We start from the raw sequence: 72,089 nt of genomic DNA on the forward strand, positions 1-72,089 counted from the left end.
TCCCAGTTGCTCCAGGTTGAGACTTGAAATACTTGGGTAAGATGCAAGGGTTATAGTTTTGTCCCACTTGCTTCGGGTTGAGATTTAAAACATCTGAGTAAGATGCAAGAGTAAGAAAAAATATGAAAAAATGCTTAAAAGTACTTGAAAGGGGCTTGAAAAATACTTAAGAAGGGTAAGAAAGAGTTTTAAATAATGAAAAGAGGATCTTATCTGGATTAAATGTTGAAAGAGTTTGAATGCTTATAAACTAAATATTTTGATATTATGATTGATAAATGGTTGAAAGTGTACCTCTCTGATGATGCAGATGTGTGAATGATTATATGGTGATGCGAAAGTGTGAATGGTTATGTGGTGATGCAGAGGTATAATTGATTATTTGGTGATGCGGAGGTATGACAAAAAAAGGAAAGAAAAACGATGATTGAGAAACTGTAAATGATGAACAAAATACTAGAAACTGATAATTACATATGAGAATTGGTTGTTTGATTGGGTCTTTGTGTCAATTGCTAAGTAGGGACACCCACTTTAAAGGCAAGTGATATATGACTGATATGGGTTCGTCCATATGGTACCCTATTTCTCACTGAATGCACATATGCTATAGCAATTATATGATTATGATTTTAGCGTGACTGACATGGGTAAACTCGTGTGGCTTTGGTATCTGACTGACATGGAGAAATCCATGTGATATCCATGCTGACTGATTCAGTGGAGAAACTATATTCGGAATCCATTCCGGGTAATGTCGGGCTGCGGATAGACAACCGACACATGAGTTCATGATTTATATTAGGGACATGCATGAATCATAAATTGTTTGCGCCTTTGCATTTGATTGTGTTTTTTTATTTCTTTGTGGTTGTGCTGTTTGTCTCATTGCAATTTGTTTGTGTGTTGATTTAGGTCGCTTACTTTGTGTTATTAGTGTGTGGATGTATTGTGTTGACTAAGAATTGATGCTGTGATTGGGAATTAATTATGCAACTGAAAAATAGTTAATATGACTAATTTTGTGGTTGAGATTTTTTTTGAGTTTAGAAATTTAAAGAAAATAATTAAATATTCTAAAGTAAAACTAAAAGTATTTTTGAACGTTTGTTAAAAATAGTTTTATTAAGTTAATTATTTGCATTTTGTTTTTTGCTTTCATGGTATTCGTATTCCCTACTGAGAATGTGTGGTTAGTTTTCACTCCAAAATTTTTCACCCTTTCAGTGACACAGGTTCAAAGACTCAATATGAAGCTGCAAACGAATATTGGATTTTGTTTTATGAGTTAAGTTACTTTTATAGAGTCCACTCGCTCTTGTTGTTTAAGATTTTATTTTATAGAGAAGGGTTGGTGTTGTATCTGAGTTTCATTTGATTTCTTGTGTATAACATTTATTATTATTAGTATATATGATTATTATTACTTGGATATCTTTGGTATATGACTTTAATAAATAAAAATCAAAATTTTCTGGAGTTTTCTTAAAAACTAAAATGCGATATCGATGTAAAGGCTCAATATTAAATAGATAATAAAGGAAAACAGGTTAATAACACCATACTTTTAATATGATCATGACGTGCTAGAAGTTGGGTCATTACACATTCATGAATGGAGGGCAAAATATAAGTATATACATAGGTATTAGAATGAAACATGCAATGTAGCTATCTAACTAGACTATAATATTTTTGAATTTTGAAATTTTTAATTTTTTTCGTTTGTAATAAAACCATATAAAAGTTATCTAAAAGTAAAAAAAGAAGCATACTCACAATATTTATACTATATTTAAGAAGTAAAAAAAAGCTCCTAACTACTAGCAAAGTCAAGAAAACAAGCAAAAAGCAAGCTATTCACATTATTCATATATGCACCATAGCTAATAAAAGCACACATTGCAACTCCACGGCAGCAATGCCAAAAACTTGATAAATGCTAAGAAATTGTTTAGAATTTTTCAATATTAAAATACTCAAGTTCATTGTAGATAGTTCTAAACCAAAAGTTAACACCATTAAAGTTTGATAACAAGATATCACAAATTCAATTCAAAATAATATCAAGAGTTTTAATCCCGAGTCGTTTTCTCTTAGAATAACAATGTAGTGTATTGAAATTGACTATGAAAAAATCGTGTTTTGATCACAATTAGTGAAAATTAAATAGTAGGACATTAAAATATCAAGCAATAACTAAATGACAATTGAAATTAACTAAGAGTAATTACAGCAATTAACTTGAAAAAGAGAGTGAAATCATGCTTTAAAAGGTCTTGACTAGGATTAAGGGTTAAGGGTCAAGGATCAATATCCGTGTCACTAACCACAAACATGATCTTTATGGAAAGCAAACCCAATTTGTAAACTTTTAAAAATTGAGAAAAATCAATTAGGCTTAATTGATTCTAATCCACAAATTCTAACTAACTTACTAATTGAATTTAGTAAAAAAGTCAGTGTTCGTGAAAACAAGATTAATTAACATATTTTAATTATCGATTAAATTAGATATTAATAACTCAAGGTCACCCAAGTTCTCAACCTAATCCAAGAATAAAAATCTACTACATAACTAAATGAGGAATTTTATCAAACACATAAAAGGCATATATAAAACATTATAAATTGTTATAATTAGTAAAAACTACAACTACTCAATTCAAGAAATCAACAATAACATTTCAAGTAAGTAGAACAAAACATAAAATATCAAATTGCATTAATTAAAGTTAATATTCAAATATGTTCATCAATTAAAGTGCTCAAAGAAAAACTAGAAAAAGATTCAAATTAAAAGAGAATAGTAGAATAAAAAATATAAGCAAAAACTAAATTTCAACAAGATTAAAACTTAATACTAAAGAGAAATTGACAAGAAACTAAGTAAATCTACTCTAATTTTAGAGAAAAGAAAAAGTTTTTCTCTCTAAAAACCTAAAAGGCATTTAATGACACAAAACATGCAACAATTGTCATAATGATTTCATGTGATTTAATTAATGTGTATCACATTATTGGTCATTACATGACTTTTTTAAATAACTACTCAACTTATTGATAATTAATGCTAGGTTGATGATACTAACAATGGGATAGTATATCAATCTTCATTTATGCATTTTAGTATGGGATACTAATATACATTGAAGTAGTTGGATTATAATAAAAGTTAACAGAATGAAATTTCACATACCTAAACATGCTTGAAGAAGCACAACAAACAACATTGGAATTTTTTATTAAGAGTGATGCATGTCAAAGTGAATGTGACTCGTATAAATTGTTGAATGAAATTTTAAAACTAGAGTATCTAAGTGAACTAATCAAATAACTAGTTATATTCACTTATGCATGGTATGATCCTACACAGCCTCAAGCCATTCACACGCATAAGACTATAAAATTATCAAGGTGAATCATGGTAGGAGGTATGATAGATATGATACCTTGATACTTGCACAAAATGTACCTCAAGTGTATTACATGCAATATCTTGGAAGAACTAAATCTAACTAAAGAGTTGTGATTAATGCAAATCAAGACTTAGGAAATATTCTCTTGATGATGAAACGCAAGATGAATCATTACAAACTCAAGAAGTAAACCATGTGAGAATCATAAACGCAAGATTGATATAGTGAATCTCCCGATACGACAATTACAAAATGTGGATGATGATGATGCATTTGATGACAAGGATAATAAGGATTATGACAAATCTACCACTCAACCTTCTGATGAGTGTGAGTGAAAGTAACGCCTTTAATTACTTGTGTTTACGTTATATTTTAATTGGTTTAAATGCATGTGTATTTTATTATCGCAATATTACCTTACTGTAGTTCACATCTTATTAGTTTAGGGTACGTGTCACCATAGTCAGGTTGGAGTCGGAGTGATGGCAGTAGGGGGCATGGTACCACAAGTGGTGGTCGTAGGAGGTAGCATAGGAAGAATACGACTATGGCGCTTAATTTAGGTGCCTTGTCACGCGCCCATCCTACGACTACTACTCCTCCTATCTTTCTTATCCCAACTTTTCACAAACCGAGAAGGGTTTTCTTGACCAACGGGGTTACACATTACACACAAGTGACACCCAACCATAGTATCACCCTTAACCATAGCCTCAACCCCAGTCCCAGCCCCAACCCCAAACTCAATCACAAACTCAGTTGCAGACATAGTCGACACCAGCAGCATCCTACGAGGTTGTGGCATCTCCACTTGATCCCTGCCCCTCACTCGCATTTGATAGAAATGATTGGTATATTTTATATATATGTATGTCACTCAATAAATATCCCTTTTTTGGTGTGTGAAACAGCTAAAATCCTCTACGCACAAGGATGAAGAGAATTACTTGGTATTTAAGAGCCACTATTGGTGGTTTTTACCTAAGTCTAGCATGGTTCCGAATTATGTTCACGACTTCTGGTGGGATTTGTATAAGATAAATAAGTTATTTTTATTTAAAACTTAAAATTATATTACTAGTTATTTTAAATAATGCAATTCACTATTGTTGTCTGTTGCAGTAACATTTCAAGTTCTGTCATAGGGAAGAGTAGAAGATGTACAATATTTGGCAGATGAAAATCGCCAAATGCCTTCAAGAGATGCTTGCCGACATATATAACACGAGTGTTCTGACAGGTTGAATGTCAGACGATATCTTTATACAACTCAAAAAGTACTGGACCACAAAAAATTATCAGACAATGAAAATAAAATATGATCCAATTAGACATCCAGTGCTAAAAAGGATCATTGTACACCAACTACTCCATCCTCCACTACATATGCTAAAAAGATAAAAGAAAATGATATGTATTAAATATCAAAAGACTTCAAGTAAATTAATTATGTTAATCAACATTTGCTTAATTTATTATTTTTCAATTAGATATATCAAATGGCTTTAAGTCTTTTTTATTTATTTAATTAATCTTAATTATTTACAGGCATAATTCATGGATCATAAAAGAGATGGCGGGAGGAGATGTGGGATGGAGTCGTGAAAATTAATGGATTAGAGAGAAAAGAATTAAAAATCGTGAAAAAATGAAGGTGCCAGAAAATTCATAATACAATATTAAGGATATGATAATTATTTTCAACTTTTTTTTAGGTCATATGAAGGGGTTTAAGCTCAATTTCAACTGTTTTTTTAATTAACTTTTTTACATCACTGATACTTTAAATATCTTAGAATCATCGTAACATTTACACAATCCCACTAGGTGAACAATGAGAGATACGAACAATGTGAACAACGGACCGTATTTCAGGTCCACTAACCATATAATTTCACTTTCATCCTAAACCCACCACTTTTATCTAATTTCACTTTGACCTAATTACACCCCCTTCTAACCCAAATTCCCTTTTCACTGCAGCCAGCCGTCTGTCACCTACCCTAGCACGCAGTCCCCCCCCTCGCCGGCAAGAAAGCTCCCAAGCGCCGCTGTTTTAAGAACAAACATCCTATTTACATGAAGAACAATAATTCCATTCGCATTAAAAACAAATATCCTATTTACATGAAAAATAAGCATCTCATTTACATGAAAAATAAATATCTGCATGCGCGATGGAGGACGAAGTTGGGTTGCTTGCAGTGGCGCAATGGAGGCGAGGTGAGCAGAGGCAGTCACTGCCACACGACGAGGCCGGGCTGCTTGCAGCGATGGGTGGGATGGAGGCGCAATGAGGCTGGGATGCGTGCGGCGATTGCGGACGCACGAGGAAACCAGAGCGCTTGCGGTGGTTCGCGAGAGACATTGAGAACCCCAAACTGTACATTCAGCGCGATAATGTAGTGGTTTGCGTGCTTCCACTGTTTCACATTTACTCGTTGAATTCCATTCTGCTATGTGGCCTTCGAGTTGGGGCTGCAATAGTGATAATGCACAAGTTTGAAGTGATGGGGCTACTTCATGTGGTTGAGAAGCACATGGGGAGCCGGGGTAGGGGCGCATTGCGGGTGGGAGAAAGGGTTTGTGGTTGTTGAAAATCAAATTCAAAACAAAGATTATATCTAATTAATTCAAATTTTGAATTTTAAAATTAAAATTAATTTTTTTTGACCTATTATTTATGTGGTTAAAAAAAATGTTGTTCTCCTATACTTTCTCTTAAACAAAAAGTGATACATTCAAAATCCAATCCCCATTTTTTTTTTTTGGATATCCAGCATACTTTTAAACCAAGTAATCTTTACGTCTTCTCTACATATTTGAAGCCCAAATTTTTGTAATTGATCACATTCTGAGCTACTACTATTTGGTGGTGAGATCAGGTTTGATTAAACTGAACCCAATTGTCCAAAAACAATTGAACCCAATAAAAAAATCATTGCATTATATTCTACAACCACCTCTACTTAGAATAAGTTCGATGTATGTATACATATATTTGAAATATAGAGCTACATTTAACACAATATTTAAGTTAAGTAAGAATAAAATTGTCATTTCTATTTTTATTTTGATAATATCATTTTCATGTTATATCAGGCAAAAATGCACTGAAAAACATATATAAAAATAATATCATCAAGATAAAAATGACAATATCCACTCCCAAATTAAGATGGAGAATATCAATGTATTGAAATTATAGCCTTGTTGTTCAAATATTACTACTGGAATATGGAAGCATGATTTTCAATGCATGAATGATGGAGGGGATAAAGGGTAATGCCTAATATAATGAATGTGTTTTCAAGTTCCAACTTCTGCAATGCTCTGTAAGGCTGGCCTCCATTGACTACCACCACCAACAACAAAATGCTTTCCAAAACCTTTGTTATAGCTGCTGCTGCTGCTGCCATTACTTCCTATTTGGTGAATCTCCTGTTCCACCTGACACACAAATAAAGTTACCAACACATTGTTGGGTTATATAGGCACACACGCCAAGAGGCAAGAGATAACATAAGAAATGACAAATCGTGTTTTGTTCATGATAATATATAGAGTAGTCAGCAGTGATATTACTTTACCAAAGATATCTTTATCTCATTAGCACTAGTGTTTGTTCTTTTCTTTCTTTTCTATGACGACAGTTTATTAGTCAAAGTTCCTAAATTCTTTTCAGGAATTCAAGTAGCAATGGAGTAATCAGTTTACAATTATTATTGTTTTCCTATACTTTTTCTATACGAAATTAGTTTTTAAATAATTTTAAGTTGAACAGTTTAATTTTTAATAAATTTTAATTACCAAATTAAATTAGTTCTTATTCTTTTAATTTTTAGACATATTAATTAATATTCATATCAAATTTTCGTTAAAAAATTAAAAAAATCAGCTTCTGTTATTATTTAATAATTAAAGACATTAATTCTTAAAAAAATTTAAAAATTTAAAAATTAATTCTTTTATATTGATAAATATCTGATGTGAGACTAATTTGTTTAACGAAATAAAAATTTAAAAACTAAAATTTACATCTAAAAATTTCTTATGTATTCTAGTTCTAAGAATTGGAACATAATTCTTGGTGAGAGACTTTACCCTTCTTTTAAGAATTTTCATCGAATTTAGATTAAATTAGTCAAATAATCAAATTTGAATAATATTAGGATATATATAACAGGATCCCAAATTGGCCACTTTATTCACTCAAACACAAATAGAAATGATAAGTGGAGGGTGACTCTTCCATGATAGCTTCTACTTGGCCACTTAGACTTAACAAACGGTAGGGTTTGGTGCAACTAGTCTAAAGATGCAATTAATTTCCATCTTATCATATCTGATTTTATTTATTTATTAATGGTTATGAAAAGATGCAACTTTAACCAAAGCATCCATGGTAGGTTCTGATTAGCTTGCCTGCGGTCCTGACGTTCCTTTTGTAATTTGGTAGTACAAGTGGAAACGTGAAGAAACTTAGAAAGCGTTCAAAGGGAACATAACAAAAAAGGACTGTCTCACTATTTCTATAGTGGAAGAACATGCATTGTTCAACGTACTTTTCTCTAATTTTCTCTCTATATATACTATAGCTAACTAAATCAAATATCATATATCTATGACTAAACTTACCTAATATCATCATTAAAAACGAAGGGTTTTAACTAGAAGTAATTTTTTACTATTTGTTTATTTTTTTACAATTAAAATTTTTTTAATTAATCTTTAACTATCTAAAAAATTAGTCTAAATAATTCTTGATACATTAATATGTCACTGTTTAAAAAGCTACTTAAATTAATTACTTAAATAGTTGGAAATTAACTAAAAAATTTTAAATTATAAAAAAAAATTTATCGTTCAAACAAATTATCAGGACTATAAAAGACATTTACTATTTTTAATGCGGATCATTTTCACCATAAAATTAGAATATCATAGCGCAAACTTCTAATAGAGTCAAACAAACAATCATTAAATGTATATTCACATGTGTCTCCATAAACAAAATTTATTTTATCTTTTAAAATAAAAAATAAAATAAAATTTATTTTATTTTTGTTGTAGTCTCTAAATTACTTAATTTATCTTTTAAAATAAAAAATAAAATATTTAAAATAAAAAATAAATTATTTAAAATTATTAAATATTATATATTATATATTTACTTTTTTTAATAACTTAAACACATTATTAAAGACACCTTAGTATTCACCTGTTTATTTTAGCCTTCTGTCCATTTTTTTTAGATTCGCGGTGTATTTCTGCCGTATTAAAAGTGGTGGAAATTCATAAGCATGGGCATCATGCATCAAGCAAAATGCCAAATAGTAACGCCACCTGATGAACTAAACTCTTCCACAAAAAAATTGCTTTAGGCGAAAATTACAACAAATGGCAAAATCCACCTTGAGGTTCTCACTTAAATCATTAATAAATATCAAATTATTGCAACGCAGAAGACAAGATTCTGTGTGGTTTGATAAAATGCTTGTTGTTTTTATTATTTTGCATTTTCTGAAAAAAGGTGAAAATAATAAATTTTTTTTATATTTTTATATTTTATTTTCACTTTTTATTTACAAAATTTAAAAATACAAACAAAATATCAAAATTAGAAACAAATCAAATAGAACTTTTTTTATATATTGAATTATGAATAGTAAATTCTTTAAAAATGGCTTAAATTATGAGTTATACATTATTGTGAATTTTTACAAAAGGTACGTAAGTTACGTTTTATCTTTTTATAATTAAAATAATATTTTATTTACAAAACAATGATGTTATTGATGTGTAGTATTATTATTGGACGTATTAATGAATTTTTTATTTTTAAATTTTTTAATAAATTAGAATAAAACCAATTTTTTTATAGTAATAATAAACTCAATTGTTATCAGATTAGGTCAAACTGACTAATTTATATAACCCATTGGATTATGATTTTTTTGTTTTTTAAACAAAAATTAGGGATATATTTGTCTTTTTATAAAAAAATTTAAACATAATTCGATTTAGATTGTGTAAATCGGTCAGATCAAATCGGGTCTAATAATTATAGTACGGACAATTAGATTTATTATTGTTGCTATAATAAACCAATTTTATTCTAATTTATTAAAAAATAAATTATTAACTAATTTAATAAAAATGTCCAATAATATCATAAAACATATAAACATCTTTAAGAAAAAAACATTTTTAATATCTTTATCGAAGTGGTATTTTCGTTATTTCAAATCAAATATAATCTAATAATTTAGACAAAGAAAAGTGGAGAGCGAGCAAAAGACATAACAAATCTTGGTAGTGACCACGGCGTTTGATAATAAATTTGCAACAAAATTTGCAATAAATTTCTGGGAAAAAAATTTGAAGGCAAAATTTACAAATATTTTACTGTATTATATACTTGATGAAAAAGGCGTAAATTGTTTCAACATATTGCATTGTAATAGAAATTAAATTAGCATGCAAGTTAATCAGTTATTTACCTTAATGGAATTGAAATCAGAATTTGAAGCAGTAGGATTTGGGCCCTTGTGCTTCATCTGAACCCCATTTCCACTTCTCTCGAACAGTTTCCCAAGCTTACCGCATTTTTTCGAAGCAAACTCCTTCAACACATCTACACATACCGCACCCACCAAGCTATAATTGAAGATAAATTGTACTTGTAGAAAAAAAAATTCTTTTACAATATTTTGTCTACTAACGTCAAAAAAGTATATATACTTGCTATGAAGTTATCAAATTTGAAGGAGGAACGGATGTTAATTTTCTAATAATGTTTATTAAAATATTTTTTGAAACATTTTCTTGTCATATTTGATGTGTGTTAAAATGGAGTACAATGTTTCTAACATAGTATGATAAATTTTTTTATACATTTATATGTTAAATTAAATATTTTAATTTAAATATGTAATATTATTTAAAATTTTATCATCACAAAAACTATATTATAAAATATCTGATCAATTAGAATAATAAATTATTTTTATAAATTGATTCATATAAAACTTATGAATATATGACCAAAATATGCTGATACACAGCAATATTGATTTAATAAGGAAGTAAAACCAAAATGATAATTTATTCTAAAATCTATTTGAAAAAATAAAACAAAGAAATCGATGTCTGTTTGGTATTGGTGGTAAAAAGAAGGGTAAAAAATTATTAGAATCGAACCCAATTTTGGATATACATACAAAAGTACTCCTCACTTTTGACAACAATAAAAATATTTTTATAATATTATAAAATTTGATAAAAAAATAATAAAAAATAATTTTTTTATTATAAATATCAAATAACTTATGTATTTTATACAAAATTTTATAAAAACATTTGGATAATTATTTTAAAAATACGTAAAAAATTAGATAAAAATTTCACCTTAAGATTTTTTTAATTTTTTTAAATATTTTTGGTCATTGATAACAAAATTATAAAAAAATTTTAAAATAAAACTATTTTATTTTTTTTAATGATTCTTAATAAATGTATCAAAATTTAATTTTTAAGTTTTTTTTGAGAATATATATTTAAGATTAGATATTTTTATTAAATTTTAAATAATTTTGTCGTTAATTAAAATAGAAACATTTTGTGAGCGTTGTGATAACTCAGATGCAAATTGGTGATTTACTCTATGTTTGGTTGGAAGGAAATAAATAGAAAAAAAATTGAGTGAATTTTTATTTTTTTTGGATGTATTTAGATAAAGAAACTAAAAAATATTATAAAAAGATAATTTTATTTTTATATTATAAAATATATTAAAAAAATAAAGGAGTAATATTAGAAATAATAAAAATAAATAAATTTTTTCTTCCTTTTCTTTTTAGCATTGGAGATTCCACCAATTTTTTTTTATCTCTATTTTTTCTTTTTCAATTTCTCTTCACAACCAAACAATAAAAAATAATCATTTTTCTCCTTCTTTTCTTTCTCCTCCTTCTTTCTTTTTATTTTCTCTTCAAATGAACATATCAAGAAATGAAACGAAGAAAAATGAATACAAAAGAAAATTGGTGATAACACGAACCTTCAAAAGTGATCAAACGATAAACCTGGCCAAGAAGCAAAGTGTCATCAGGTCTTAGAAGCTTGAACTGCTTGAATGGCGTTCCGTTTTGAGAGTTGAGATTGGGAGAAGACACAACAAGCGCAACATAATGGCCGGGATTGGAATTCATAACGTCCTTAGCGTTAATCGACGAATAAAGCTTCTCAACTTTGTTCCCCGCCGGGTGCTGAATGACCACCGTTGCAACCTCCGCAGCTTGGCAATTCCCCATTCTGTGTTTGGTGGATGTGACCAACACTACTCACGAATTTGTGTGTATTTATTAATTTAATAAGTTTGGTTCCGTTGTTGTTGGTGTGTATGGTCAAGGTGATGATGTGGTGGATGGGTAATGATAATAGCGTAACGTGCTATGGAAATTACAGTAACAGTAGTGGTGAAAATTTGTGGGAAACAGGGCAAGACATGGCATATGAGAAAGGGACTAGAACAGACTAGAGAGAATCAGTGAGTGACTCAGTGCTCATCAGGACTCAGGAGCATGTTCTGGTTTGTCAATGAGATCCGAGGGGGACAATTTATTTATATATAAATCAATTTATATTTAGTGTATGCAAAAAAAAAACATTAAGTTAATAAATTGAATATTTTATATTTTTAATAATTATTTTATTATTTTCAATCAAATTTTTAATATGTATTAGATAAATAAGTCGCTAACAAATTTTATTATAAAACAATTATGTATAAAAGAATTATTACTATAAAACAAATTAGTTTTCTTTCAAAACTACAATTTGTGAGTAGTTCTCTATGGCTTATAGAGAATAAAAATTTTTTGACTATCAAAATATGTGATTTAGAATTTATTGGGATCATTTTAGATGTTTATTCAAAATTTTATCGTGTTATATTAAGAGTTTAATTTTAAAGTATTGACAGTGTAAATATTTTACATAATTATTTAATTATATTTATTTTTTGGATTACTATTAATTATTTAGTCAATGTAAAAATTATTTTTTTTGATATAACATTACATGATTAAATATTTATATAAAATTATTTTATATTGATACTGTATTAAGATTAAATTAATTATATTATTACAAAAATTATTATTTTATTATAATAAATTTTATTATTTTGGTGTGAACGTTTTTTTAATAATCTAGTAGTTTATTGTTTTATTAAAAATATATAAAATAATGTATATAATTATATAAAAATATATAATAATTAATTATACAGTTAATTTTAGATTTCATAGCATTTATAGAGTTCGTTATGGAAATGCAAAATTTTAGTTTTGCCGTCTCTACACTTTAAGAAAGTTAATTATTAGAAGAGTGTGGTGCAATTTGATGGGTTGGGTGGGGGATACTTGTACAGCTGTTACTCTCCAATAAGGTAATTAAAAATATTTAATAACAAAAAAAATTAATCAAAAATAATCATAATTTACTATATTTAGTATTTATTAATTGTTGTCACAATATTTATTATTTTAGTTTTTTTTTATCTATCTAATAGTATCTTAAGACAATAATTATTGTTGCTCGTTGCAAATTTATCTGCTTATAATTTGCCCTATAATTGGTAAAAATAATTAAGCACTGAAATCCTGCCATTGACATTATCTTTAACTTTGATTTAAAAAATATTATTCTGAATTTTTAATAGAATATTATATTGAGTTTGTTGTATATAAACATTTTTAAGTTTGAAAATTAAAAAGTTTAATTAAAGGTCAAATTGGATTAATAATTAAACTTTTAGTAATACGAGGAGTTTATCATTAGATTTTATAAAATACACGTAAAAAGTTTGATGAGTTGAAACCCATTTCTGTTTTCTAAAATTTTTGACCAACTTCAATTTTAACTTTTAAATTTATAGTTATCCAATTAACACCTTTAAATATTAGATTGTGCCTTACACTTACTCCTATAGTTATCTCTATTAATAGAAATCTGATGTGGGATGTTATATTGACAGAGTGTGTATTTACGTGGCATTCAATTTACTAGAATAGATATGTAATGAGTGAATGATGTGGCAAAAGTTGAATGAACTCAATTTGCAATCCTCTTTTTTCAATATGTTCGAGACTTTGCTGAAGAAATTGAATTCATTCAACTTTTGCCACGTCATTCACTCATCACACATCTATTCTAGTAAAGTGGGTGCCACGTGAATATACACTCTGTCAACTTAACGTGCCATATTAATCTTCATTAATAGAGATAGTTACAAGAAAAATATGAGTTACAATATGATATTTGAGGGTGTTAATTGGATAACTATAAATTTGAGGGTCGAAATTGAGGCCGATTAAAAATTTTAGGAGCCAAAATAGTTTCAATTCGAGTTTAATAGGCTAATTATATGTTATAGTCAATATTTTGCATTCTGAGATTAGATTTTTTAAAATAACTTAGTAAATTAATAAAGTAAAGAGTAATTAATTATTATTAATTTTATAATTTTGATAAAATATGTATTTAATTATTTTAATTTAAAAGTAATTAATTTTTTATTTTACTATTTAATTTTATAATTTTTTTTACTTTAGAGAATCTTGATTCGATGATTAGATGAAATTTTAAGTGCAACTAGAAGTATTTTAGTCAAATTGAATTTCTTGCTTTCTAAAAGGCTTGTATAGAAATCTTTTATTTCAAAAGATTAACAACTAAAGAAATGAAAATGCGGTTCTGCCAATTAATATTTAGGATTAGGCGCACCAATTATCTTTATTAAAGGAATGATGCTAAGTGACATGAAATCCGTATATCACGCGAATTTGGAAACGAATTAAAGTGATTATTGAACTCATTTATTTGCTGAGTGACATGAGATCTGAATATCACACGAATTTATTCAATATAATGGAGAGAAGTATTTTTTATTAGAATCAGAAACAATTAAACTATTTTGACATGACAAAGATATGAATATTTTATCGTATAAACTTAAAATTATGGTCCAGTTAAAAACTACTTTTCATAGCATAATACGTATTTTTTTAAAAAATTAAAAGGTATAATTATTTTTAGAAAATGTTAGCAAGCTAATATTTTCCTTTAATTTACATTTGAATTGATATTAGGCTATTTTTAAACTAAAAGTGTAGACTTCTAGTATTCTGTATTATTTTGTTATATATTTAGTTGTTAGTATAAAATAAATAATTACGTAAAATTTTAAAGAAAGTACAAACTATGTTATCTGTTTAATCATATATTATATATATATAAACTTGTGTCTGTACGCTTTATTTAGTACCACTTTAGAGCGTTAGGATTTTATTTTTTTAAAATTGGTATTGTTTCGCTGTCATGTGGTTTATTGTTTGAAACTTTTTTTTTTGTAGAGAGAACATAGACAAAGTGAGACGGTGAATTCGAGTTATAATTCAGTTGGAGAGTTCTTCATCGAAAGCACTTCACAGGTTATGATAGGAGTTGAACCGAAAAAAGGTGTGATAGTAACTAAAAAATTCTGACACTTGGAAGGGTATAATAATTCCATGAACATAAACCGATTGAGAACATATTATATGACTCCTCTTATTGAAATATAAAAAAATACTATTTATAGATAAAAAATTGATAAATAATATTGACGTTATGAATGTTTGGTTATTAAGTCTGATAATTAATTTCGTCGATTACAAATTCGTAATAAATTAAATGAGTAAATAATCATTTTTTATCATAAAAATTTAGACGTTAACAAATTTAACCACAACAAATTAAAATTGATGTTGTATCCATAAAAAATAGGTTTCTATTAATAAAATTATCCAAATTCTAAAAACTATTCAAAATTTTTAAATTTGCACTTTATAATTTAACCAAACCTAATCTAACCCTAAGTCCTAATTACAATTTAATTTTCTTTCACTTTCAATATACAATCTTTCAATAAAAAAAAAATTGTCAGTGTTCAACCCAATCCAATTTTTTTCATCATACACCATCTCATTCCAACCATGCATCACAGAGTTATAATCTTTGTACCTCTCGAAACTTTAAATGCCATATCCGTGAATATTACGTTACTATCCATCCACCATAGAAACTCGACCTTAGGGTGCAACAAGAGCAGCTTTTGAATCAATGGAAGCTTGGCCCAAAATCCTGTTATTTCTGCATCAAACAGTGCCATGTTGTAAAAGATTTCGATCCAGTGGAGCCTGTAATAATCAATTTTTTTCTTAATAGATTTCAGAAGGTAGTGGTCATCGATGAAATCTTGCACAATTTTGGAGACAAACTTGTTACGAGAAGGAAGTGGGACTTGTCCGGAGCGATGAAATTTGGGAAATTAGGATTTTGTTGGAGCTACCTTTTGCACCATGTCTAGAGGAAGCGAGACAGGACGACATTGTGTGATTCTCAGCAGGAACGGTTGTCTTTGTGGTCTTCTTGATGTGTTCTGTGGTGGCTATGAGGAGGAAAAAGAGAAGTAGTGACAGAAGAGAGAACAAGAAAGAAGTAGCTATCAAGTTAGGCTACATGGGTCAGATGCGACATCGACAATGGACATAGCAGCAAGCCGATAGCGATGTAGGTGGAGCAAGAAAGAGAACTAGAGGCGAGTGAGGTGGTGTTAGAAAAAGAAGAGAGGGTTAGTGTTCTCTATGGCCAAACTTCATATATTTGTCCCAATTTGCTATATAAACCATTGGTGACTATGGATTGCAGATGTTCGAAACAAAAATTTCATATTCTTGACCTATATCACAAAAAATCTCTTTTAGATGCCTCCTTCTAATGCTAAAAAACAAATTAATAAATTTGTTGCAAGTTGATTATGTGATACATATTTTTATTTTCTATATAATTTTTTTTGTTTCTGTGTGTTGTTATCATTATATAAATTTGATGCACTTTAGTTTGAAATAAAGTACACTAATACTTGTTTGGATGACGTTATCATTTATTTATTTCGGTGCAATTAGATGTTAAATATATATTTTCTTATATTTGGTTTTCTTTGAATTTTAGAGCTTGATGATTTCATAAATGCTTGTATTTGTCAGAGCAAAATTTTTGATAGACAATGATGAGGACATCAAAACACCATACATTAACATAAGTGGGCAGCAAACTAGGTATCAATCTTTTTATTTAATAAAATTTACTGTGTTTTCTATTACTATCCTATTTTAATGTGTTATTTTATTTTTATTTTTAGTTGAAATTGTGCAATATATGTGATGAAATAACTGGAGATAATTGATCCCAAAGAGATAAAAAGAAAAATAGGCATGAAAGAATTAAAAACAGGTAACTATCGCTAAAATAGATAATTCTCTATTACTAAATTAACAGAGTTTAATAAATAAATTTTTTTAAACTGTAGGAACAAGTTGATCATTTCAGACTCGAATATACTTCACTCATTATCTTTGACGAAATAAATCAACTAAGAGGTAAAGTCATTGAAGAATTTGAAGTCACAGACTCTCCAAGCCATCTGTTGCATTCTCAAGTCCTTACTATAGGTTTACATAAGGGGACATAGAAAATCAATAGATTGTGTAATCTAAACTGTTAACAATTTTTCTTTAATGTTGTTTTGAATTGTGGGTACAGTTTTGTTGAAACAAACAATTCTTTGGTAAATATTCATTCTAAAACTTTTTATAGATTCCAATTCTTTTCTCTGCTATATTGAAGTCACATTAATCTGAATGAATATAGGTTCACACTTATTATATTTAATATACTGAAGAAAAATTACATGCATCGAAATTTGTACAGGATTACACCTCAAACTATTAATCATCAAATGATTATAGAATGTATGAACCGAAAAAATTATAAAAGGATTAATTGAAAAATTAATCCTTAAATTAAAATAGTTAAAACATGTCTGGATGGAGTCAAAAAAAATTTGAAATTTTAATTATGATAATTGGATTCAGTGAATTTTTTTGAGTGAGATAATGTAATTTTATGCGAAAAATACGTAAGAACGCATGTCGATAATTTAATCGGCAGTACCGGCTTAAATTTGTCCAGTACTGCGAGTGAGAAAATTACTTATGAGTGAACTAAGAAATAAAAAATTTATTATTGGGGAACTGAAAATAATTAAAACACGAATTAAAACACTAATATTAAAAGTTTTGCCCCAAAATTGAGCCAACGGATTAAACTGTGTGAACTGGGCCCAAGTTAGCCCAAGCCCACATATATAACCCCTTTCACTTGAGTTAATTCAACACAATTACACTTGAAAGAGAGGAGAGGCACGGTGAAGAAAAGAAGAGAGTAACCAAAAGCTAGAGTACTATTCACCTTCTTCTTGTTTCGCTTATAACTTTTGATTCGAAGCTTTGATTGACGAGCCGTTTGTGGTCAAGTGTCGTTCTCCTCATCCTCTTTGATTCTAAGTATTCCGGTAAGAAACTCTAAGATTTTTGCCCAATTTTTTTATTATGATAATTCACATTTTTTATTTTGAGGGTTTTGAGTTATTGCGATTTTGGTTGTTTAGGGGTGTTCTAGCATCGAATCCAAGTGGATTTCATCCATATTTCATGTGGATTAAGATAAAGAAGTTTAACTCCTTTCATTATTCCCAATTTCATGTAGACATTCAGATATGGGTATGTTGAATGGGCATGAATTATGATGAGAATGTGGTATGTTGAATGAGATATAGTGAGTATGATGTACGTTGATGATATATTATGGCTTACCTTTTAGTCTTGTGAATTTTGGATATGAATGTGGTGTTGTGAAAAATTGGGCCTAAGGCCGTAATGGGATGAGGTGTTCCCTATGAGATAAGCTATAGTAAGTTTCATAATTGCTACTATTTGATTTGATTGTGATTAATGAATGTTAGTTTGGTTAGGTTGAAACTTGTCTAATTTGAGTGTTGAATAGATAGAGAGTGATTAAAGAATTGATAGACGTTGAAATTATTGTGCTGGACTTGTTGATAAGGTGTTGAATTGGGAGGAAATAGCGAATGAGTATTGATATGCTTAGAAAATGGGATTTGGTATGATTTTGGATTGAGAATTGGTAAAAATGTATGTTTTGTAACATTTGGTAAAAATGAGTTTTTGACCAATTTTGGTAGACCGTGACTCGGTCCTCGGAGTTAGAAATTCAACAAAGTTAGAATTTTAGGAAAATATATTCAATAATCTTTCCAACGATTCAAGAATGGTTGAAAAACAAATTTTGTAGAAAAAGTTATGAAAGTTTAAAATTTGGGTTGAAAAACTAATTTCTGTAGCATATCAGCTTTTTGAAATTTTGATATGCTTATGTATGCAGAGACATCGTGCGTACACGAGTATTGGGCACTGCCCAACACCCTCGCATACGCGAACACGACCTACGTACGTGAAAATGACCATTTTCATATCATGCGTACGCATGGATCCTCTTCTGTTTTATACTCCCATGTACGTGGTAGGTGGTCAGTGTATGCGACTTTCCAATTTCAATAGTCATGCATACGCGAGGGGTGGCATGCGTACGCATGACCACCCTATTTTGCAATAACTGTATTTTTTGAGTTTTAACCATTCTTCAAGCCTTCCAAACCCTTATAATCTCTGTTATAAGTCTAGAGCCAGTGTAATAGAGGATAGAGGAGTTAGGGAAGAAGCCTAGTGAGTTGATATTGAGAAATGATGGTGAATAACTATGATTATGACTATGAAAGAAGTTTAATATAATTTTGATAATAATTGGTGATGATGTGAGTTTGGTACTTGATAAGAAAAATATTGGATTTTGAATTGGGGATTGATATGGCATGGTTGAATGAAGAGAATGAGCTGGAATTGTAAATAGTTGTGAGGACGGTGGTTGTATCCTGCTCATGTGTTAATGAGATATGTGATAGTGAGGAATAGTGGTCAATTATGAGTAAGGTATGATGAGGGTGAGTATGATATCCTGAGAATAGATGAAATGTGTATAATGTGATTGTGAATATGATAAGGGTTTCTGGCCTGGTAAGGATGGTGGTATAATCATGCCTGCTCAGTGCATAAACCATTGTTCAAGGATGGTGGTTTATCTCGCTTGCAGTGAGGACAAAGGTTTTATCCCGCTCACATACCAATGAATATTTGCTGTAAGGACATAAGTATGATTGATAAACCACTATTTTATGGTTTATATTGTGTTTAATTGAGTGGTTTTTATCAAATTCTTGACCACTTATTCATATGATTTGCATGATTTTACAATTCCTTCCTAATTTAGTTCTATGGTTGAAAACTTGCATCCTAGATATCCTTTAGTTACGTATTTTAATTCTCATTTATACCATTCGATGTCGTGATCCGTGTGTTAAGTGTTTCAGGCTTTATAGGACAGGAATGGCTTAGAGAATGGAGAGGAAGCTTGCAAAAATGGAAGGAACACAAGAAACCAAGGAGATGACCAGCGAATACCGACGCGGACGCATGACTCACGCGATCGCGTGAAATAGAGAAAATCACAACGACGCATACGCGTGGATTGGAGTTCGCGTAACGACGCGAGCACGTGCCTGACGCGTACGCGTGGAGAGAAAAATCGTCAAACGATGCGTACGCGTGACCGACGAGTACGCGTGACCGACGTGTACGCGTGACATGCGCGATCTACAGAAAATTCAGGAAACGCTGGGGACGATTTCGGGCCGTGTTTTGACTCAGTTTTCGGCCCAGAAACACAGAATAAAGTCATAGAACATGCAGAGACTCAATGGATACTTAACAATTCATGATAATTCACAATTTTAGGTTTTAGATGTAGTTTTTAGAGAGAGAGAGAGGTTCTCTTCTCTCTCTCAAGATTAGGATTTAGGATTTCTATTAGGATTAGGCTATGATTTCTTCATTCCAGGTTCAATATTCCTTTACTTTAATTCCTTTTATGCTTTTATTTATTCTAATGCTTTTATTTGTATTTGATTTATGTTGCCAAATTGGCTTATGAACTTTTCATGTTAGGATTTTCTTAATTAATATAATTTGAGGTATTTCAGACTTATGATTGTTTTACTCTATTTATGATTTATTTTCCCTTTTGGCTTTGGTTAATTAATTGGTAACACTTAAGTTCTCAAACTCAGCAGTGGTTGAAATTGGCAATTGCTGATTGATTTGTACTCCAATAACTCTAGTCTTTCCATAGGAGTTGACTAGGTGGTGCACGAAATTGTAATCTCTAATAATGGCATTCAACTTGGTATGCGCGTTTATAACTCAACACTTTCTTCACAACCTCGCACAACTAACCAGTAAGTGCACTGGGTCGTCCAAGTAATAAACCTTACGTGAGTAATGGTCGATCCCACGAAGATTGTTGCTATGAAGCAAGCTATGATCATCTTGAAATTCTCAGTTAGGCGGATAATATATGGTTATGGAGTTTTCAAATAATAATAAGAAATAAACAGAAAATAAAGATAGAAATACTTATGTAAATCATCGATGGGAATTTCAGATAGGCGTATGAAGACGTTGTGCTCCTTCTGAATCTCTGCTTTCCTACTACCTTCATCCAATCCTTCTTACTCCTTTCCATGGCAAGCTGTGTGTAGGGCATCACCGTTGTCAATGGCTACATCCCATCCTCTCAGTGAAAAAGGTCCAAATGCTCTGTCACAACACGGCTAATCATCTGTCGGTTCTCGATCATGCTAGAATAGAATCCATTGATTCTTTTGCGTTTGTCATCACGCCCAACAATCGCGAGTTTGAAGCTTGTCACAGTCATTCAATCTCTGAATCCTACTCGGAATACCACATACAAGGTCTAGACTTTCCGGACTCTCATGAATGCCGCCATCAATTCTAGCTTATACCACGAAGATTCTGATTAAGGAATCTAAGAGATATGCGCTCGGTCTAAGGTAGAAGGGAAGTGGTTGTCAGTCATGCGTTCATAGGTAAGAATGATGATGAGTGTCACGGATCATCACATTCGTCATGGTGAAGTGCAACGAATATCTTAGAACAGGAATAAACTGAATTGAATAGAAAATAGTAGTAATTGCATTAAAACTCGAGGTACAGCAGAGCTCCACACCCTTAATCTATGGTGTGTAGAAACTCCACCATTGAAAATACATAAGTGATGGTGGTCCAGGCATGGCCGAATGGCCAGCCCCCAAAACGTGATCACAGGATCGAAAATACAATCCAGGATGTCTAATACAATAATAAAATGTCCTATTTATACTAGACTAGCTACTAGAGTTTACAGAAGTAAGTAATTGATGCAGAAATCCATTTCCGAGGCCCACTTGGTGTGTGCTTGGGCTGAGCTTGAGCTTTACATGTGCAGAGGCTTTTTTTGGAGTTGAACGCCAAGTTGTAACATGTTTTTGGCGTTTAACTCTGGTTCGTGACGTGTTTCTGGCGTTTGACTCCAGAATGCAGTATAGAACTGGCGTTGAGAACCAGTTTACGTCGTCTAATCTCGAACAAAGTATGGACTATTATATATTTCTGGAAAGCTCTGGATGTCTACTTTTCAACGCTGTTGAGAGCGCGCCATTTGGAGTACTGTAGCTCCAGAAAATCCATTTCGAGTGCAGGGAGGTCAGAATCCATCAGCATCAGCAGTCCTTTGTCAGCCTTCTTATCAGAGTTTTGCTCAGGTCCCTCAATTTCAGTCAGAAAATACCTGAAATCACAGAAAAACACACAAACTCATAGTAAAGTCCAGAAATGTGAATTTAGCATAAAAACTAATGAAAACATCCCTAAAAGTAGCTAGATCCTACTAAAAACTACCTAAAAACAATGCCAAAAAGCGTATAAATTATCCGCTCATCACAACACCAAACTTAAATTTTTGCTTGTCCCCAAGCAACTGAAAATCAATTAGGATAAAAAGAAGAGAATATACTATAAAGCTCAGAATATCAATGAATATTAATTCTAATTAGATGAGCGGGACTTGTAGCTTTTTGCTTTTGAACAGTTTTGGCATCTCACTTTATTCTTTGAAGTTTAGAATGATTGGCATCTTTAGAAACTTAGAATTTTAGATAGTGTTATTGATTCTCCTAGTTAAGTTTGTTGATTCTTGAACACAGCTACTTTCATGAGTCTTGGCCGTGGCGCTAAGCACTTTATTTTCCAGTATTAACACCGGATACATAAATACCACAGACACATGACTGGGTGAACCTTTTCAGATTGTGACTCAGCTTTCCTAAAGTCCCTAGTTAGAGGTGTCCAGAGCTCTTAAGCACACTCTTTTTGCTTTGGATCACGACTTTAACCACTCAGTCTCAAGCTTTTCACTTGGACCTGCATGCCACAAGCACATGGTTAGGGACAGCTTGATTTAGCGACTTAAGCCTGGATTTTATTTCTTTGGGTCCTCCTATCCATTGATGCTCAAAGCCTTGGATCCTTTTTACCCTTGCCTTTTGGTTTTAAGGGCTATTGGCTTTTTCTGCTTGCTTTTTCTTTTTCTTTCTATTATTATTTTTTTTCGCAAGCTTTTGCTATTCACTGCTTTTTCTTGCTTCAAGAATCAATTTCATGATTTTTCAGATTATCAATAGCATTTCTCTTTGTTCATCATTCTTTCAAGAGCCAACAATTTTAATATTCATAAACAACAAGATAAAAAATATGCACTGTTCAAGCATTCATTCAGAAAACAAGAAGTATTGTCACCACATCAATATAATTAAACTAAATTCAAGGATAAATTCGAAACTCATGTACTTCTTGTTCTTTTGTATTAAAAACATGTTTCATTTAAGAAAGGTGAAGGGTTCATAGAATTATTTATAGCTTTAAGACATAGTTACTACATACTAATGATCATGTAATAAAGACAGAAACATAGATAACAAAAAGCTTAAAAATCGAAAAACAGAGAAATGAGAACAAGGAATGAGTCCACCTTAGTGATGGTGGCGCTTTCTTCTTGAAGAACCAATGATGTCCTTGAGCTCTTCTATGTCTCTTCCTTGCCTTTGTTGCTCCTCCCTCATTGCTTTTTGATCTTCTCTAATTTCATGGAGAATGATGGAGTGTTCTTGATGTTTCACCCTTAATTGATCCATATTGTAAATCAAGTCTTCTAGAGAAGTGTTGAGTTGTTCCTAATAGTTGTTGGGAGGAAAGTGCATCCCTTGAGGCATCTCCGGGATTCCTTGGTGATGAGCTTCCTCATGCGTCTCTTGGGATCCATGAGTGGGCTCTCTTGTTTGCTCCATCCTTTTCTTAGTGATGGGCTTGTCCTCTTTAATGAGGACGTCTCCTTCTATGATAACTCCAGCTGAGTAGCATAGATGGGAAATAAGATGAGGAAAAGCTAGCCTTGCCAAGGTAGAGGGCTTTTCGGCTATTTTGTAGAATTCAAGGGAGATGACTTCATGAACTTCTACTTCCTCTCCAATCATGATGCTATGGATCATGATGGCCCAATCCACAGTAACTTCGGATCGGTTGCTAGTGGGGATGATGGAGCGTTGGATGAACTCCAACCATCCTCTAGCCATAGGCTTGAGGTCCAGTCTTCTTAATTGAACCGGCTTGCCTTTTGAGTCTCTTTTCTATTGAGCTCCTTCAACACATATGTCCATCAGGACTTGGTCCAACCTTTGATCAAAGTTGACCCTTCTTGTGTAGGGGCGTGCATCTCCTTGCATCACGGGCAAGTTAAACGCCAACCTTACATTTTCCGGACTGAAATCTAAGTATTTCCCCCGAACCATTGTAAGATAATTCTTTGGATTCGGGTTCACACTTTGATTATGGTTCCTAGTGATCCATGCATTGGCATAAAACTCTTGAACCATTAAGATTTCGACTTGTTGAATGGGGTTAGTTAGAACTTTCCAACTTCTTCTTTGGATCTCATGTCGGATCTCCGGATACTCATTTTTCTTGAGTTTGAAAGGGACCTCAGGGATCACCTTCTTCTTGGCTACAACATCATAGAAGTGGTCTTGATGGGCTTTAGAGATGAATCTTTCCATCTCCCATGACTCAGAGGTGGAAGCTTTTGTCTTTCCTTTTCCTTTTCTAGAGGTTTCTCCGGCCTTAGGTGCCATAGGTGGTTATGGAAAAACAAAAAAAACTTATGCTTTTACCACACCAAACTTAGAATATTGCTCGCCCTCGAGCAAGAGAAGAAAAAATAGATGAAGAAGAAGAAAATATGGAGGAGAGGGAGAGAGGGTTGTGTTTTGGCCAAGGAGGAGAAGAGAGGGTTGTGTTGTGTGAAAATGAAGAAGAACGGAGGGGTTTATATAGTGGAGGGAGAGGGAGTAGGTTCGGCTATTTAGGGTGGGTTTGGGTGGGAAAGAGATTTTGAATTTTGAAGGTAGGTGGGGTTTATGGGAAAGAGTGGAAGGATGTGAGTGGTGAAGAGGTGATGGGGAAGAGAGATTGAGGTGATTGGTGAAGCATTTTGGGGAAAATTGTTATTGGATTATGTGAAGAGGAGAGAAGGTGAGTTGAGGTTGGTGGGGATCCTGTGGGGTCCACAGATCCTAAGATGATCCTGTGGGGTCCACAGATCCTGAGGTGTCAAGGATTTACATCCCTGCACCAATGAGGCGTGTAAAACGCCCTTTTCATGCAATCATGGTGTTCAATGCCAGATTGGTGCTTGTTTCTGGCGTTGAACACCAGCTTCATGCTTGTTTTGGGCGTTCAATGCCCATTTGCAGCATGTTTCTGGCGTTGAACGCCAGTTCCATGCTTGTTTCTGGCGTTCACCGCCAGCTCTCCTCAGGGTGTTTTCCTGGTGTTTAAACGCTAGGATGTTGCTTGTTTCTGGCGTTCAACGCCAGATCCATGCTCTGTTCTGGCGTTGAATGCCAGCCAGATGCTCCTTACTGGCGTTTAAACGCCAGTAAGCCCTTCTTCTAGGGTGTGCTTTTTCTTCTGCTATTTTTGATCCTGTTTTTAATTTTAATATTTATTTTGTGACTCCACATGATCATGAACCTAATAAAACATAAAAGAATAATAAAAAAATAAAAATAAGATAAATAAAAATTGGGTTGCCTCCCAATAAGCGCTCCTTTAATGTCACTAGCTTGACAGTGGGCTCTCATGGAGCCTCAAAGGTGATCAGGTCAATGTTGTAGACTCCCAACACCAAACTTAGAGTTTGAATGTGGGGATTCAACACTAAACTTAGAGTTTGGCTGTGGCCTTCCAACACCAAACTTAGAGTTTGATTGTGGAGGCTCTGTTTGACTCTGTACTGAGAGAAGCTTTTCATGCTTCCTCTCTATTAGTAAAGAAGAACACCCTTGGGTCTTAAACACAAGGTAGTCCCTATTCAATTGAAGGACTAATTCTCCTCTATTAACATCTATCACAGCTCCTAGTGTGGCTAGGAAAGGTCTTTCAAGGATGATGCATTTATCCTCCTCCTTCATAGTGTCTAAGATTATGAAATCAGTAGGGATGTAAAGGCCTTCAACCTTTACCAACACGTCCTCTACCAATCCATAAGCTTGTCTTACTGACTTTTCTGCCATTTGTAATGAGAATATGGCAGGCTGTACCTCAATGATCCCCAGCTTCTCCATTACAGAGAGTGGCATAAGATTTATGCCTAACCCTAAGTCACACAGAGCCTTTTCAAAGGTCATGGTGCCTATGGTACAGGGTATTAGGAATTTACCAGGATCTTGTTTCTTTTGAGGTAAAATTTGCTGAACCCATGTATCTAGTTCACCAATGAGCAAGGGAGGTTTACCTTCCCAAGTCTCATTACCAAACAACTTGGCATTCAGCTTTATGATAGCTCCTAGATATTGAGCAACTTGCTCTCCAGTTACATCTTCATCCTCTTCAGAGGAAGAATAGTTTTCAGAGCTCATGAATGGTAGAAGGAGGTTTAATGGGATCTCTATGGTCTCTATAGGACCTTCAGATTCCTTTAAGTCCTCAATAAGGAACTCCTTCTTGCTTGAGAGACGTCCCCTGAGGTCTTCCTCATTGGGATTCACGTCCTCTCCTTCCTCTCTAGGTTCGGCCATGTTGATTATGTCAATGGCCTTGTACTCTCTTTTTGGATTCTCTTCAGTATTGCTTGGGAGAGTACTGGGAGGAGTTTCAGTGACTTTCTTACTTAGCTGGCCCACTTGTGCCTCTAAATTTCTGATGGAGGACCTTGTTTCACTCATGAAGCTTAAAGTGGCCTTAGACAGATCAGAGACTATATTTGCTAAGTTAGAGGTGCTCTGCTCAAAATTCTTTGTCTGTTGCTGAGAAGATGATGGAAAAGGCTTGCTATTGCTAAACCTGTTTCTTCCACCATTATTAAAGCCTTGTTGAGGCTTTTGTTGATCCTTCCATGAGAAATTTGGATGATTTCTCCATGAGGGGTTATAAGTGTTGCCAAAGGCTTCCCCCATGTAATTTACCTCTGCCATTGAAGGGTTTTCAGGATCATAAGTATCTTCCTCAGAAGATGCCTCTTTAGTGCTGTTGGATGCATTTTGTCATCCATTCAGACTTTGAGAAATCATGTTGACTTGCTGAGTCAACATTTTGTTCTGAGCCAATATGGCATTCAGAGCATCAATTTCAAGAACTCCCTTCCTCTGAGGTGTCCCATTATTCACGGAATTCCTCTCAGAAGTGTACATGAATTGGTTATTTGCAACCATTTCAATAAGTTTCTGAGCTTCTGCAGGCGTTTTCTTTAGGTGAATGGATCCACCTGCAAAATAATCCAGTGACATCTTAGAGAACTCAGACAGACCATAATAGAATATATCTATCATGGTCCACTTTGAAAACATGTCAGAATGACACTTTTTGGTCATCTACTTGTATCTTTCCCAAGCTTCATAGAGGGATTCACCATCTTTTTGCTTGAAGGTCTGAACATCCACTCTAAGTTTGCTCAGCTTTTGAGGAGGAAAGAATTTAACCAAGAAGGCCGTGACCAGCTTATCCCAAGAGTCCAGGCTATCCTTAGGTTGTGAGTCCAACCATGTTCTAGCTCTGTCTCTTACAGCAAAAGGGAAAAGCATGAGCCTGTAGACTTCAGGATCTACTCCGTTAGTCTTAACAGTCTCATAGATCTGCAAGAACTCAGTTAAAAACTGGTAGGAATCTTCTTATGGAAGTCCATGAAACTTGCAGTTTTATTGCATTAGAGCAACTAGTTGAGGTTTCAGCTAAAATTATTTGCTCTAATGGCAGGAATTGAGATGCTTCTTCCGTCAAACTTGGAAGTAGGTGTAGTATAATCACCAAGCATCCTCCTTGCATTATTTTTGTTGGGTTCGGCTGCCATATCCTTTTCTTGTTCGAAAATTTCAGTAATGTTGTCTCTGGATTATTGTAATTTAGCTTCTTTTAGTTTCCGAGTCCTTTCAGGTTCAGGATCAGCTTCAACAAGAATGCCTTTTTCCTTGTTCCTACTCATATTAGAAAGAAGAGAACAGAAAAGGAAGAGGAATCCTCTATGTCACAGTATAGAGATTCCTTTATGGTAGTAGAAGAAGAAAGGAATAGAAGAAGGAGAAGAGTTAAGAATCCAAACATAAGGGTGAAGATAAGTTCAGATTCGTGAGATGAAGAGAAGTGTTAGTAAATAAATAAATAAATAGAGGAAGATGAGAGGGTGAGACTTTCGAAAATAAATTTTGAAAAAGAGTTAGTGATTTTCGAAAATTATAGGGAAATAAAATTAAAATTAAAATTTAAAACAATTAATTAATTAAAAAAAGAAATTTTTTAAAAAAAAGAAGGAGAAATTTTCAAAAATTAAAGAGGAAAAGTAGTTAGGTGGTTTTGAAAAAGATAAGAAACAAACAAAAAGTTAATTAGTTAGTTGAAAAAGATTTGAAAATCAATTTTAAAAAGATAAAAAGATAAGACGTTAGAAGGGATTTTTTGAAATCAAATTTTTGAAAGAGATATGATTTAAAAAGATATGATTAAAAAGATATGGTTGAAAAAGATTTAATTTTTAAAATTAAAATTAATTATTTGACTAACAAAAAACTAAAAGATATGATTCTAGAATTTAAAGATTGAACATTTTTTAACAATAAAGCAACAAACTTCAAATTTTTGAATCAATCACATTACTTGTTAGTTAAGTTTCGAAAATTTGAAATAAAATAAGAAAGAGATTTTGAAAAATAGTTTTAAATTTTCGAAAATCATAAGATAAAAGCAAAAGAGATTTGATTTTTGAAGAAAATTTTGAAAAGATAAGATTTTTAAAATTGAAATTTTGACTTGACTTATAAGAACTAACTAATTTTAAAATTTTTTTACTAAGTCAACTCAAATTTTCGAAATTTTGAGAGAAAAAAGGAAAAGATATTTTTGTATTTTTTTGAATTTTTAATGATGAGAGAGAAAAACACAAATATGACCCAAAACATGAAAATTTTGGATCAAACACATAATGCATGCAAGAACACTATGAATGTCAAGATCAACACCAAGAACACTTTGAAGATCAAGATGAACATCAAGACTTATTTTTGAAAAATTTTCAAGAAAAGAAAACATGCAAGACACCAAACTTAGAAATCTTTAATGCTTGGACTCTAACAAACGAAAAATGCATATGAAAAACAAGAAAATACACAAAACAAGAAAATTCAAAGATCAAACAAGAAGACTTACCAAGAACAACTTGAAGATCATGAAGAACATATGCATGAATTTTCGAAAAATGCATAAATTTTAAAAACATGTAATTTACACCAAACTTAAAATTGACTCTAAACTCAAACAAGAAACACAAAATATTTTTGATTTTGATGATTTTATAATTTTTTTTGGATTTTTGTATATTTTTTTTGAAAACATATAGGAAAAATAAAATAAGAAATTCAAAATTTTTAATAAGAATTCTAGGAATCTTTCAATGTTAGTCTAAAGCTCCGGTCCAGAAATTGGACGTGGCTTAATAGCCAGCCAAGCTTTAGCATACATAGTTCAAGCATGTGAAGAGGAAGCGTCAGTTCAAAAGAATTTAGACATGGCTTTACAGCCAACCAGGCTACAACATGCTTCATGAAACATTAGAATTTATTCTTAACAATTTAGAATATTTTTTTTTTCGAAAACAGAAGTAAAAATTTTTTGAAAGATTTTTGAAAAATTTTTGAAAATAAAACAAAAAGAAAATTACCTAATTTGAGCAACAAGATAAACCGTCAGTTGTCCAAACTCGAACAATCCCCGGCAACGGCGCCAAAAACTTGGTGCACGAAATTGTGATCTCTAATAATGGCATTCAACTTGGTATGCGTGTTTATAACTCAGCACTTTCTTCACAACCTCGCACAACTAACCAGCAAGTGCACTAGGTCGTCCAAGTAATAAACCTTACGTGAGTAAGGGTCGATCCCACAAAGATTGTTGGTATAAAGCAAGCTATGGTCATCTTGAAATTCTCAGTTAGGCGGATAATATATGGTTATGGAGTTTTCGAATAATAATAAGAAATAAACAGAAAATAAAGATAGAAATACTTATGTAAATCATCGATGGGAATTTCAGATAGGCGTATGAAGACGCTGTGCTCCTTCTGAATCTCTGCTTTCCTACTACCTTCATCCAATCCTTCTTACTCATTTCCATGGCAAGCTGTATGTAGGGCATCACCATTGTCAATGGCTACATCACATCCTCTCAGTGAAAAAGGTCCAAATGCTCTGTCACAGCACGACTAATCATCTGTCGGTTCTCGATCATGCTGGAATAGAATCCATTGATTCTTTTGCGTTTGTCATCACGCCCAACAATCGCGAGTTTGAAGCTCGTCATAGTCATTCAATCCCTGAATCCTACTCGGAATACCACAGACAAGTTTTAGACTTTCCGGACTCTCATGAATGCCGCCATCAATTCTAGCTTTTACCACGAAGATTCTGATTAAGGAATCTAAGAGATATGCGCTCGGTCTAAGGTAGAACGGAAGTGGTTGTCAGTCACGCGTTCATAGGTGAGAATGATGATGAGTGTCACAGATCATCACATTTGTCATGGTGAAGTGCAACTAATATCTTAGAACAGGAATAAACTGAATTGAATAGAAAATAGTAGTAATTGCATTAAAACTCGAGGTATAGCAGAGCTCCACACCCTTAATCTATGGTGTGTAGAAACTCCACCGTTGAAAATACATAAGTGATGGTGGTCTAGGCATAGCCAAATGGCCAGCCCCCAAAACGTGATCACAGGATCAAAAATACAATCCAGGATGTCTAATACAATAATAAAATGTCCTATTTATACTAGACTAGCTACTAGGGTTTACAGAAGTAAGTAATTGATGCAGAAATCCACTTCCGGGGCCCACATGGTGTGTGCTTGGGCTGAGCTTGAGCTTTACACATGCAGAGGCTTCTTTTGGAGTTGAACGCCAAGTTGTAACGTGTTTTTGGCGTTCAACGCTGGTTCGTGACGTGTTTCTGGCATTTGACTCCAAAATGCAGCATGGAACTGGCGTTGAGCGCCAGTTTACGTCATCTAATCTCGAATAAAGTATGGACTAATATATATTTCTGGAAAGCTATGGATGTCTACTTTCTAACGCTGTTGAGAGCATGCCATTTGGAGTTTTGTAGCTCCAGAAAATCCATTTCGAGTGTAGAAAGGTCAGAATCTAACAGCATCAGTAGTCCTTTGTCAGCCTTCTAATCAGAGTTTTGCTCAGGTCTCTCAATTTCAGTCAGAAAATACCTAAATCACAGAAAAATACACAAACTCATAGTAAAGTCTAGAAATGTGAATTTAGCATAAAAACTAATGAAAACATCCCTAAAACTAGCTAGATCCTACTAAAAACTACCTAAAAACAATACCAAAAAGCGTATAAATTATCCGCTCATCACGAGGCCTTGAGGATCAAATTAATTAGTCTGCTTGACTTTCCTTTAATTAGTAAGGGCTAACTAAAGTGGGAGCAAAGTCCAATTTTCATCACACCTGATAAGGATAACTAGGATAGGACTTCAAGTTCTCATACCTTGCCAAAAGATTTTTTTTATAATTATTAATTTATTTTCCTTGCCATTTAAATTACTTATTCCTTATTTCAAAAACCCAAAAATATATATTTTTACATAACCAATAATAAATCATACTTCCCTGCAATTCCTTGAGAAGACGACCCGATGCTTAAATACTTCGGTTATCAATTTTATTGGGTTTGCTTAAGTGACAAACAAAACTTTTGTACGAAAGAATTCTCTGTTGGTTTAGAAACTATACTTACAATGCGATTACTTTTATTAAATTCTTTACTAGTAGAAATCCGTTCGTCAAAATGGCGCCGTTACTGGGGATTATAAATGTGTGCCTTATTATTGGTTATTGTAAATATTTTTCCTTTGCTTGTTTATTTATTTTTGTTTTTAATTTTTATTAGTTACTATGAGTTCTCACCCCCGTCGCTTTGAGTTTGGTTCTAATGTTGTTGTAAGGAATGGAAGCTATAACAAGAACATGCATCAAGGTCAAAGCAATCAAAGATGGAAGGAGCCACGAGGATCTGATCAACCCTTTCGGCAACAACACCTTACAAAGTACTGTGGACGATGACCATTCTACAATGCATGCCAAGACAATAGTTATGGTGGACCCCTTCGTGACAACCAACCTCCACCAGTTTACCATGGTCAAGAGCCATTCCGAGGTGCGTACCAAGCTGATAGATATGGTAGACCCCCTTGTAGTTACCAACAAGCCCCACCCTATGATTATGAACCACCTCCACAACATGCCTTTGAACCACCAAACTCACAAGCCCCTTTCCACCATTCACCTCCATATGACCCTAACCCTCAATCACCATACTAACCACCTTATGAGCCATATGAACCATATATAGAACCACCCCAATTCTAACCCAATTACTTTCAAAAACCACCACCTCAATATTCACCATCTCCCTATCCATCAATCCAAGAGCACTATAATCCTACTTATGATAGCCGAGCGCAACAAGAATCAAGGGATCGTCTCAAGAAAACAGTGGAAACATTTCATGCAACCCTTCGCCAACTGGATCAAGCGATAAATCGATTACCTTCCTGATGTTCGGACATCCAAGGAACTCTCATGGCTTCATGTGGAAAATCTACTGAAGAACGTGGCATGAAGGAGAAGTTAGAAACTCCGGTGGACAGTGAGCAGCACGATTTTGTATTGGAACAATTGGAAGAAGCTACGCCTGCCATTGAAGAGGAAGAAGTGGTTGAAGACTTAGGAGATGCAGAACCTCCATGGGAAACTCAAGTCATAGAGCCTCCTTCTAAGACATTTGCAATTGATGTTGAGGAGGGTGTACAACCTCCAAGGCATATCATGGTTGAAGACTTTGAATGGGATGATCAAGAGATGGATTCAATCATTGATGAATTCTTATCTACATTTGAATCCTCTCCCATTGGACTTGACATGGAGATTAAAGAAGGAAAAGCACAACCTCCTATGCCCTTGGTGAACAATGAAGAAGAGATCGAATTAGAAGAAAGCTACCAAGAGGAAGAGGTTGATATTGAAGAAGCTTGCAAAGAGGTGGAAGTTGTCAAGGAAGAACTCAAGGGAATGGAGTTGCAAATCACCTTGCCAAAGTTGTTGGAGACTTCTCCCCCAAAGCCATCACCATCCATCCCTTCATTCAAGTAGGTAAATCTCTCATCTCTGAGCTTAATTAGCCTACTTGAGTATGCTTTTCTTGAGACAGATGGACAACTTAGAGCTCTTTGTGGCTATAAGAGTAAGAGGGAGATGGTTATAGTTGGAAACACAATCCTAGGTTCATTGTGGTAGGAAGCTCATGGCTGAAGTATCATGGTTGGAAGAATAATAAATTGGTGGGTCTAGGAAGTTGTTTGGAAGCTGTAGTGAGAATTTCAATTGCGTGCCACCCGGATGGAATCATGATGATCTACACAAAGACGGGTGCAAAAAAAGGTTTGGGACCCTGGAATTCATTCCAATAATCAACACTCTTGGGGCCTTGTCACTTGCTTCAACTTGGTTGAAGGCTTTCTGCACCTAGTTTGGGATCCCGGAGGCCACTGGAATTACAAACATTGGTGGGGATTCAAGGATCAGTACAAGCACAAGCCACCATGACAAGGAGTTCACCAAATGTCCAACTTAAGGACTTTAACAAAAAGTGCTAGGTGGGAGACAACTCACCATGGTATAATCGTTCTTTTTAAGTCTTAGTTTTATTTTACTTTGTTTTCTTCTCAGTTTTATTTTATCCTATTTTTATTAGTGTTCATTCATCGTGTCACATCTGCATTAGAATTATGCAATTTGCATAAAAAAAAACGCACGCGATGCGTAAGCGTCGCTGACGCGTCTGCGTCATAGGTGCATTTGAATGAAAATATAATTGAACAGAAAGTCACGCGAAAGCGTGGCTGGAGGCGTGCCTTAGGCACAAATATGTCTATGCGACCACGTCGCTGACGCGTTCGCGTCGTTTGCGAAATAGCCTCCCCACGCGTCCGCGTCACCCACGCGAATGCGTAGCCTTGTAAAATAGACGTAAATGGGTGTATGGCAGCAAGTTGTGATGGAGTGGGGCTGGTATCATGCTAGAAGCACAAGCCCTACCACGCGTTCGCGTCGTTTTCAAAATATGGCCATTCAAGCGATCGCGTCAACCACGCGAACGCGTCACCCTAAAATTTTGCAAAATGAGTTTCAAACAGAGAGTTGTGCGAACGCGAGGCTGCTCTCGCGCCAATAGCACAAATCAACTCATGCGACCGCGTGACCCACGCGTTCGCATCACTTGAAAACACCGCACACCACGCGACCGCGTCACTCACGCGTCTGCGTCGCATGCGACGCACAGTTTATCCAGATCAGTGCCAGAATTCCTATTTTTTCTTCACCAATCCTAATTCTTCCTTCCTCCTCTCTTTCTTACTTCTTCTTCCTTTCTTTCACTTCTCATTCTTCACCTTCATTCTATTTTACTTAATTTATTTGCATACTTTCATTCATTGCATTTTCATCTTGTGCATATTTTTATTTTCTTTTCTAAGTTTGTTATTTTACCATTGGTATTAAATGTTCTTATTAAACTATTGTATCTTTTCTTGCATTACTCTGGTGCTTCATGACTTATTTTATTCTGATTAAGGTAATATTATTTAAGTCACTACTAATCTTTTATGATACTTGTACTCCTTTTGCATTGACATAAATCTATATTGTCTTTCATTACCCACACTCTCTTCCCCATTGTTGCAAATTTTTGCAACACTGATATGCCATTTACTTCCACTGTTTTCTCACTTACATGTTGTAGCTACCATGTAATTGAGACCCTTATTATTTGGCATTACCCACTCATAATTTTATTTGTTTTCTATCATTATTTTTGGGTTACTGTTCTTCTTTTTTCTCTTCTTTCAGGCTGGCCACCGAAGAAGAAAAAAGGGAGAAACTTCTATATGGGGCAACAGACAAGTCCATCTGCACAATCTTTGGAGAAAAGCATCAGTTGAAGCAGCCCGTCCACTTACACATCTCAGCATGCACCGAGGACAGTGCAATCTTTAAGTGTGGGGAGGTCGATACCGACTTTCATGGGTTAGTTACTTCATATTTTAACACCAATTTTAATTTTCTTTGTTAAATTAGTTGTTGCATTTGCATGTTTAATTGCATGTTTGTTTGATTTTGTGCATATTTTACCACTTGGTTAAAGTAATATTTCCTTTTTCAAGAAACCTTTTATAGCATTTCACTAATTTGAATTAAACTTTTTGAAAAACTTGTTTGAAGAAATTTATTTTGGAATATGGTTTTAGAGCTCGAACACACGAAACCCATGAGATTTTAAACCTATTTGATTGGTTGCATTTTATCAACCAATATTTTATTTTTGGTGTGTGTTGTACTCTCTAAAATTGTAATATTTGTCTTGCTTAATTATATATTTTCATTGTTTAATGTATGCATGCACTTATGTGATTGAGGCCTTGTTTCATTAAGCTTACATACCCATATGGCCTTAACCTTTCATTATCCTTTGTAAACCAATTTGAGCCTATTTTAACCCCTTTGTTCTTTACTTTAGCTCATCACTAACTCTAAGCGAAAAACAATAATGTCCTTAATTTGAATCCATGATTAGCTTAGACTAGTGAAAGTGCTCATGAATTAAGTGTGGGGAAAGTGGGTTTGGAAACATTTGGTTTGAGAATTAAGTATGTTAGAATTTTTTGAAAATGTGAAAGAAATGTTTAGGACATGTTCATGCATTCAATAATTTAATCATATGCATTGAGAAAAACAAAAGAATATATATATATATATATATATATATAAGAGAAAAAGAAAAGAAAAAGAGTAAACAATAAAAAGGGGACAAAATGCACCAAAGTAAATGGTGAAAGCAATGCATATGTACTATACTCGAATCAGGATGCATGAATATGTGGAAAACATAGTAAATGGGTAGTTAGATTTTGTATTGTGATTACATGGATTGTCTTAAGTTAGGTGGAAAAAGTTTAAGTTAATTAAGGATTCAGATTTTAGTCCACTTGACCAAATACAATCCTACCTTGACCTTGACCCCATTACAACCCGTAAAAGACCTCTTGATTTGTGTATTGGTGCATTAAATTTTTGTTGATTGTTAGATGAAGAGCAAGCCTTAGAAAGTGTAAAACCCGGTTAATTAACGGCTAATTAACCCATAAATGAGAATTTATTCTTGAAAGCCCAAAATGTGATTTTTGTGGTTAAATGTGATAGAGGAGATTGAGACGAGAATTTCGGTACCAATTTTATAAAAATCGGACCAAGATTGGACCGAACGGGCCAAACCGGGCCAACCGGACCCAAAGTGGGCCCTTGGCCCAACATAACTAGACCAAAACCCTAGTTTTCAGCATTCTCTCTCCTCACTAAACACACTCACATGCTGAAAATGGAGGCCATGGAGGGAAGAACACTCTCTCAAGTTCTTTCTTTCACTTGATCTTCAAACCACCATAACTTTTGATCTAGAGCTCCGATTGCTGCTCTGTTTGCGGCCACGCGTTCACCGCGGAGAGCTCTACAAAACCCATACAATCAATCTTGAGGTAAGCCACGTGTTGCTGTTCGAAATTCCAGCCCTTATTTTCGAGTTTCATGGGTGAAATGTTGAGATTTTGGGTTCTTTGATGTTATAGGACCCAACTCTCTTGAAGGAGAAGGTTAATCTTGTCTCCTTGGACCTTGGGTGTGGTAAGATTATCAACCCTAGTGTAATTTTGTTGTTCTATGATGTTTGGGTATTGAGATGTTGTGTATGGGTATGATGATTGTGGCTTAGGTTGTGTATATATGAATATTAGAGCTTGATTGGTGATTTTGAAAAGCTTGGAAAGGGTTTGGTGGTGAAAAATCTGTTCTTGGAGGTGTTGAGGCCTTGAGAGCTTGTGAATAAGTGAATTGGAAGTGCTCCGGTTGAGCTTGGGAAATCGGCTAAGGTATGGTTTCGGTTTCCCGTATCTAATATGTAATGTGGTAGGAAATACTTAGGCTAGAGGCCCTAAGATAGGCATTGAATGGTTGATGTTATTGAATGATTGAGATATATGATGTGGTCATATATGTGGTGATGATTAATGATGCCTTGATGGTATGATGTATGAGAAATATGCATGTTGTGATATATACTTGATGATTGGTTATGGTTGAATTGTGGGTTGAACCATGTTGATGGTGAGTATGATATTGATTGTGTACAATGATGATTTATTGGAATTGGTGTTGTTGAGAATTGGCATGAGTAAGAGTATATGATATGTCAATATATTTGAGTTTGAGCCACTTGTGTAAAGTGGGTTAGAATGATGAGACAGTGCTTTTGTATATTGTGGTAAAACCTCAATGTGTGAGTTGAGGAGGCTTGATGTTGAAATTGATATATTTTGATTGATTTCAAAGAAAAGGGATGAAAATGGCATGTTTTGATTGATTTTGAGAAGAGTTGGAAATGGCTTGTTTTGAAAATGGCACTTTGTGGTTTTTATGAAAAACATGGTTTTTGGGCATACTTTGGTGGGACATAACTTGGACTACGGATCTCTGTTTTGTGCCAAATCTATTTAGAAATGAAATTGGATCCGGGATGTCCATGCCGTTCGAAGAACGGGTGAAAAACGATTTAAAACGAGAAAGTTATGTCCGTTGGAAGATTGGGGTTTAAATTGGTGAATTCTGCAGCTTTTAACTTAGAAATTTTTTTAGCAGAATGACCCCTTGCGCGTGGGCGCACTTGGCGCGTGCGCGCCGTTCTTCCCGAAAATTCCATCCACGCATGCGCGTGATGTGCGCGGGCGCGCCGATGGTGCTGCACCCAATGCCCAGCTATTTTCCAGAGAGTTATGCCAGAACTGTGCTAGTGTTGTGCCTTGGGCACGAGAACACTCACGCGTACACGTGGTTGACGTGTGCGCGTCGATTGGCAAATGTTTAATCCACGCGTTAGCGTGCATGACGGTTGCGCGTCGATGAAGTTTTTGAGGCCATCCACGCGTGCGCGTGGAGTGCGCGTACGCGTGGACCTGTTTTCATCCCAAAGTTGATTTTTGAGTTTTAAAAGCCAAATTTCATACTTCTAAGCCTCCGATCTCACCACTTATATCTTAAATCATTATGATATGCCTAGCTATGAGAGAAGGAGCTAGTGGATGTGGTAACTTGCGAGTGAAGCAAGGGAAAATGAATAATCAATGAGGATCATTGATGATTATGTGAGATGTGGAGGATGGTGGTGGAAGTGCTTGTTATGCCAGTGGCCGAAGGGCCGTAATTGTTTATGAATTGGCTGGTTCTGGATTGAACCGTGAGCCGGAATAGCTGTGTATGCTACGAATATTGGCTGGTTATGGGTTTAACCGTGAGCCCAAATGGCTGTGTATGATATGAATATTGGCTGGTTCTGGACTGAACCGTGAGCCGGATGGCTGATAGGGATGTTGATCCATGGATGAGAATTCATGCATGTTTATGCTGAATTATTGATAATTGTGATTTGCACTTCCACTATCTGAGATACGAGTTTCCCTGGGTAGTAGCAGTGGCTAGCCACCACGTGCTCCAGGTTGAGACTTGATACTCTGTTGACCCTATGTCATAAGTGTGGCCGGGCACTGTGAAAGACCCGGATGAGCTCGCCCCCGTAAATATTCACCAGTGAGGGTGATGGATATAGATCATGATTATGATCAAGTTTATAACGAGCATAACTCGAGTTGGGGATGCGTGACAGAGGGAGTGACCAGGACTTGTCGGGTTGGCTCTATAACCGACAAGATGATATCATCAGCCACTAGGGACAGGCATTCATCATATGCATACTATATGAATTGTCTGGGATTGCTTATTTGACTGCATATTACTTGCTAATTTCCTAGATGCCTTACTTGTTCCTAATTGTATATCTTTTGCTTGATATAACTGTGTTTGCTGCATTATACTCCTGTTGGTGGTTGGGAGGTGAGAAGGATTGGAAAGGGAAGTATTAGTTAGACTGAAGTATCTTTAGTCAGATTCCCTTTTATGGTTTAGCTTGTTTATAAGCTTTGATATTATCTGGAGGAAGTTCTAGGATTGCCTTCGGCTTTCCTCTATTATTATGTATTATATATGTGGAAGCTGTTACCATGCTGGGGACCTCTGGTTCTCACCCATGCGGATTTTGTGGTTTTCAGATGCAGGACGTGAGGTGTCCCGCTGATGCATGCTGGAGACTTCTAGATTTGCGAAGATCCTTTGTTCTCGGGACTATGTTTTGGTTTATATGTTTTGCTTAGATACTTTTATCTCTATTAAATAATACAAACTGTGATGACTCCTCTTATGGGAGATTTTGGAGAATAGGTTTTATGTATTTGTGTCCCTTTGGGTTTCCTTTGGGGTTTTCCTTATTTTATCATATGTATATATTGTTATGCTCGGACCGGTTATCTTCGCAGCCGGATTTTGAGTCTTGATATTCCTGTTTTTGACACTCCTCTGTTTATATATAATCACGCGTTGGTTATCCTTGTTCGTTACGTTATCGATCGGAGTGTTGCGCTTTCGAGTTGCGATTTTTGTTTACCCCTATTTCTACAAAGGCTCCTAGTTATAATCAATCATTCATATTACTATACGTACTAATTTTTATTTTAGAGGTCGTAATACCTTGCCATCTCTGAATTATGACTTAAGTATAAGACTCTGTATGGTAGGGTGTTACATTATGGTATCAGAGCAGTTCGTTCCTGTAGAGCCTGAGGGATGGACTGACTATGCTTCTGTGCATTCTCTGTGTGTGTTATGTGCTATTAGTATATCTGCTTGATATAATTGGCATAAACGTTCATGAGCATGCATTTGGGACTTTGAAGCACTAGACTTCCGATATTGAGACTGATCAACTTAATATCGATTGTTTGGTGTGTATAGGAACCAGATGGCACCTCGTGGACGCGGTAGAGGTAGTGTGAGAGGTCGTACGAATGCTCGTGCGCCGGAGAATAACCCTAATGACTCGGTGAACTTTATGACTGCGTTGGAGAACATGGCTGTCGCTATGCAAGCCACTGCTGAGGCTCTTGGTCAACAGATGAACAACCATGGTAATGATGGAGGTGGAGTTCAGGGCCCGATGACACTGGCAAACTTTCTGAAGGTTAATCCACCTAAGTTCAAGGGAACTGCTAGCCCAACTGAGGCTGATACATGGTTTCAGGCTATAGAACGAGCGCTGCAAGCATAAGTGGTGCCTGAAGGACAGCGTGTCGAGTTTGCTACCTATATGCCTGTCGGGGAAGCGTCGCATTGGTGGCAAGGTATCCGACGTCTTCTGCAGCAGGGTGATGATTATATCACCTGGAATGTTTTCCAAGAGGAGTTCTATAAGAAGTACTTTCCGACTTCTGCTAGGACGACTAAGGAACTTGAATTGTTACAGCTGAAGCAGGGTACTATGTCCATATCAGAGTATACTGACAAGTTTGAGGAGCTGTTCAGGTTCTCTCGTATGTGCCAAGGTACTCCGGTGGAATATGAAGAATGGAAGTGTGTTAAGTATGAAGGGGGACTCCGGAGTGATATTTTCAGTTCAGTGGGACCAATGGAGATTAGGACTTTCTCCGAGTTGGTAAACAAGTGTAGGGTTGCTGAAGAATGTGTGAAGAGGGCAACCGCTGAGAGAGGGAGTCACAAAGGATCATTCCCACAGAACCGAGGGAAGAGCTTTGCACCTAGAGGTCCGTCTTTCAAGAGGGGGAACTCTTTTAGGAGGCCCAATAACAACAACTTCCAAGGAAAGAAGTTTGGGAAGCAGCCTCAGAATGATCAAGCTTGTACTAGGTGTGGAAGTCACCATCCGGGTGCACCATGCAAGGCCGGATGGGGTTTGTGCTACACTTGTGGAAAGGCGGGGCATAAAGCCACAAATTGTCCGGAGAAGCAGAAACAAGGTGCTGGAAAGGCACAACAGACTGGTCGGGTGTTCACCACCTCAGCTATAGGTGCCGAGGGATCCGAGACACTTATTCGAGGTAACTGTGAAATGGGGGGTCAAACTTTAAATGCTTTATTTGATTCGGGAGCATCACATTCATTCATTGCATTTGAGAAAGTCCATGAGTTAGGATTGAAGATTGTAACTTTAGGTTATGATCTAAGAGTGTACAATGCTACCCATGAAGCCATGGTAACTAGGCTAGGATGCCCGGAAGTTTCCTTTAGGTTCAAGCAGCGTGATTTTGTTCATAATTTAATCTGCTTGCCGATGATCGGTCTTGACCTTATCTTGGGATTGGACTGGTTATCTAAGAACCATGTTTTGCTAGATTGTTCTACAAAGTCGGTGTACTTTATGCCGGAAGATACTGAAGGGCCGGTCGTGGTGAATAATTATTACTTGAATTCGATGATGGTGAACTGTTCTGGAACCGAATGTCAGGGTATCATGTTGTTAACCGCGGGCGTTTCGGGTGATGATCAAAGGTTGGAACATATTCCGGTTGTGTGTGAGTTTTCGGAAGTGTTTCCCGACGATATTGATGAGTTTCCACCTAACCGAGAGGTTGAGTTTGCTATTGAATTGGTGCCCGGGGCGGGACCAATCTCAAGTGCTCCTTATAGGATGTCACCGTTAGAGATGAACGAGTTAAAGTCTCAGTTAGAGGATTTGTTGGGAAAGAATTTTATACGACCAAGTGTCTCTCCGTGGGGTGCTCCAGTGTTACTGGTAAAGAAGAAGGATGGGAGTATGCGGCTCTGTGTGGATTACAGGGAGCTGAACAAGGTTACAATAAAGAATAAGTACCCATTGCCAAGAATTGATGATCTCATGGATCAGTTACAAGGAGCTGGAGTTTTCTCCAAGATTGACTTGCGATCCGGTTATCACCAGATAAGGGTGAGGGGTGAGGATATCCCTAAGACCGCTTTCAGGACTCGTTATGGTCATTACGAGTACACTGTAATGTCTTTCGGGTTGACGAACGCTCCTGCAGTGTTTTTGGACTACATGAATAGAGTTTTCCATCTGTTTTTGGATAAATTCGTTGTTGTCTTCATTGATGACATACTGATTTACTCCAAGACTGAAGAAGAGCATGCGGAACACTTGAGGACCGTGTTGCAGATTCTAAAGGGGAAGAAACTTTATGCAAAACTGTCTAAGTGCGAGTTTTGGAAGAGTGAGGTGAAGTTTTTGGGCCATGTGGTGAGTAAGAAGGGAATAGCCATAGATCCAACTAAGGTGGAGGCTGTGATGGATTGGAAGCAACCAACCACCGTGACGGAGATAAGGGGTTTAGCTGGCTATTACCGAAGGTTTATCAAGGGCTTTTCACAGATAGCTTTGCCAATGACAAAGTTAACCCGCAAGGACACTCCGTTTGTTTGGACTCCTGAATCCGAGGAGAGCTTTCAGGCATTGAAGAAAAAGTTGACCACTGCACCTGTGTTAGTGTTACCTGAGCCGAGCGAGCCTTTTGAGGTGTATTGTGATGCCTCATTGAAGGGTCTAGGGTGCGTGCTGATGCAGCATCATAATGTGGTGGCGTATGCCTCACGACAGTTGAGACCTCATGAAGTTAGTTACCCTACGCACGACTTGGAACTCGCTGCGGTTGTGTTTGCCTTGAAGGTGTGGAGGCATTATCTCTATGGGGTTAAGTTTTAAGTTTTCTCTGATCATAAGAGCTTGAAGTACCTCTTTGATCAGAAAGAGCCTAATATGAGGCAGAGGAGGTGGATGGAATTGTTGAAGGACTACGACTTTGAGTTGCATTACCATCCGGGAAAGGCAAACGTAGTGGCGGATGCGTTAAGTCGAAAGTCGTTATATGCGGCTTGGATGATGCTTCAAGAGGAGAAGTTGCTCAAGGGATTCGAGAGTCTACAAATTGGTGCTCAAGAAGTATCCGGAACTTTGTGTTTGAGCTGATTAGAGATCTCAAGTGATTTTAAGTCCGAACTCCTAAAGGCTCATCAAAATGATGAAGCGTTATGGAAGGTGTTACCGGCTATTGAGCAAGGAAAACGGTGGAGAGTGTCGGAAGAAAAAGATGGGTTATGGAGATTCAAAGGTAGGATCATTGTACCGGATGTTGGCACTTTGAGACAAGATATTCTAAAGGAGGCACACAAAAGCGGATTCTCCATTCACCCGGGAAGTACTAAGATGTACCATGATTTAAAGGCAATGTTCTGGTGGCCGGGTATGAAGAATGATGTGGCGGAATATGTATCAAAGTGCTTAACTTGTCAAAAGGTAAAGATTGAACATCAAAGACCTTCCGGGATGTTGCAACCTTTAGAGATTTCGCAATGGAAGTGGGAAAGTATCGCAATGGACTTTGTGTCTGGATTGCCAAGGACTAGGACTGGTTTTGATGCTATTTGGGTGATTGTGGACCGACTGACGAAGTCAGCTCACTTTTTACCCATTCGGATGACTTACACCCTTGAGGAGCTCGCACGTTTATACATAAAGGAGATTGTGAGACTTCATGGTGTACCTGCTACTATAATCTCTGATAGAGATCCTCGTTTCACTTCAAGGTTTTGGGGTGCATTTCAGAAAGCTTTTGGAACCCGATTAAGCTTGAGCACGGCTTACCATCCTCAAACAGATGGTCAATCTGAAAGGACGATCCAAACACTAGAGGATATGTTGAGAGCTTGTGTTTTGGACCAACCGGCGAGTTGGGATTGGTATATGCCATTAGTGGAGTTTGCATACAATAATAGTTATCATGCGAGCATCGGAATGGCTCCGTATGAGGCCTTGTATGGGAGGAAATATCAATCTCCGCTATGTTGGTATGAAGCGGGAGAGAAAAGCTTGTTAGGGCCGGAAATGATAGCTGAGACTACTGAACAAGTCAAGAAAATCCGTGATAGGATGCTTACGGCGCAGAGTCGTCAAAAGAGTTACGCCGATCAGAGGCGAAAGCCCTTAGAATTTGAGGAAGGAAATCATATTTTCCTTAAGGTTACTCCGACTACACGAGTAGGTAGGGCGATTAAGGCAAAGAAGTTGAATCCTCGATACATTGGTCCATTTCAGATCCTGGAGAGGATTGGACCGGTGGTGTATCGGATGGGTCTACCACCTCATCTTTCGAATCTACACGACGTGTTTCACGTGTCGCAGCTTCGGAAGTACACTCCTGATGCTAGCCATGTGTTAGAACCTGAGTCGGTTCAGTTAAGGGAAGATTTGATGCTTCCAGTGGCTCCGGTCAGAATTGATGATACTAGTATCAAACGGTTCCGTGGAAAAGAGGTTCCATTAGTCAAAGTGGCATGGAGTCGAGGCGGTGTTGAGGAACACACTTGGGAACTTGAGTCGGAGATGCGAACGGATTATCCGCATTTATTCTCAGGTAATTGCATTTGAATTTTGTGGGCGAAATTCCCAATTAGGTGGGTAGAATGTAAAACCCGGTTAATTAACGGCTAATTAATCCATAAATGAGAATTTATTCTTGAAAGCCCAAAATGTGATTTTTGTGGCTAAATGTGACAGAGGAGATTGAGACGAGAATTTCGGTACCAATTTTATAGAAATCGGACCAAGATTGGACCGAACGGGCCAAACCGGGCCAACCGGACCCAAAGTGCGCCCTTGGCCCAACATAACTAGACCAAAACCCTAGTTTTCAGCATTCTCTCTCCTTACTAAACACACCATGCTGAAAATGGAGGCCATGGAGGGAAGAACACTCTCTCAAGTTCTTTCTCTCACTTGATCTTCAAACCACCATAATTTTTGATCTAGAGCTCCGATTGCCGCTCCGTTTGCGGCCACGCGTTCGCCGCGGAGAGCTCTACAAAACCCATACAATCAATCTTGAGGTAAGTTATGTGTTGCTGTTCGAAATTCCAGCCCTTATTTTCGAGTTTCATGGGTGAAATGTTGAGATTTTGGGTTCTTTGATGTTATAGGACCCAACTCTCTTGAAGGAGAAGGTTAATCTTGTCTTCTTGGACCTTGGGTGTGGTAAGATTCTCAACTCTAGTGTAATTTTGTTGTTCTATGATGTTTGGGTATTGAGATGTTGTGTATGGGTATGATGATTGTGGCTTAGGTTGTGTATATGTGAATATTGGAGCTTGATTGGTGATTTTAAAAAGCTTGGAAAGGGTTTGGTGGTGAAAAATCTGTTCTTGGAGGTGTTGAGGCCTTGAGAGCTTGTGGATAAGTGAATTGGAAGTGCTCCGGTTGAGCTTGGGAAATCGGCTAAGGTATGGTTTCGGTTTCCCGTATCTAATATGTAATGTGGTAGGAAATATTTAGGCTAGAGGCCCTAAGATAGGCATTGGATGGTTGATGTTGTTGAATGATTGAGATATATGATGTGGTCATATATGTGGTGATGATTAATGATGCCTTGATGGTATGATGTATGAGAAATATGCATGTTGTGATATATGCTTGATGATTGGTTATGGTTGAATTGTGGGTTGAACCATGTTGATGGTGAGTATGATATTGATTGTGTACAATGATGATTTATTGGAATTGGTGTTGTTGAGAATTGGCATGAGTAAGAGTATATGATATGTCAATATATTTGAGTTTGAGCCACTTGGATAAAGTGGGTTAGAATGATGAGACAGTGCTTTTGTATATTGTGGTAAAACCTCAATGTGTGAGTTGAGGAGGCTTGATGTTGAAATTGATATATTTTGATTGATTTCAAAGAAAAGGGATGAAAATGGCATGTTTTGATTGATTTTGAGAAGAGTTGGAAATGGCTTGTTTTGAAAATGGCACTTTGTGGTTTTTATGAAAAACATGGTTTTTGGGCATACTTTGGTGGGACATAACTTGGACTACGGATCTCTGTTTTGTGCCAAATCTATTTAGAAATGAAATTGGATCCGGGATGTCCATGCCGTTCGAAGAACGGGTGAAAAACGATTTAAAACGAGAAAGTTATGTCCGTTGGAAGATTGGGGTTTAAATTGGTGAATTCTGCAGCTTTTAACTTAGAAATATTTTTAGTAGAATGACCCCTTGCGCGTGGGCGCACTTGGCGCGTGCGCGCCGTTCTTCCCGAAAATGCCATCCACGCGTGCACGTGATGTGCGCGGGCGCGCCGATGGTGCTGCACCCAATGCCCAGCTATTTTCCAGAGAGTTATGTCAGAACTGTGCTAGTGTTGTGCCTTGGGCACGAGAACACTCACGCGTACGCGTGGTTGACGCGTGCGCGTTAATTGGCAAATGTTTAATCCACGCATTAGCGTGCATGACGCTTGCGCGTCGATGAAGTTTTTGAGGCCATCCACGCGTGCGCGTGGAGTGCGCGTACGCGTGGACCTGTTTTCATCCCAAAGTTGATTTTTGAGTTTTAAAAGCCAAATTTCATACTTCTAAGCCTCCGATCTCACCACTTATATCTTAAATCATTATGATATGCCTAGCTATGAGAGAAGGAGCTAGTGGATGTGGTAACTTGCGAGTGAAGCAAGGGAAAATGAATAATCAATGAGGATCATTGATGATTATGTGAGATGTGGAGGATGGTGGTGGAAATGCTTGTTATGCCAGTGGCCGAAAGGCCGTAATTGTTTATGAATTGGCTGGTTCTGGATTGAACCGTGAGCCGGAATAGCTGTGTATGCTATGAATATTGGCTGGTTATGGGTTTAACCGTGAGCCCAAATGGCTGTGTATGATATGAATATTGGCTGGTTCTGGACTGAACCGTGAGCCGGATGGCTGATAGGGATGTTGATCCATGGATGAGAATTCATGCATGTTTATGCTGAATTATTGATAATTGTGATTTGCACTTCCACTATATGAGATACGAGTTTCCCTGGGTAGTAGCAGTGGCTAGCCACCACGTGCTCCAGGTTGAGACTTGATACTCTGTTGACCCTATGTCATAAGTGTGGCCGGGCACTGTGAAAGACCCGGATGAGCTCGCCCTCGTAAATATTCACCAGTGAGGGTGATGGATATAGATCATGATTATGATCAAGTTTATAACGAGTATAACTCGAGTTGGGGATGCGCGACAGAGGGACAGTCCAATGGTTAGCGACCAGGACTTGTCGGGTTGACTCTATAACCGACAAGATGATATCATCAGCCACTAGGGACAGGCATTCATCATATGCATACTATATGAATTGTCTGGGATTGCTTATTTGACTGCATATTACTTGCTAATTGCCTGGATGCCTTACTTGTTCCTAATTGTATATCTCTTGCTTGATATAATTGTGTTTGCTGCATTATACTCCTGTTGGTGGTTGGGAGGTGAGAAGGATTGGAAAGGGAAGTATTAGTTAGATTGAAGTATCTTTAGTCAGATGCCCTCTTATGGTTTAGCTTGTTTATAAGCTTTGATATTATCTGGAGGAAGTTCTAGGATTGCCTTCGGCTTTCCTCTATTATTATGTATTATATATGTGGAAGCTGTTACCATGCTGGGGACCTCTGGTTCTCACCCATGCGGATTTTGTGGTTTTCAGATGCAGGACGTGAGGTGTCCCGCTGATGCATGCTGGAGACTTCTAGATTTGCGAAGATCTTTTGTTCTCGGGACTATGTTTTGGTTTATATGTTTTGCTTAGATACTTTTATCTCCATTAAATAATACAAACTGTGATGACTCCTCTTATGGGAGATTTTGGAGAATAGGTTTTATGTATTTGTGTCCCTTTGGGTTTCCTTTGGGGTTTTCCTTATTTTATCATATGTATATATTGTTATGCTCGGACCGGTTATCTTCGCAGCCGGATTTTGAGTCTTGATATTCCTGTTTTTGACACTCCTCTGTTTATATATAATCACGCGTTGGTTATCCTTGTTCGTTACGTTATCGATCGGAGTGTTGCGCTTTCGAGTTGCGATTTTTGTTTACCCCTATTTCTACAAAGGCTCCTAGTTATAATCAATCATTCATATTACTATACGTACTAATTTTTATTTTAGAGGTCGTAATACCTTGCCATCTCTGAATTATGACTTAAGCATAAGACTCTGTATGGTAGGGTGTTACAGAAAGCAAGATTAGTAGAGAATTGAGAGAATCGAACCTCAAACACCTGAGTGATTAGAGTGTATACACTTCCAGTGAGGGTTCGATGCTCGATTCTTTGTTCCCGGCTTTCATAAGCTATTTTCTTCTGCAAGTTTACTTGTACTCTATTTTGTGATTTGAATTAGTGAAATCCAGTTCATATTTGTTCTTGAAAGATTTATTTACTTTTTTCACCAAGTAGGTAGAATCATTTTAGCATGTAGTTGCATTCACATTCATAGGTTGCATTTCATGAGTCTTGCTTTTCCTTACTCATTTATTTTATATCCTTAAGTTAAACATGAGGACATGCTAATGTTTAAGTGTGGGGAGGTTAATAAACCACTATTTTATGGTTTATATTGTGTTTAATTGAGTGGTTTTTATCAAATTCTTGCCCACTTATTCATATGATTTGCATGATTTTACAATTCCTTCCTAGTTTAGTTCTATGGTTGAAAACTTGCTTCCTAGAGATCCTTTAATTACGTATTTTAATTCTCCTTTATACCATTCGATGACGTGATCCGTGTGTTAAGTATTTCAGGCTTTATAGGGCAGGAATGGCTTAGAGAATGGAGAGGAAGCTTGCAAAAATAGAAGGAACACAAGAAACCAAGGAGATGACCAGGAACACCGACGCGAACGCATGGATCACGCGACCACGTGAAATAAAGAAAATCACAATGACACGTACGCATGGATTGGAGTTCGCGTAACGACGTGAGCACGTGCCTGACGCACACGCGTGGAGAGAAAAATCGTCAAACGACGCGTACGCGTGACCGATGCATACGGGTGACATGCGCGATTTGCAGAAAATTCAGGAAATGCTGGGGACGATTTTGGGCCGCGTTTTGACCCAACTTTTGGCCCAGAAACACAGAATAAAATCAGGGAACATGTAGAGACTCAATGGATACTTAACAATCCATGACAATTCACAATTTTAGGTTTTAGATGTAGTTTTTAGAGAGAGAGGTTCTCTCCTCTCTCTTAGGATTAGGATTTAGGATTTCTATTAGGATTAGGTTATGATTTCTTCATTCCAGGTTCAATGTTCCTTTACTTTAATTCCTTTTATGCTTTTATTTATTCTAATGATTTTATTTGTATTTGATTTATGTTGCCAAATTGGCTTATGAACTTTTCATGATAGGATTTTCTTAATTAATATAATTTGAGGTATTTCAGACTTATGATTGTTTTACTCTATTTATGATTTATTTTCCCTTTTAGCTTTGGTTAATTAATTGGTAACACTTGAGTTCTCAAACTCAGCAGTGGTTGAAATTGGCAATTGCTGATTGATTTGTACTCCAATAACTCTAGTCTTTCCATAGGAGTTGACTAGGCCTTGAGGATCAAATTAATTAGTCCGCTTGAATTTTCTTTAATTAGTAAGGGCTAACTAAAGTGAGAGCAAAGTCCAATTCTCATCACACCTGATAAGGATAACTAGGATAGGACTTCAAGTTCTCATACCTTGCCAAAAGATTTTTTTATAATTATTAATTTATTTTCCTTGCCATTTAAATTACTTATTCCTTATTTCAAAAACCCAAAAATATATCTTTTTACATAACCAATAATAAATCATACTTCCCTGTAATTCCTTGAGAAGACGACCCGATGTTTAAATACTTCGGTTATCAATTTTATTGGGTTTGCTTAAGTGACAAACAAAACTTTTGTACGAAAGGATTCTCTGTTGGTTTAGAAACTATACTTACAACGCGATTACTTTTATTAAATTCTTTACTAGCAGAAATCCATTCGTCCGTGATCCCGCTTACAGATTGAATTGTGTAGCAAGGACGGAGGTCTGATCACATTTGCATATTGTTTGGTGTTTGGCAAGGACGGTGGTTTAACCCCGCTTGCAGATTGAGTTGCAAATGTAACCCGAGCAAGGATGGTGGTGTAATCCCGCTTGTTCGAGGTACCCAGTAAGGATAGTGGTTAAATTCCGCTTAATATGAAGGCAAGGACGGTAGTTTAATCCCGTTTGTTTATAGAACCTACGGATAAGGATGGTGGTTAAATTGCACGTATCCGAGTCAGGTCTGGCAACATAACCAACGTGTGAACTCATGGCTAGTAAGATAGACTTACATCATTGGCATCTATGTGACATTATTTGAGTGTGTTTATTGTATATGTAGTTTGCCTATATGATTATTATTATTTAACTGCTATCTGTCATAATTGCTGTAATTGAATTCAGTTGTGTTTGAATATCATTACTTGTGTTTTTTGTTACTGATTAACTGTGAGACCATGTATATGGTTTGTTGAGATGAAAATGGGGAGAACTTGAGACCGAAAGAAAATAGGATGAGTGAAAGGTCAGAGAAATGATGAGAAATAGGCTAAGAGGGACTTGAGGTTTGATGAAAAGAGAAAGGACGTGCGAAAACCTGAGATATATAAATATAATTAGTTACACCTAGCATACCTTACTATTTTTTGGTTTAGTATACTTCTAGGCTCGTATTTTTGTCTGTTGAAGTTTTAGGATCGCCTAGAGAATTCATGTAGTCTTTACATCGTCTCTGCTTTGGAACTGTTACTCCTACTGAGAACCATGTAAAGAATGATGTTCTCACCCATTTTGGAAATTTCTACTTTACAGGTACTGGACGTGATGCACCTCATTGAGTGTGATAGTTTCTCTCTGCGATGCAAATATTTCTTTTGGAATTTATATTTTGTACTTAGATTATATATATATATATATATATATATATATATATATATATATATATATATATATATTCTCTACTTTTATATATTATGATTTGTATATCCCTCTTAGTCTTAGAGGTTGATTTTGGAGAAACAGGAATTGTGCTTATGTTTATACTATTGAGTTGTATTATATTAATTAACTAGTTGGCCTTATCTTCACAGGTCAAGACTAGTGTTGTTATGAATAACTTTTTGAATATATATATATATATATATATATATATATATATATATATATATATATTTTCTATCGTTCTACTTATGTATATCGTCGGTTTTCGAATGAGATGCGATTTTCGATTATGTCTTTTTTTCACGGGCTTCTAGTTAACGTATATTTCTTCAAATACTATGTATATATTTTATTTTTAGAAGTTGTAATACCTTACCACCGTTGATTTATGACCTAGGCATAAATCTTTGGGTGGTAGGGTGTTGCACAGAATATAATTTAAAAACCAATACTTACTATTGATTAACACAACACAATTCCAAAGGTAATACTTACTATTAGATTAAAATATCATGAACAAACAAAAATTAATTTCAAAACCAACAGTAACATGGTAAATGGAACAAAATAGAAAAATATTAAAAATATACCTCATTTCTATTAAAAAATAAAAATATTACATAGAATGCACCAAAATTGTTCAACAAAACACCGCAAATAATTTCAAAAAATACAAAAAAAACTATCTTATTTCCTTGAATCTTTGAACTGATAATTTATAATTTGTCCTTGATAAATGCTGAGATTTGACTGCATCATTGATCCACCATCTAAAAAGTTCAACTGTAAAAGTAAATCATATATTAGCACAACCATTAACATGCACAAAGACAATTTTACCTAATTAAAGTACATCAATTTTACCTCTGTTAGAGCTTTTTTTTTCTTTTACTTTGATGCATTTGCAATCTATTTTTCGGTATTTATTCCCAATATATTTTTGGGGCATCCTCTTATTCTCACGCGAGGCGAACTTTGAAGGTCATTAATATTATCCAAGAAAGCATCTTTTAATATCATCCAAGGAAGCATCTTTGTGTGATAACAAACATTTTTCTTTACTTTTGGCTTTATATTCCTGCATCTCAGCCATCACGTTATCATAAGTGTGGTGTAGAATCACTATCAACTCCTAAGATTCTGATGCAAATTCACAAATATTGTGTGACCAAAATACTAAATCATCAAATCTCTTACTTCTTGGCTCCAATAAAGGCTCGTCGTGACTCTCTTGATATGTATGTGCCTTCTCTTTACATTTTTACTCTATTGTTCTAATATATATCTTGGTGCCACTTTATCTACTCGCTCAAAGCCTAATGCGCTCAGAAAATGATGGCAGAAAATCCCTCTTGACTCGAATAATAAGCACTGGTATTTTACTTTCCGTAATATTGTGTCATATGTAACCTTAACTTATTAAATGTTGAGTTTGAAATATGTTCTACAACTTCATATGCTATAAAACCTAGAGCAGACTGCGTTGATCTTGTGATATAATTTACCTTTCCTTTAAATTGTGTTTGAACTTTTCTGAACTTCTCAGGAGTATATACATGCTGAAATTGAGCTTCTGTTGATGATTTTGTTGCACACAGTATGATAGTATGAAATCTACAGCATCGAATTCTCTCTTTGCTCTCTACTTTCTAGGCAATTATTATATTGTTTGACGAATTGGATTAGTGAGCTATTACGCATAATAAATTTTCTCTCGCTCATTTGTGTGCTTCTCATCCCGACTTAGAAGTGGTGATCAAGATAAATTAGGGTCCATAAATGAGGATTTTTGAAAAATTCTGAGAAAATGATAAAATATGTGAATCAAAAACGAAATGCACCGAAAAATTAACAAGTTGGCACCTCTGTTACACAAGCAAAACACATGAATATACAAACACTAAAAATAACAGCATTAATTAATTTTAATAAAGACATCCTTACTTGAAAGTCATTTATTGTCTCCAACACTATACTTCATAAGAAAATCATTTCAATTTCTATCAAATGCATCTTTTGTAAAAGAGTTCCAAACAACATGACTATCTCTTGTTTAATTTCTTCGTGTCTTTTGTAGCCATTTAGTTTTTGTAAAATCTTTTTCATAATATACCAAATACACCACATGTGAATGGTTGTAGCTATAAAACTCTCAATAGCCTTTTACATCGATGCACATTGATCGATAAGAATGTCTTTTGGAGCCTTTTCTCTTATGCAATGAAGCCAACATTCAAACAACCATTTGAATGATTGAATATTCTTGTTTTTAATCAAAACACATCCCATAAGTTTAGAATGACCATGGCAATTGACACTAACAAAAGAATCAAAAATCAAGTTATACTTGGATCAACAACACAGAAACAAGATCATATGCACCGAAAGTTGTTTTACAGACCACATATACTAGAACAGGAAAATAATCCATTTGTATTGTAAGTGATATTGAATGAAATAATATCTCCAAAATACTCATAGTCAGCCCTGCTTCTTGTGTCAGTCCAAAAATAAATTTTGATTGCGTCCTCAAGTTCAAGTTCGAAAAAGAAATTTCGATTCTTTTCTTTTATTCTTAATAAGTATTTTCTAAATTCTTTGACATCGTCTAGTTCGAAAACATTACGGACTTTTCTCATAATGTAATTTCTCACATCTTTTTTAATAAAACTTAATTCATGATGATCTCCTACTACTGCCACAAATATTTAATATGTTTTTCTTGGTCTAAGTCTAGTTTCATCGTTATTATCAATTGTACGGCGTACAAAACATGCTTAACTACCTGTGTTGTTTAAATATTTCTACTTGATTTGGACAGCATGAATGTGAATGATACAAAACAATCTTTGAAATAATCCAAACACAATGTTCTTCAATATATATATATATATATATATATATATATATATATATATATATATATATATATATATATATATATATATATATATATATATATATATATATAAATTCTTGCAGGACAATTTAATCCAGCTAAGTGATTTGTCTTCTGAGTTGGAGACATGTTCGATTTTCATTTACCCTCTCCGCTATATGTAATCAATTGGTTCGTAATTTCATTTTTCTTCTTATTTATGTTCTAAATTTTCGTAGAAAAACCTATAAGTTTAGATTGAATAGGTCGAAAATGGTAATGAGGGTGCTTGAAGTGCCTTCAGTCTAGCCCATTTACATGTAACAGAAACGTGTATTTCATAAGAAGGTTAACTTTTTTTAATACTGGATGATATTTGGTATAATGCGTGATTATGATGCAGCTGTGTGTTTTACTGCGATATTGGAAGTTAGCAGAAATCGCTCCCCGCGGTTTGTAGACAACAACAAGAAGACAAAAAAAATAGCAGAAAAGAAGAAAATAGAGGGACCGACTAGAAGTATGGTAGGGGCGATTTGATGTATGGTGGGGCAATTTGTGAGGGAGATAACAAAATTTTAGACTTATAGCCGCTAGGGGAGATAACAAAATTTGAGACTTATAGCTGCTAAGGCTAAAATTTTTTTATCTCCCTCACAAATCGCCACCACCATACTTCTAGTTGCCCCCTCTATTTTCTTATTTTCTCCTAATTTTTTTCTCTTTTTGCTGTTGAGTACAAATAGCAGGGAGCGATTCCTGCTAGCCTCCAATATCACAGTAAAACACACAACTGTATCATAATCTCACATTACACCAATTGGCAGCTAATATTTAAAAAAAAATCGTGTCATAAGAACAAAAAAATGTGTATTTTAAATCTTGATTTTTTGTTAAAAATACATTTTTTATGAAAAAATGTGTCTAATCAATCATATCATTTTTTTATAATAATATATTTATATATTACAAAATTTACCAATGTTAAATTATTATAGAAAAAATTATATAATTAAAACTAAAATCTTAAATATTTGTGAAAAAATAGAATTAAAATTAGTGCATCCAAGATATTGAAATTTTAAATTTTTAAAAAAATGAGAAAAAACTGGTGAAGAGATTAGTTTGGTGAACGAGATTCAATTTTATGGACTAAAATGAGTCTCTTAATGCAAAGTGAGTGACTAATTTGGTGCATCTACAATGATGACATAATGACATAATGGATGACATGTAGACGAATACTGTTGCAATACGTAGCATAAACAGACACGTGGCCAAATAGTATTATGACACATGACACAACCATCCACATCAGCATGCCACGTGTCACTGGTCAACACATCATCATACCATTACACGTGACCAAATCATGGAGTGACACGTGTCACTAACAGCCCATGTCATCCAGTCATGTCATCACGTCGTTAATGGAAAATGAATCAGGAACTAACGTAGTGCATTTTTGTCAATTTCAAGGATGTAATTGCTGCAATTAGAATCTCAGGGATGATTTTTTAGTGCACGACGCCAATCTCAAAAACCATTTTAAAATTTAACTCAACAAAAATCTCATAAAAGAGGTAAAAATCTCTTCCATTATTAGGACTTGAATGTGAGATTTCTGGTTAAGAAATTAAAATGATTACTATATGTCAAGAGTGCTAATTATCGAATCTAAAAGCCAGTATCAAACAACCATTACACTTTCTCCGACCTTTCTCATGTTTCCAAAATTGGACCCCTCTGCAATTCAGTCATAATCCACATGCAGGGGACCAGCAATGAGTTATGGGAAAATACTTCCATTGTGATCATTCATTTAATTTGAGTTATGATCCTTGCCATTTGATGAAAGAGGATGACACCCATTTCCAAATTCTTCTACTCAAGAAGCTACTAATCTTGTAGAACTTGTTTTTTTTGTTTTGCCTAAATCTGTTTGGTCTTATCACTTGATGACCACATTGTTGTCCTTATCACACTTTCAAAGTTAAACAAAAGGGAAAAAGAAATGAATTCTCAACTTTTCGTTGCGGTTATGTTTGGGTGGTTGGATGTACTTGTTATACTTGATCAATTGAATTTTTTTATTTTTGACAAATAATAAATACTTTAGTATGTTTGACATGGGTTATCTTTCTAAAATCATTACATTTTATTTTTTCAGTTACCAAATCACTTATATACGGCTGGCTTTTAAACCAAAAATGATATACTAAAAATATAATTATTCATGTGTCTTGTTCTATTAATTTAATTTTTTTAAAAAAATAATATCATTACATAATATTAAAATTTTTATGATAAAAAAATCTAAGATACGATCCATGTCAAACTTTAAAAGAAAAAAAAATAGCATACGGTATATTTAAAAAAAATATATACAAAAATTTTAAAAAAAATTCAAAAGAAACTCTTGTATATACTTCCTTGTATCAGTTTTAGTTTTCGAAAAAAGTGATATCATAACAAATAAAAATAAAACTTATATTGTATTTTCCTTTCTCAATTCTTATAAGAAAAATAATTTAGAGTGATGAAATAAAATTTTTTTAATATATTAATTTAACAATTTAAACAATATACAAAAATATTTAGAAGACGCTAAAAAATAGTAAAATAATTTAAAGTTAATTTTATTTTTTACATTACTTAATTATTGCTTATTTATTTAGTATTCTTTAATTAGACATACACTTACTCTTTGCATTTCAAAAATGAAAAAAACTTGACATTTTTTTCAATTTATCATGGAAATTTATTTTATCTGCTAATTCTTTAAAAAAATATCTTTTTGATTAGTCTAATCATTATTAAATGATATGTCCACACATGGTATCTTCAAATAAATCTAAAAATGAAATTTTATCATCTGCACCAACCATATACATAGAGCAAAGTCACATACATCCATTGTATCCGTAACCGAAAATAAAACAAAAGAAAATAAAAATTATTGCATGACGGATAATTTTAGTTATTAGTGCTGATCATGGGATATATATAGCTCCTTAGCGAGGCTAAATATCCTTTCATGGATTCATAAAGAGTCTTATCTTCTTACCCCTCGAAAATTAGTTGGAAGGTGCTTTTTCTCTAACCATAAGGAAATAAAAAATGAACAGAAATTAGGCGAAGGTGATTTAGTAACTACTACTGCCGACTCAAATTTAAATTGTTTAGGAGTCCAAAATATAAAATATAATATTTTTTATAATTAGAAATAACAAATAAGGGGGAAAAATAGAAAAGAAGGAGATAAGTTGAGTTGAGTTGAAGCAATTGACACCAAAACTTCAAATTTTTTCACAAAAATGCGTGCTTATCGTTACAATTTTATTTCATTTTATTTTCTTGGTATTTTAAGTGGTTTATTTGAGTATTAATCTGTGACTTTGTGAGTGAGCAAGCGGCTGACTGTGGAGGAAACGTTGTTATATTGAAATAAATAATATTTGATTAACTTAATCATTATGGTTCTATGAATTAATTTGATTTATCTTATTAATTAATAAAAATATTGACGTTAAGTAGGAATGACAATATGTACTCTATCTGCAAGTACTCAATTCGATCTTATCCAGTTAGGTAGGATTGCTAATCTGATCCGCAGCGGATAAGATAGAATGCGGATAAGATTTTCGTGCGGGTAGGGTAAGGTATGGGTTGAGTCTCAATTCTACCCGACCAACTCGCACACTATATATGTATATGTTATATACTTATATAAAATATGTTTTAAGTGGATGTTAAACCAAAGTCTTCTCACTAAATATAAAAAGATCTTTAACCACTAAAAAAAAGCATTAATTGATAATTTAATATTTTTTATATAAAAATCAGTTCTATTTTGAATTATCATCAAGTTATATAATAATAGTGTATCTTTTCTGTAACCCGCGGATAGAGTCGGGTACTCGCAGGTTAAGAGCATATAGGATTAGGATTGATAGATTTTCAACCCGCGGGTAGAGTTAGGATTGGATCCAAACCCTATCCTACCTTACCCATTGCCACCCCTAACGCTAAGAGGCATAGATAGATGGCATCATACGACACATTGAGAATATTGTTTTATATTCTTTGTTTTAGTTTCATTAGTAGATCATAACAAATCACTTGCGTCAAATTAACCATTAGTCATTGTTGTTGTAAATCCCGTTAAATTAGTAGATAATTAGTTAATAGATTAGTTTTTAATAAAGAAGATTAGAAATGTAAACATTATATTAAATTAGGATAGAGCTCATCGAAACAAGAATTTTGACACTAATTTCGAAAAAATTGGCCCAAGATTAAACCGAACGGGACAAACCAGTTGAACCGAGTCCAAACCGAACTCGTGGGCCCAACTGGGCCAGCCTTTAAATGAGCCACGTTACTCTTCTTCTCCATTTTTTGCTGCAGCAACGTGAAGCATACAAGGAGAGAAAGGAACGCTGAAAACCCTCAGCAAAATTCAATTCACTGTAGCTTCTCCGTCCGAACTTCGATCGCTGCATCGTTTGTGGCTACGCGTCCACCGCGTCGAGCTCTACATTTCTTTCAAAACAATTTTATAGGTAACTCGTTCTTTTATTCTCAACCTTTTCTTCTCCAATTTTTGGGAAATTAAGTGGAGGAATTGAATTTCTTTGTTCTTTGATATTTTAGGATCCAATTAGCTTGAGGAAAACATTCACTCTTGCTTATGTGAAGCTTGGATAAGGTGAGGATATAATAATTCTATCTAAATATTTTTGTAATTTGGGAATTAAATTGGGTATATATGTGTTATGAATGTGTATTAGATTTTGATTAAATAATTAGAGCTTGAAATTGTGGACGTTGGAATTTTGGTGGAGGCTGGGCATTAGTATTTTGTTGGGCTTTGGAGCTGTGTTTGTTGTGAGTGAATTATTTTGGTCGTTACGTGAGAATTGGCCAAGGTATGGTTTAGGTTTCTTGCATTTAATATATAATGTTCTATGAAAACTTAGGCTAGATAACCATAGGATAAGTTGGATTGCATGTGTATATTTAATACTTAGTATCCTGTTGATGAATATGGTTGGTTTGGTGCTTGTTGATTAACTGGTGATTTGGTGAATTATTGATTTGAGGTATAACTATTGTGGAGGTTGTTATGATAATGAGGTATTTTGTGTTAAAAGTTTAGGATTTGTGAACTATGATTTAAATATTGTATGAGTATAATTGTTTATCTGAGGTAGATTTATTGTGGTGATTGTTATGATGATGAGGAAAGGTATGTTGAATTAAAAAGAATGTAGGTCTGGACCCGAAAAGGGTGCCAAAGTCCGAGTTTTAGAGGAGATGCTGCCAAAATTTTATAAAAATTAGAGATTTTTTTTAGATGATTATTTAAAAAGATTTAGATTCAAAGGTTATATGGTTTGATTTTGAGTTATTAAGAAAAAGAGTATGTTTTAAGTTTGATTCATTTAGAAAAGAATGAATTATGTTTTGAATTAGAACTATTGATGGACGGAATGGGAGGTGTGATAATGAAGGATAAGGATTGAATATGATTGATGTATGATGATGAATGAGATACGATTGAGAATGATGTGGATGTTGATGAATTATAATTGAATTATTTATATGGCTTATGAATTTGAATGATTTGAGATACGAGATTTGATGCATGAGCATCTTTCCTATCTTTTCCTAGTGAATTTTCATCTAATTTGTTGAGTTTAATAAAGAATTAATTATCTTTTAGCCAATATGGATGCTACTTTGAGTCTTTTACAATTTTGTTTATTTTAGGTAGCATTCGGCTGGATTTGATGGAGTTTCTGCAGCACAAGAATCAAAGGAGATGGCAGCGAGGATAGATGCGTGCGCGTGATTTGGAGCTTTCCATGGCGACGCGTGCGCGTGATTTGAAGATTTGTACAGCGACGCGTGCGCGTGACCAACGCGTCTGCATGACTCGCGAAAAAGACCATCAATGCGTACGCGTGACATGCGCCACGGGTAGAAAACATAGAAAAATGTTGGGGGCGATTTCTGGGCTGTTTCAGCCCAGAAAACACAGATTAGAAGCTGCAGAATGGACAAAATAAGTGGTCCCCACACATCAACTGAAGACTTGTTAATTAATTCAAATTTAAATTCAAATCTTATTTTTAGGAAAAGATATTATTATTTATAATTTTAATTTTTGAAATTAGATTTTAAATTATTAGGATTAGATATAAAAGGGAGAAACTTTCCTTCCCTTGAGAACATTATTTCATTCCAATTTACAATCCTAGTTTTCTTCTCTGAACCATGAGCAACTAATCTTTCATTGTTAAGGTTAGGAGCTCTGTCTATTTGTATGGATTGATTTCATTACTTTTTCTATTTTAATTTATGCATGGATTTATAATTTGGGTGGAACGGAAGTATGACCCTCTTTCTATTTGAGTTCTTGTAAAACTTGAAAAAGCTCTTTACTTGAACAACAACTTGAAAACAATTTCTCCTAAATTTTAATTATTTGGATTTAACGGGATACGTGACATATAATCTCCTTATTTTTGGGTAATTAGAGTTTTTGTGGCATATAAACTGGAATTTGATCATGTAGCTTCTAATTGGAATTAAATGACCAAGGAATTGGCAGTTAATGAATTTTAGAGGAGACTAGAAAGGTCTAAGGAATTAGGGTCTCGTCACATATAATTTTCCATAAATTAAATTCTATATGATTAAAATAGTTAGTAAGAGAAGTTAATCCGGAAAAATAGATAACTCTGAAGCCTTAACTATCTTCTCAATATTTTATTCCCAACTTATTTATCTGTCCATCTTTGATATTCTAAATTTACTGTTAATGCTTTTGAACTTCCAAACACTATTTTCTGTTTGTCTAACTAAGCCTATCAAACACTATTGTTGCTTAATCCATCAATCTTCGTGGGATCGACCCTTACTCACTAAGGTATTACTTGTTACGACCTGGTGCACTTGCCGGTTAGTTTGTGGGTTATAAAATACCACACCAAGATTCCCTGGGTAAAGTACCGTGGCTTGCCACCACGTGTACCAGGTTGAAAACTTGATATTCTGTTGATCCTACGACCTAAGGGTGACCAGGCACTATAAATTCCCGGGAATGTTACCCCCATTGAGCAATATTGATTATTTGAGAACAAACTATACATAGACTCTTGGGGATGCACGTCGAGGGACAATCTAAGGTTTTCGGACTTGTCGGGTTGGCTGGATAACCAACAGATGAGCCTCATCAGCTATAGGACAGGCATCATCATATGCATATTACTTGAATTACTTGTTTGTGCCTTAACTGGGTGTGTCTAAATGTACTTGTTATGTTAAATGTATATTTGTTACCTGCAGTATTTGTAACCTTCTTGTACTTGCCTTTATCTGTTTATATGTCTGTGAAATGCATGATGGAGTTGGAGGTATGGAGGAATGGCAGTATGGGACTTTGAGTTAAGGTTAAGTTAAGTTAGGTTTTAGAAAACCACCTTTTATGACTTCTGTTTAATACTTTAAGCTCTATAATCTGAGTGTCGGCATTCTAGGATTGTCTTTGGCATTCCCAGGGCCTTATATCTTATGTGTGTGGCACCTTTACCATACTGAGAACTTCTTGTTCTCATTCCATACTATGTTGTTGTTTTTCAGATACAGGTCGAGAGGTATCTCATTAGGCGTTTGGACACCTGAAGGGAAGTGGTTACTGAGTTATTTTATTGTACAGTGATGTATGTATATGTACTTGGCTTTCTCCCCGCATAACTTATTCATTTTGATTCTCTTAGAGGTTTATGGAGAGGCGGAATTTTGTTTATGTACATTTGGGTTTTGGATATGTATGTATATATATTCTCCGACCAGCCTTGATTTCGCGGGCTAAGTTAGGAGCTTGTTATTTTGTACCTTTGGCTTTCTATTCCTACTTTTATTATCTTACGTTTGATAGTTATAGTTTTCTTCACACGCAAGTTGTTCCGTTTCCGGAGCGTGGCGCTTTTCATTTTGATTTTGTTTTACCCATTTTTCAAGGCTCCTAGTCTATTATATTCTTTCTACTATTACATGTACACATTTTATTTTTAGAGGTCGTAATACATCGCCACCTCTATTTTACATCCTAGGTGTAAAGCTCTGCGTGGTAAGGTGTTACAGTTGTACGAAAAAAAATACTACACATTTAAGTCTTTTTATAAATCATAGTTGGACTAAAAATAATATTTTTTTTTGGCAAAGGTAAGATATTATTTATTCCATAAGAAGAGTTTGGTCCACACTTGGACAACAACGGTCACAACAAAAGGGGATCTCCCAATACAAGTAAACAGTACCCAAATAGATTTAAGCTAAAGAAAAGAAATATGGATATGCAAGAGTAAAGAAGATGAACAATCTTGAACAACAACGGTCACAGCAAAAGAGATCTCCCAATACAAGTGAGCAGTACCCAAAGAAATCTAAGCTAAAGAAAAGAAATAAGAATATGCAAGAGTAAGAAGAACAGTCACGAGAAAGGAAGTGCCCAGTTTATGACTTCCAAAGTTAATTTTCTTGTCTGAGCCAGAATTTCCTCAGGTGTTGAGCATTGGCCCTCAAAGAGTTGAAGATTTCGAGCAAGCCAAATCCTCCAAAGCGTGTATGTGAATTGGGTAGGAAGATTCTCGCTTTGTTGTCTTGATTTAATTAAAATGAAGCTTGAACTAAGCCATTTCCATGACGGTTGGTCATGTTGATTGTTAGGAACAAGGTGTCGTCCAAGTTTTGTCCAGATTGCTGCTGATACTGGATATATGAAAAAGCAATGGAATGCTGATTCAGGATGTTGGTGACATCGTTGGCAGATTGATGGAATATTAGTCATTTTGAAGTGAAGTCTCTCCATCAGAGGTAAGCCATTGTGACCTAACTTTCATAGAAATATTCTAATTTTTGGAGTGCATTTGAGTTTTCAAATTGTGTCCCAAAATTTCTTGTCTCTAAATTTTGGATCTAGTTGCTATTCATGAATGTGATAGAAGTAGAATGCAACGTCATATCTTGAAGCTATTGAATATAACCCATTTTTCTCCCTGCTCTAAATTGATTTGTCTTCTGTTTGTGATCTAATGGATTGGCAAATTATTCGTGCCAGCTCTAGAGAATAATTGCTTTGGATTAGGTTTTGATCCCAGCTTTCATCTTCTCTTAATAGTTGTCTAACCCAGATGAGAGTTGGATTTGTGTTGCTGGTTGGAGGAATATTAAAGGGGGGTTATCACTAAACCAAGGATCTTCCATGATTCTGATAGTTTTACCTCTTTCTATTTGCCATTTAATACCCTTCTCAAGTACCTTACGACCTTCTAGAAGACTCCTCCATACCCATGATGGGTTGGAACTAATTTCTGCCTTCATAAAGGTCGAACTTCAAGTATCTGCTTCGATAAACCTTAAAAATCAAGGAGTGTTCCTTGGTACTCAGCCTCCACCCTTGTTTTGCTAACATAGTCAAATTGAAGGCCTTAAGGTCTATGAATTCTAATCCTCCTAGTGCTTTTGGTCTACTTATGACATTCCAACTAATCCAGTGCATCTTGTTCTCATTATTGCATTGTCCCCACCAAAATTGCATCATCATCTTGTGTAGTTCATCAATTAAAGAGCCTGGTAGCTTGAAGCAGCTTAGTGTGTACATAGGAATGGCTGAAGCAATAGTCTTTCTGCCCACTAGTATATAGTAAAGAGCTCTTCCAGTGCTGCAATTTCTTCATTACTTTCTCTTTAATGTAGTTAAAAGTTTGTGTTTTTGATCTATTAATTATTGCTGGCATCCAAGATACTTATTTTAGGATCCAACATGTTTGATGCCTAGAATATCTATTAGTTGGTCTCGTAGTAATAGGGAGGAATTATTGATAAATAACACTGAGAATTTGTCTAAGTTTATCTGCTGTCCACTAATAGCTCCATAGGTCTCCAATACTTGCAATATGAATTCACAATTCTGGTAATTAACCTTACTGAACAGGATTGCATCATCAGCAAATAGTAGGTGACTAATTGAGGGGCATCTAGCATTTAGTCTCAGATGGTGAAACATAGCATTCTGTTCTCCTTGGTGGAACAGATGGGTTAAACCTTCCGCACAAATGAGAAAGAGGTAGGATGAGAGGGGATCTCCTTGTCGAAGTCCTCTGCTAGGTCTAAAGAAACCTGTTGGTTGGCCTTCCACCAAAATAGAATATGAAACTGAAGTTACACACTCCTTGATCCAGCTGATCTATTTTCTGCTAAATCCCAGTTTTTCCATCATGAACTATATGTAGCTCAATTCTATTCTATCACATGCTTTGTTCATATCCAATTTGACTGCCATTTCACAATTCCTAGCTTTTTTGTTCTTCAAAAAATGCATGCATTCATGTGCAATTAGAATATTGTCGCTAATGAGCCTTCCTCGTATGAATGCACTCTGGTTCTCACTGATTATTCTTGTCATTAGTGGCTGCATTCTGTGGACTATGATATTAGAAATGATCTTGTAGAAGGTAGTGCTTAAAGAAATTGGTCGAATCTGTTGCATTGAAGCAGTGTTATTTACTTTTGGAATTAAGCAAATTTGACTGTGGTTAAACCTTCGTAGCATTCGTCCCCATAAAAAGAATTTTCTCATTACTTTTTTGACATCTTGACCAATTAGACCCTAGAAGAATTGAAATTTTTTTTCAGAAAATTCATCATCACCTAGGGTTTAACAAATAAGATTATTAAATCTAGTAAAATTGGTATAATATCAATAAAAATTAGTTATAAATAATATTATTTTAATTGAAATTTTCTGAAATAAGATATACCTCAATAAGGATTAACCTCAATAATATCTCTTCAATAGTTTAATAATCTAACAATATATTTTAATTTAAATAAGATATACAAAACGTATATAGTAATTTATTTGTTGGTAATAATTTCTTAAATGAAATTTAGATCTGTGATAAATTAGTGTGTGTGTTTAGATTAAAATTTATAAACGAAAGTTTGTATAAAAATTAATTTTGTAAAATTGATTTTGATTAAAAATAAATTGGTATTAACGTAGTTTATATTTGACAACTTTTTTTTTAAAATTAGATTTTAGTAGATTAAATGTTGTTTAAATTATATTACTCAAAATTACTTTTTGATAAAAAAATTACTGAAAAACATGAGATTAAATAATTATTTTTATATTATCTTATCATTTTATTTTAGATATTTAAATAAATTATAATACTTTTTTTAGTACTCTTAATATTTTTAATTTTTTGCTATAATTTTTATTATTTATGATTCTAATATTATTTTTATGTTAGTTTTTTATTTAATTTAGTCTTTCTAATAAAATTAATAAAATTATAATATAAAACCAAAAAAAAAACTCCATACAAAAAAAAAAACAACAAAAGCGGCACAAAAAATTCTTATAAATAAAAATAGTAAGAAATTCATAAAAAATAATATGTATAAGAGAATATTAAAAAAAGTTATAAAAAATAATAAAATTTATCATATAAATATGAAAGGTAAAATTGATAGATAAAAAAGTAAATTTTTTTAATTAATAGTCTAACAGAAAAAACAGTGAACATACAAATTAGAATTTTTAGTTTTTGATAAATATGTGTTAAAATACAGAATTATGTTTATCTTTAAAATAGAAAAAGTTAGCTAAACAAAAAAAAAGTAAAGCTTTTAAAAAAATTAAATGTGCGTTTAAAATTCTCAACATTAAATTAAATACACTCTTAATCTTTAGTTTATTGAATTGGGAGATATTATGAAAAATTAAAAATAAAAAATACAAAATAATATTTAGTTGTTAGAGATATACATCATAGCTCTATTATATAATAATTAGATGATAATTTATCCTCTAATTTTTAAAATCCATTGCCTATTATGTTATCTGTGATTCATGTGCTTAATGTTCATCGAACAACCCAACAAAGTCTCAAGAAACTTTATTCGTGACGGTTACTGCAATAGAAGAGTGAAAATAACTAAGACAGAAAAACAAATAAAACCATAACAAAACTATCTGTTTTCCTCTTTGTTTCTTCTTTTGAAGAGGGACGAGTATGTGATTTTGGGTCATTTTGGATTGATTTTTTAAAAAATATTTATTTAAATTTTTTTAACAAATAAAAATTATTTTATATTTAAATAGATTTTTCAATTTTTTTAAATATTAAAAACATCTTTTGTTTTTATTTTTTTTAAAAATAAAGTATGGTTAGCTTTTAGAAAAAATAAATAATTTATTTTTTTATAAATATATATTTTTTTAAAATATATCTAAATAAATTTTAAACTAAATAAAAGTATTTTATTTTTTTAAAAAAATACTTTTTTTTTAATTTAAAAAGCCAATTTAAACTAACACTTTATCTTTGAAATTTAAATCGTCTAAGAAGCTCTAAATAAAGTTAGTTGTAAAGTGAGAGAATGATGATAAGTCTAATTAATAATAACCCCCTCTCTCCCCCCCCCTCCCCCCTTTTTTTTCTCTCTTGATTAAACTATAAAAAAATTCAGGTAACTATATTTTAGTTAGTATATTAACTAATTTTAGTGTTTAAATTTATAATTTAAGATTAATGGTATTTTTTTGGTAAGAAGAGTTAAGAATATATGATTTAGAATTTAAAATTTAAAACAAAAAAAACTAATTTTAAAATATTAATTAATTTTAGATGAAACAAATTAATTTTCTAACATTACTCTTAAATGATTCCTATTCACTTTCTCTATAATTGTTTGCTTTACAATTATTTCACCGGAGCATTTTTTTTTCTTTTTGTCACAATGGGGTTATTCACTATTAAAAAGAGTTGCCTAATTTTTTCATAACTTGTGTGATGACTGAAGTATCCGGTCCCATATGTTTAAAGCATTTCATGGACAAGATAAAACATTTGACACTTGGTTAATAGATGATATTTCATTATGCTCAACCACGTCCCACTTACTGCCTTACTGGATCATTTTTTTTATTTTGGTCTTGGGCTCTTGGCTGGAGTATCGTATTCGTTGTATCGTTATGGCTCTCTCTATTGGGCTGATCGTGATTCATTGTTTTCATTATCTGGTGGCCCGGAAAGAAATATTAAACACAAGGGGAAAGGAGACCTGTGGAGGGTATAAGGGCGTTGCCCAACGACCGAAAAAAAAAACCGTTTGTTTTTTAAATTTTGCTTAACTCGACTGGAATTAAGGATTTGTTTGAGTGATATTTTTGAAAAAATCTTTTTTTTTAATGATAATCTTTTAAAAGATTTTTTATAAAAATAAAAGTAATTTTATATTTGGATATTTCATACGAAAATTTTTTTTTATTTATTAATTATATTTGACTAAAATAAGATAAAAATATTTTTTTATTCATTTATTATATGAAAAATATCTTTTTTCAAGATTTTTTTAAAAAATATGTAAATTATAATTTTTTAAAAAGATATTTTTTATTTTTCTAATACTTTTATTTTTACTATTAAAAATTTATCAAACACACTAGAAAAAAATTTCATTGAGAAAAGATTTTTTTTAATCAATTTAATGACGTCGAAATAAACACTAAATTAGATAAGATCAATCCGATAAAGAAAAAGGACAAGTTGATGCAGGATAATACAATATTATTATAGTTGTTACGGTGGGTAACCGGAGATTAATAGAATAGATGGCGCTAGTTGGCCCAATCGTCCGCGGATGGTAGCCTCCGAGCTGGTTCGCACGCTGGAGCCTCCTTCCGGCTTGTATACGTGAGTGAATGGGGGGTGGTACCTGCAAAGACACTCCGATGCCTAAGTTAGCAAGGGTGTTAGCAGGTCTAGAGAGTATTGGGCTTAGAGATACCTGAGGGGTGTCAGTGTATTTATAGTGGTGAGCCAATAACCACCGTTGGAGTAGTGCCGTATCTTTTGGGTGTTAACCGTCCCTCTATCTTTGGGAGGTTAAGATATGGCTTGATGAAGCGGTTAGAGAAATTTTAGGGGCGGTTGCTCATTTGAATGAGTGTTTATCCGCCAGCTAATCTCATGTCCGACATCTTTAGAGTAAGTCGTATTTAACACCGACTTCTTAGTATGAAGGTCGGTGCTTAGCAAGGCTCAGTTCTTCGGATTAGGCCTTTTTATTTGGACCTGGGCCTTTATTATTGGGCCAGGGTATGAACAATGCCCCTACTTAAGCCCAAGGTCTTTATAAGACTTGGATTCGAGTATTTTACTCGGGGTCGTAGTCGACTTGTTGGAGGACCGACGTGATTTTCTGAAACCGACGTGACTTTTTTCGCGTCTTTTTGGTTCTGACAGTTACGTCTAATCAAGCGTCGTGTCCGTTAGGGATGTGCGTAGACTTTGGTAACGGTGCATTCTCATTAATGACTGCCCCGCTTTTACCATTATGCCCCTTAGCATATTTATAAATACTTTCCCTCTCTTTCATTGTTTCGTTTCTGCGATTTTTCAAATTTCTTCTTTCTTTGTTCCTCATTCATTCGTGCTGCGTTCTTGTGCTTCGGAGACTTCTGCTTCTTCTAACCTTTATTTTCGGAAAGAGGTTAGTTTCTTTTTCTTTCGCCCTTTTCGTATGCCTTTACTTTGTAGATAAGTAGGTTTGTAGACTTTTGCTTGGTTCCTTTTTCTCCTCTCTAGAGACCTCTGTTTTTGATTTTTTCTTTTCTTTTTCCTTTTGTAGGTTTCTTCATTTTTCCTTAGAGAAAGAAAATGGCCTCCGTAGATTGGGTCGATGTTACTGTTCTAGGGGAGGAGCCGTTGGTTGATGCGGAGTTTATTACTCATCTTCGCACCCACCATCGGCTCTGTACTTCGGATGAAGATGAGCCTAAGTATGAATTGCTTGTCCCTGGTTCAGAGGACCGAGTTTGTCATGGGAGAGCCAATGAAACGGCTCCCCATTTCTTCTTTATGTATGAGTGCATGATCACCCGTCTGGGCGTCTTTTTACCCTTTTCAGATTTTGAGGTGTCTGTTTTGCAGCATTGTCGGGTTGCCCCTACCCAACTTCACCCCAACTCCTGGGGTTTCTTGAAAATTTATCAATTTATTAGCCATGCTCTGGATTTCCCGACCTCTCTGAAAATCTTTTTCCATCTTTTTCATATGACCAAGCCTTTTAGTGGGCTGAACAATAAACAACAATGGGTTTCCTTCCGAGCCATACAAGGTCGGAGGATTTTTACCCTTTTTGATGAGTCTTTTCATGACTTTAAAAATTTCTTTTTCAAAGTGCAAGCTGTAGAGGGTCATCACCCCTTTTTTCTGGATGATAACTCTTCTCCTCGCTTTCCCTTATACTGGCTGGAGGCCTCCCCTTGTGAGAAATATGGTCTGGATGACCTGGATGAAGTAGAGGCTGCCGTTGTGGGGTTCCTCCGAGAAGTGTGGGGGAGGGCCCCATACTTGGATACTAAAAAGTTCCTCCAAGGGTCTCCGACCTTTATCCAATCACAGCTAGGTAGTTTTCTGTTAGATTCCCGACTTGTTAACTGATCATTCCGACTTGTTTGATTCTTTAGCTGTTGTTTTTCTTTTTCAGAAATGGCAAAGACAAACGCTCAAGAATCTTTCCAGAGAGTCCAGGAGGCCAAAGCCAAGTCTCGCGCTCGGGCTGGTGGTGCCAGGGTTATCTCCCCTCCTCCTCCTCTTCGGAACGTTGGGACTCTTTCCAATCCCATGGTGATTTCTTCTTCAGCTCCCTCTCAGCCGCCCCCCGTCGTCCGACCTTCCCCTGATCCCAAGAAGCGCAAGACCTTAGAGTCTGGTTTTTCTGGTGAGGTTAAGGCGGATGCTCTTGCGTTTGTCTGAAAGAATATCTATCCTCATGCTCGTATAGGCATGGATGATATGTCTGTTCGGAGCCACCTTACCACTATGATCGAGGAGAGTCTCAAAGCGGCGGGGGTCTGTGGCAAGCTCTTGGATATTTTTGAGAAGGCTCCTCTCAGCTCTTTAGGGATGACCTCGAGGGTCGAGGAGCTGGAAGGAAGGCTTCGTGCATATCAAGAGCATGAAGGAGAGTTGAGGAAGGAAATTGCCAAGCTGAGGGAGGAGAGAGATACCCTCCGGGAGAAAGGGAAGGTTTTGCAGGCCCAATGCAACATGGAGATGGATCTGAGAAAAACAGCGTAGGCCAGCTATCAAAGCTTATTCAAAGATCTTGTGTCTGTGAAGACTGATCTGTTGAATTCTCGGAAAGCATATGATGAGTTGGAGGACTCTATTGCTGATGGCGCCGAGGAGTCTTGGAGGATCTTTCTGGAGCAGGTCAGAGTTATTGCTCCCGACTTGGATCTTTCTCCTTTACATCCTGACAAAGTTGTTATTGATGGCGCCATTGTAGATCCTCCTGCCCCCGCAATCGTTTCTGAGTCAGAGTTGAGGACTCGGGGGCAGAGGATCATTGAGTCCCCTCCTCATTCTAAAGATGCTCCGAGTTCTTCAGTAGATCCTCCTATCTCTTCATCTCCCATGGATGCTTCTGGTAGCGCTCCTCCTGACTCCGGTGGTGGCGATTCGTCTACTCTTCTTCCTAAAAAATGATCTGTGGCTATTTTGGGGGTCCGGCCTGTGGGCCCCCCGTTTTTTAAACTCTTTATTTATTTATTTTTAGTGGTGTTGGTTGAACAATTTCTTCTGGCCTTCCCAGGCCGTAAACAAAATATTAAGAAATACCCTTTTTGACAAGGGTTTAAGTTAAAATAAATGGATACCCTTTTTTGGATAAGGGTTTAAATTACCTTATGCGTGTATGCTTTTTTGATTTTCTGAAGTCTCCTTGATCTTTTCTTGAAAACCTTTTCTTTCGGCTTGTTTTGTTTTTCTGAACTTCTTATGTAAGGGCTTTTGGGACAGCCTTTAAACTTTTTCCTAGGTTTTCCAATCTCCTTTTGTTATCCCCTATACTCGACTTTGTTTTAGCGAGTTCTCATGACTTAGGTTATTTTTGCGATGCGTTTTTCTTCTACTCGGTCCTTCGCTCCGATTTATGGGTCGAAGTATTTTCGATCTTTTCTACCCGGGTTCTCATTTCGACTTACGAGTCGAATTGTTCCCGAGTTTTTTACGATCAACTCATATAACCTCTTTACACCGACTTGTACCTCGTCGTCTTATCCTGACGACCGTCTAGGTCGGTTCATGGGATTTTCACGTTTTGTCGAGCTTAAGTCGGCGCGTTTCGTAGAAAGACTTAGAAAAATGAAAAGGATTTTATAAGAGATTTTATAGATGAAAAAGATCTTTATTAATTGGGGAGGTACCTACTTGCTACTAAGGGTTTTAAGAGCCTATTTTCCCTTAGCCTCTACTATGATGCCTCGTTAAAAACCCTTCTCCAGAAAAAACCCTTTAATTTTGGGAAAAAATCATGAAGTTGGGAAAAGAGTACATCAGGGAGTAGAGTTCGCTTTTAATTGTAGTACCTTTTCATATTGCAAGCATGCCACGACCTTGGTAACTCAGTGCCGTTCAGGTCGGTTGCTTTATAATAACCTTTTCCTAAAACTTCATTGACTTTGTATGGTCCCTTCCAATTCGCGGCGAGCTTTCCTTCTCCTGATTTGTTGACTCCAATGTCATTCCTGATTAGGACCAAGTCATCCGGGGCAAATGTTCTTCGAATGACTTTTTTGTTGTACCTTGTAGTCATCCTTTGTTTCAATGCTGCTTCCCTTATCTGGGCATCTTCTCGGACTTCGGGGAGCAAGTCGAGCTCCTCTTTGTGTCCCTGTATGTTTCCGATCTCATCATGGAGAACTACCCTTGGGCTTTGCTCATTGATTTCTATGGGTATCATGGCTTCTACGCCATAAACTAGTCGGAAATGTGTTTCTCCTGTGGCAGATTGGGGGGTGGTCCTATAAGCCCATAACACCTGAGGGAGCTCTTCAGCCCAAGCTCCTTTTGCTTCCTGCAGTCTCTTCTTCAGCCTTGCCAGTATGACTTTGTTGGCTGCCTCGGCTTGCCCATTGGCTTGTGGGTGCTCTACCGAGGTGAACTGATGTTTGATTTTCATACTGGCTACTAAGCTTCTGAAGGTAGCGTCGGTGAATTGGGTTCCATTATCTGTAGTAATGGAATAAGGTATCCCATATCTTGTGATGATATTTTTGTAGAGGAACCTGCGACTTCTTTGAGCAGTGATGGTGGCCAATGGTTCTGCTTCTATCCACTTTGTGAAGTAATCTATTCCCACGATCAGGTATTTGACTTGTCCTGGTGCTTGGGGAAAAGGACCTAACAAATCCATTCCCCATTTTGCAAAAGGCCATGGAGAAGTGATACTGATGAGCTCTTCCGGTGGAGCTACGTGGAAATTCGCATGCATCTGACATGGTTGACACTTTTTTCACAAATTCTGTGGCATCTTTCTGCAAGGTCGGCCAGTAGAATCCAGCTCGGATTAT

At 35.0% G+C, this 72,089-nt stretch overlaps 1 protein-coding gene across 1 annotated transcript; it reads right to left on the minus strand.

The window, feature by feature from the left end:
• Positions 1-6,342: 6,342 nt before the first annotated feature.
• LOC112800586 (uncharacterized) lies at positions 6,343-12,054 on the minus strand. Its single transcript, XM_025842923.2, has 3 exons — positions 11,485-12,054; positions 9,926-10,059; positions 6,343-6,872 (listed from the first exon to the last, which is right to left on the minus strand). Exons 1-3 carry the CDS (start codon positions 11,735-11,737, stop codon positions 6,732-6,734), a joined length of 528 nt encoding a protein of 175 aa, XP_025698708.1. The 5' UTR covers positions 11,738-12,054; the 3' UTR covers positions 6,343-6,731.
• Positions 12,055-72,089: the final 60,035 nt, after the last annotated feature.

The sequence above is a fragment of the Arachis hypogaea genome, chromosome 1, assembly GCF_003086295.3.
Source record: "Arachis hypogaea cultivar Tifrunner chromosome 1, arahy.Tifrunner.gnm2.J5K5, whole genome shotgun sequence".
Taxonomy (NCBI): Eukaryota; Viridiplantae; Streptophyta; class Magnoliopsida; order Fabales; family Fabaceae; genus Arachis; species Arachis hypogaea.

Excerpts from the sequence above, each read along its gene's own strand:
- LOC112800586 (XM_025842923.2), bottom strand. The coding sequence starts at position 11,737 with ATGGGGAATTGCCAAGCTGCGGAGGTTGCAACGGTGGTCATTCAGCAC. Across the intron at positions 10,060-11,484 it reads TCGTTTGATCACTTTTGAAG|ATGTGTTGAAGGAGTTTGCT; the intron begins GTTCGTGTTATC and ends CGGTATGTGTAG. Across the intron at positions 6,873-9,925 it reads CTGATTTCAATTCCATTAAG|GTGGAACAGGAGATTCACCA; the intron begins GTAAATAACTGA and ends TTTGTGTGTCAG.